Source organism: Spermophilus citellus, assembly GCF_964194105.1.
Source record: "Spermophilus citellus genome assembly, chromosome: 7".
Taxonomy (NCBI): domain Eukaryota; kingdom Metazoa; phylum Chordata; class Mammalia; order Rodentia; family Sciuridae; genus Spermophilus; species Spermophilus citellus.
Window position 1 is genome coordinate 57154059 of NC_138188.1, and position 72089 is coordinate 57226147.

Below are 72089 nucleotides of genomic sequence, written 5' to 3' on the forward strand. Positions count from 1 at the left end.
GGAGTAATATGTAGCTATAAAAAGGAATAAGTAGGATCTAAATGAGGAAAGGTGTTTTTATGACATATTTTGTGTAAGAAAAGTGTCTATGAGCACACACAAATGTTTATATTTTCAACAATAAACAGTCAAATAATAAACCAAAATAAATTTTTAAAAAATGTTTACTTAGAGGGGGAATCAGGTATCAAGAAAGAGGAGACAGGATTGATATGAGAATTTTATGATATACCTATGTGTTAGCTTTCTGTCACTGTGACAAAATGTCTGAGGAAATTAATTTAAAGGGGAGAAAGGTTTATTTTGTTTCATGATTTCAGAAGTTTCAGTTCATGGTCAGTTGACTCCATTGTTTTTGGGCCTATGTTAAAGCAGGACATCATGGCAGGGAATATGTGGTGGAGCAAAGCTGCTTAATTCATGGCATCTGGAAAATAAAGAGAGAATCAGAGGATGAGACTAGCATCCCAATATCCTCTTCAAGGGAATTCCTCCAATTACCAGCTTTCATTTGTTATTTCCCACTTCCCCAATGTCTTGTCATCTCTCAGTAGTACCACAGACTGGCAACTAAGCCTTTAACTAAATTTTCCTTTGGAGGACACTTCAGATCCAAATCATAGCACTGTGTATTATTTTTTATTTTGAACCATGTAAAAGAATACATAATTAAACACAAAATTATATGATAAAAAGGAATCCCAGAACATCAAGCACTAATGGAAATAGATAAACATAGCTGCATGTTCATTTGGAAACAAAATTGCATAGATTGAATTAATTATTTAATGTGCCTTTAAAGGAACACTATTTCAACTCTTCCTCCCTAGTGAGATGTATCTGTGGACAAATTTATATATGTGCCCTAGGCAACCAATAATCGGTTTATCTCCAAGAAGGATAAATACAAAGAAGTTCACACCCAGATGCATCATAGAAAAATGCTGAAAAACAAAGGGAAACTCTTCAAAGAAGTGGAAGAAAATTACCATTCACAAAAATGAATTCTAAATAAACTAAACCTAAATATAGATATACAAATGTAGAACTCCTAGAAGAAAACATAGTTATATCACCTTGGAGTAGGAAATGAGTTTTAGTTAGGACACCCAAATGACAAGCAACTAGATTAATTGGATTTCATCAAAATTAAAAACACAGAAGACACAATTAAGAAAACGAAAATATAAACAACAGAATGAAAGAAAAATATCTGCAAATCATAACATCTGACAAGGACTTCGTACATCTAAGATTTATAATGAACTCTTATAATTACATAGTAAAAAGACAAATTCTAACTAAAAATAGGAAAAAGATTAAAATAGATGCTTCTCCACAAAATAAATAGATAGAAATGACAAAAAGATGTCCAACATTATTTCTGCTTAAAAATATGCAAATAGAAACTGCAATAAGATAACACTTCAAACAAATTATAATCAAAGATTAGAAAAATGCTGAGCCTGATGAGCTACTTTCTGGCATATGTATGGAGAGTAAAATGGTGCAGTTTCTTTGGAAAATAATCTGGCAGTCTCTTGAAAGGTTCATATAATGATACAATATGACCAGTAATTCTTCTTGTAGTGATATACCCAAAAGAATTGCAATCATGAGGGTAAGGTTGTGGCTCAGTGGTAGAATGCTTGTCTGGCATGCACAAGGCACTGGGTTTGATCCTCAGCACCACATAAAGGTAAAATAAAGATATTGTACCTACCTAAAACTAAAAAATAAATATTAAAAAAAGAATTGCAATCATGTCTACATAAAAACTTGTACAGCCTTATTTGTAATTGATTAACCCAGCCTAATTCCATTTTAAGATTGGGAGCCATCTCATCACAAAGTCATGAAAAGTTAATTTCTGTTTTACCATAAATTACTGTGATTTTTAAACTTGCTTGGAATGCCTGCCCATGCCTTGAACTCACCCATGCCTGGCTTTCCCTGACCAGATAACAACCCTCTCTGAAACCTCAGTGGCACCTCATAAATTCTAGTGTTGGAATCTAAATTTACTCCCTAACTTGAAATGTTGAACCATTTAGATCATTAACCTACTATTTGCCTTTGTATTATGCTTGTCAAAATCCTGTTATCTGTAAGTTCTCAAGACACCTGCCTTTTGCAACTTTTTGTGCTATAAACTATGCTCCTAGAGAACTGGGGACTGTTCTCTAGCCCATGGTTTTCAGGAGAGACTGTCATAGCCAGAATTACAAGCTAGCTTTAATTTGATTTAAAATTGGAGTTGGTGGTCTTGTCTTTGAGTTGTGGTTTAACAGTAATAGAAAAAAACTGGAATCAATTCAAGTATCCAGCAACTGGGGGATGGTCAAATAAAATGTGGCATGTCCATATGATAGAATATCATTCAACCAATAAAAAGAATAAAGTAAAATGCTGATTATGCCATAATGAGGATGAACTTTGAAAACATGTAAGTAAGAGGGTGTAGTGAGTACTGGGACACATAGGAAGTTACTTTAAAAGAATATGGAGTCTTTTTGCTGGGGGAGGATAATGAAATTGCTCTTAAGTTCATTATGGTGATGCTCATACAATTCTGTGAATATACAAAAATGATTAAATTGTATACCTCCAGTGAACTGTAGAGAATATGATCTATATCTTAATAAAGCTGTAATAATAAAGTCTAAAGAGGTCACAAAAAAAGGGCATTGGCCATCTAGAAAGAACCTGTCAGTGTATGGGCCAGTTTGCACATCAAGAAGAATGGCTGTTGGGCTGGGATGTGGCTCAAGCGGTAGCGCGCTCACCTGGCATGCATTCGGCCCGGGTTGGATCCTCAGCACCACATACAAACAAAGATGTTGTGTCTGCCCATAACTAAAAAATAAATATTAAAATTCTCTCTCTCACTCTCTCTCTCACCCTCTCTTAAAAAAAAAAAAAAGAAGAATGGCTGCATTGAATCGAAACAGCACATCTATACAAATGAGCAAATTTGTAATGATACCAAATCAAACAAGCAAAATATCTCACCATTCACCACTGGAGGTTGCCAGAGCGCTGATCATTTTTATGAAAAACTGAAAAAGGAAAAGAATCAAGCTCATCCTGCTTTACCTGTATGAATTGTACATTTATGTACTTGAATAGTTGATGAGGGAAAATTCTTCTTTATAAAAGAATTAAAGTTAATAGATGCAGACAGAATGATAGAGTTAGAAAGCCATATTTTATGACTTCTAGTGAAATCATACTTAAAGGCAACAATTATATATAAGTAATAGAAGCATGAAGAAATACATTCAGGGGCTGGGGATGTGGCTCAAACGGTAGCGCGCTCACCTGGCATGCGTGTGGCCTGGGTTCCACCCTCAGCACCACATACAAATAAAGATGTTGTGTCCGCAGAAAACTAAAAAATAAATATTAAAAATTCTCTCTCTCTTAAAAAAAAGAAATACATTGATGGCAGAATTTCATAATGGAGGCACTAGGGTAATACAACCTGAACCATGTGATTTCATCTTTTATTTATTTTTGTTAAAAAAAGACAGTTTCATTGAGAAATAATTAACATATAATAAAATTCACCCAAAGTGTACAATTCAGTGGTTTATGGTATAGTTAGAGTTGTGTAACCATTACCAGTATGTTAAGATAAAATCATAACAAATTCATTGAAATATCTCAATTAGCTTTTATTTATGCTTCTTGACGTAGGCAACCCTTTCATTCTATAAAAGAGAACTAGTGTTCTGATAAGCCGAGAAGAGGAGACTGACTCCATGGGCAGAAAAAGGCTGAAGAAAGCAGAACCAGATCAAAAAGCAGTTACTTTCCTTGTAAAGATTTGAGCAAAGAGGATTTCCTTATCATGTCAGATAAAACTGGATTATTTGGGGATTCAGTTAGTATCTCTTTGTCTCCTAATTTCTTGAAAGGTCAGATAAACCTTTTTGGCATGAGTGACTCCATTTTGGTTTGGTCTATTGGGTCTAGTATAGGAACTCAGTAAAAACCAAGGGCCTCCTCTAAATTTTATTAAACAGTTACCTAACACCAGAACACTTTTCATCACACCAAAAAAGAAACCCCACCAGTGCCGTGGGGCACACCTGCAATCCCAGCAACTAGGGAGGCTGGGGTGACAAGATTTCAAAGTTGAGACCAACTTTGGTAAACTAAGCAAGACCCTGTCCCAAAATAAAGAATAAAATGGGCTGAGATTGTAGCTCATTGATAGGGAATCCCTGGATTTAAGCTCCAGTGCCGAACATATAAAAACAAAAAACAAAACAAAACCAGAAGTCCAAAAAAACCCCAACCCCAAAATATTCCCATATTTCTTAGCAGTAATTCCCCATTCTTCCCTCCCACCACTCTTTGTCAACCACTATTCTGCTTTCTGTCTCTGTGGATTTGCTTATTCTGGACATATCACATGAATGGAATCACATAATATGGCTTCTCTCAGTTGCCCCAGTGCTACTAGGATCATCTATGTTGCAGCGTGCATCAGCATTCTATTCCCTTTTATTGTTGAATAGCATCCATTGTATGGACATGCTACATTTTCCTCTATGCATTCATTAGTTGGTGGACATTGGGGCTATTTCAACTTTTGAATATTGTGAATAGTGCTGCTAAAAGCATTTGTATACATGTTTTTGGATGGACACGTGTTTTCTTGGCTACATACCTGTGAGTGGAGTTGCTGAGTCATGTGGTATCTAATGTTCAACTTTGAAAGATGATTCTACCTTTATACCACTGAACATTGGAAAATAAAATATTGTTTGCATCATAATAGGATAAAAAGGTTACACTGCATACATGTATATTATTCTGGGCTAAGTAATTGAACTAAACATAATGAAACAATGAGGTCAGAAATCTTCAAGCCTTTATCCTTAAAACATTAGAAAATGACTATTTTAGGCTTTGTGGATCATATAATCTTCCAACTGCTCAACTCTGTTGTTGTAGCATGAAAGGAGCTACAGACAATATGTAAATAGCTTGGATTTTCCCTAATAAAACTTCATTTACAAAGCAGGAGGGAATGGGCCAGATTTGGCCCATGGATCATAGTGTGTCAACCTTGTTTGAGGATCTTATGACAACTTTATTGGAAACCTGAGTTATGAATCTTGGATCTGGAATATGCCCCAAAGGATCATGTATTAAAGCCTTGGTCTTCCACCTGTAGTGCTATTTAGGAGATGGGGACTAGTGGAAGGAAATTAGGTCATTTGGAGGCATGCCCTTGAAGTGGATATCAGGGCTCTGGACACTTTCTGTATCTCTTTTTTCTTCCTAGCTATCATGTGGTGAATAGGCTCCTCTATATGTCATTCCCACCATGATGGACTGTGCTGCCACAGGCCCAAAGGAACAGGGCCAACAAACCATGGACTGAAAACCCTGAAATTGTAAGCCAAAATTAACTCTTCCTCCTTTAAAGTTGTTTATCTCAGGCATTTTGTCATAGCAATGGAAAGCTGACTCACACACATATTAAATTAGCCAAACCAAGAAAGTGAAACAAATGACTTGCTTTTTTTAAAAAAAAATTGTTAATATGTCATTTAATTGTAAACATATCTTCAAATGACCTTATTGTACTGCCGCTTCTAGTGGTAAAAAGAATTTCCATGGCTGGATCAATGGTATTTCTTTTTCCCTATGGCCACAGCAATCTCTTCAGTATCAATGTTTGATTTCAGACTAACCAATAGCATTTTTACTTCAGATTTTTTTTTTTTTTTTTTTGCTGGTGCTAGGGATGGAATCCTGGACCTAGTATATGTTAAGCAAGTGCTCTACCACTGAGTTACACCCCAAGCCTTTAGTCTTCCTTTCTTCCTTCCCCTTTTATCCTTCCTTCCTTCCTTTCTTTCTTTTGTGAAGCAGGGAGAGAAAAGCTATCTTTTTCCCTCTAATTGTGAGGAGCCCCAAGATGGCTCTGATTGTAGATTCAGGTTTGAGTGTTGTCTAGGTTGAGAAAATGAAGCTCACATAAAAGGAGAGGGAAAATGTGTGTGTGTGTGTGTGTGTGTGTGTGTGTATAAGGGAGGAGATGGGGATGGGGGGCAGGGAAAAATTTTATTTGCAACTTAAAAATTCTGTGTGATGTTCTACTTCTAAATAATTTTTGAGAGGATTAGATACAATATGTGTAAAATTTCTGACATAGTATATTTTTAATAAATGGCATAATTTTGAACTAAATCATAAATTGCCTATTATATCTGCTCATTTAATTTGTTATGTTTATATGCCTTGCTTTATAACTAGATTCCAGCTGCATGGAGACAGGAAATATGCATCTGTACTTTCTAGATTTCATAAGTTTCTAACATAAGCTAAAAACTGAAAAAAAATGATCTTTGTTGTTGAATAAGAATATGAACTTGTATTATTTGACTAACATTAGAATGATTTTTAATATTTTCCAATGAAGGTGAGACGTGTGTAAATTTATCATGTTAGAAGTGACATTTTAATGAGAGACTCTTCTCAGGAGTATTATTACTTTTTTATTTTGTGGAAGAATATGGTTAGTTAAATTTGAAAAACAAGTTTTTCTTGGAAATTCATGGATGAAATGTTATTGCTCATGTAATTTTTGTCCCAGTGTTGAATATTAAAGCCACATTTTTAACTGAATTGCTGGAAAGCAATATTGCCACAAGTTAAAGTACTTTTAAAACAGAGGACAACTTAAAATTATAGTGAACATGTCATTTGGAATAATTGGCATTCTAAACAAAGTCTGAAAGAAGTCATTAGAGGTATTCAAAGCAATTAGCTAATGGTTTTTAAAAGACCTATACAAGTTGAATTTATTTACTTTATACGTTTAAAGACTTTAAATATATAATACTAAATTTGCTATCCTAGTTTTTAAATAAATGAAACTCTTCTGTTTCTTTTCTAAAAGCCAAATTACTGTTCTGAATGTAATTTCTACTTACTTATAAAATCAAAGTCAGACTCCCACTTAAAAAAATGTAAGCATATGAATATTTCCTAGTTCTAATATCTAGGTACGTCATATTTTATAACTTCATCTTACAGCTAATTTTAACTACTTTCTCATTATCAGAAAATAATACCAATTAAGTAAAAATCTGTCACTCAAAATAGTTATTTTTTAAAAATTATGCTTATACATAAAATTAATTTCTTAGAAAATGCTATCCTCAGTATATGTTTTCTTCTTGTGGTTCATGCAATTTATGACAATTATTTGATGTACATAAGTTTTAAGAAGACAAACTATGATGTTTGTGCTTGAGTTTAAATCAACATTTAATTTTACTTAAATAAATGTTAAAGATATTATCTTAAATTCTACCTTAATGAACTTTAAAAAACATGGAACATTGTATTCCCGATGTTCATTTCTGTCTGTGATAGATTAGTGGGGAAAAGATTTATATTTAACAAGTCATCAGATGAAATATTTAAAAATGTGTTTCAATAGTGGATAATGGACAGGACAGGGAAGTGATTTTTGAGAAAACAGAACAGGTGAGTTCCATAATTGCTCAAGCTTGCAGGACAAAGAGAATTTCTAGGCTTCAGAGTGGAGAAAGGGAGCTCAGGCAGAATCTGATCGTCCACTTCAGTGGAGGAGGCAGGGTGCAGAGTTCATGGAAGCCAGTGTGTTTATAATGGAAGGGCAGAGTGCTGGCGATCTGGGTCTCAAATGAAATTGAACAAATTGTACTGTTGAGTTGCATGCATATACAGATATGTAACAATGAATCCCAGTATTATGTATAATTATAATGTACCAATAAAAGTATTAATAAAAGTGTTTATCCAGAAAGGTCAGGCAGAATAGTAGATGGAGCTCACACAGGGCCAGGAATTGATTTTGTTTCTATGAGCTAGAGTGGAAAGGCATATTTACTCCCAGGGCATGAGGTAAAGAGTCAAATCAGTCCTAGACCAGGGATAGACAAACTAAAGTATAGAAGCCAAGTCTGGTCTTCTTCTTTTTTTTTGGCAGGGGTTGAGGGTGGCTACAATACATAAACTAAATGTGTTTTTTTCCATTCCTGTGAAGTGATCAGGCATCCATCCCCAGCAACTTTGCTAATAGCCCTACACACAAGCCAGGAGGCCCCGCCCACACTCCCATGGGTCTGGGTGGCTTACCTTGAGCAGATCAACCTGATGAGAACTCTAGAAACAGCTGAGCACCTCCATACTCTCCCGATGCTCCCAAAGCAGCCACATGACCCTGCCCATACCCCTTCTGTTCCAGAAACAGGTGGGTGGCTTCACTCATGCACTTTTAGCCTTGAGAAGCAAACAGATAAGCAGCCCTCAGTGACTTAGGCCACCGAGGCCAGGGAAGCAGTGAATAATGTTTTCTAAGTTGTTCCCAGGAAACAATCAGACAGCTCTGCCAATCTTCCTGTGTCTCCAAGAAATCTTTGAGCATCCTGTTCCCAGAAGCTTGGCCCATTGTGGTCCTGAGAAACAGATGTACAGCCCTGCACGCCCACCCTTCAGCTCCAAGAAGCAGCTGTACAGACTTCCTTGAGCATGCTGACCCCCAGAATCCCAGCAATTCTGACCTCAAGACATCCATATAGCCTTTGAGTGTTTCTTAGTCACTGAAAGGTACCTTATTTCACTCAGAGCACTCATCTGGGCCCATCAGAGTAGCCCTGAACTCACATGACTCAAAACACAAAACAAACACCCCACAAAACGGATGTGTTCCCCTCACTTTCACCTGTGTACACCACAACCAGAGATGCCAGTGAACCTGCTGCATGTTGGACGTTGACATCCCTGATGGAGGTGCAGTTCCACAACTTTTGCAGCCCAGGACACATGCAGACATCAAGTATGTGGATCACAGCTGAGGAGTTTACACAGACAACACATGAAATTGCCTACCTAGAAACAAAGCCAATTCGGCATATATAACGAACACCCTAGGGAACACAGCCACTAGAAAATCTTTTACTATGAAATACAACCTTTAAAATTGATAGAGGCAACTGATTTGTATATCACATTGCCCATATACTAAGATGGGGACACCAGAATCTTGAAACAAAAACAAAAACAAGCAAACAACAACAACAAAGACCTCTCTAAAGGAACACAACAATTCTTGCAACATACTCAAAATAAAAGGAAATTAATGAATTAGCTTAATGAGAGCTCAAAATAATGATTTTAAAAAATAAGATACGTGTTAGCTTTTTGTCACTGACAAATAGCTGAGAAGCAAAGATTTATTTTGGTTCATGGTTTAGAGATTTCAATCCATGGTTGGCTAGCTACAGCGCTTTGAGCCTGAGGTGAAGCAGAATATCATGGTGAAAGGGCATGTTGGAGGAAAGCTGTCAGCTCATGGCAGCCAGGCAGGAACCTGGGAGAGAGAGGGAGGAAAAAGAGAGAGAGAGAGAGAGAGAGAGGGGGGGGGGGAGGGAGGGAGGGAGGATGAATAAGGGGGGGCAGGGGTGGAGGTGAGATGCACACGTGCTTGGGACAAGAAAGTACCTTTCCAGGGCATGCCTTCAGTTACCTACTTCCTCCATTATGCCCCACCACCAATCACAACTTTTGACAAACAACCTATGCAACCCACGTAGACTTTCTTTTTTAAAAGGACCCTCTAGACTCACCCCTAAGGGGACATATTCCAGTTTCTACTAGAAACTATGCTCTGAAAATTTCTGGTCTAACATCCCACCTAAATATTAAATTTTTCTTTTGCTTTATAGGTCACAGGAGCATCTTTGGATTACATTTCCATTAATCCTTTGTAATAACCTTTATAATAAACCAGCAAACATAAGTGCTTGCATTCTGTGATCCATTTTCACAAATTAATTGAACCTGATGAGAGGGTCAAGGGAACTCCAGTTGATAGCTGGTTGCTCAGAAGCACAGGCCATAACCTGGGGGTTGCAATTGGCACCTGAAATTGTGGGGTAGTATTGTGGGACGGAGCCTTCCACTTATGGGATTTGACACTACCTGGCAGGTAGATCATGTCAGATCATGAATTGAATTTGAGGGCAGCCAGCTGGTGTCTGCTACAGAATTGCTTGGTGTGGGAAAACATCTCCACACATCTGGGGTCACAGAAGTGTTCTGCATTGATTGTTGAGTAAGATAAAAGGAAAAACACTTTGGAATTTTTTTCCTACCTCCATTAACACTATTGAATTTTAAGAATTTTTAAAAAATATGTTTTTATTTGTTCTTATTAGTTATATACAATAGTAGAATGTATTTTGATGTAGTATACATGTATGGAGTATAACTTCTCATTCTTCTGGTTGTACATGATGTAGAATTACATTGGTCATATAATCGTATATGTACATAGGTCTGATTCATTTTAGTATCCTTCCTATCCCCATATCTCCTCCTTTCTCTACCTTCTCCTCTTTATAATCCAAAGTACTTCTATTCTTATTCACACACCACCTCCCTTATTGTGAGTTAGTATCCACATATCAGAGAAAATATTTGGCCTTTGGTTGGGATTGGTATATTTCACTTAGCATTATATTCTCCAGTTTCATCCACTTACCAGCAAATGCCAAAATTTCATTATTATTTATGGTCCAGTATATATTATGTGTATATACTATATTTCTTTATCCATTCATCTGTTGAAGGGCATATAGGTTGCTTCCACAGTTTAGCTATTGTGAATTGAGCTGCTATAAACATTTATGTGCCTGCATTAGTGTAGCATGCTGATTTTAAGTCCTTTGGCTATATGCTGAGGAATGGGATAGCTGGGTCAAATGGTGGTTCCATCTAAGTTTTCTAAAGAATCTCCAGACTGTTTTCCAGTGTGGTTGCACCAATTTGCAGTCCCACCAGCAATATATGAGTGTGCCTTTTTCTCCACATCCTCACCAACACTTATTGTTACTTGTATTCTGGATAACTGCCATTCTGACTGGAGTGAGATGGAATCTCAGTGTAGTTTTAATTTGTATTTCTTTAACTGCTAGAGATGTTGACCATTTTTTCATATATTTGTTGACATATTATGTTTCTTCTTCTGTGAAATGCCTGTTCAGTTCCTTTGCCCATTTATTAATTGTTTTTTTAAAGAGAGAGAGATAATTTTTTAATATTTCATTTTTTCAGTTTTTGGTGGACACAACATCTTTATTTTATTTTTATATAGTGCTGAGGATCGAACCCAGCATCCCGTGCATGCCAGACTAGCACATTACCACTTGAGCCACATCCCCAGCCTTGTTTTTTTTTTTTTTTTGTGTGTGTGTGTGTTAAGTTCTTCAAGTTCTTTAAACAGATCAATTTCAAGCAATGAAATAGAAGAAACCATCAAAATTCTACCATTAAGAAAAGCTCAAGATCAGACAGATTCTCAGCTGAGTTCTACAAGACTTTCAAAGAAAAAATTTTTAACACCAATATTTCTCAAATTATTCCATGAAATAGAAAAGGAGGAAATCCTTCCAAACTCATTCTATGAAGCTAGTATCACCCTGATAGCAAAACCAATCAGATAAAGACACATCAAGGAAAGAAATCAGACCAATATCCCTGATGAATTTAAATGCAAAACTTCTCAATAAAATTCTGACAAATTGCATGCAAAAACATATTAAAAAGACAGTGCACCACGATTGAGTGGGGTTCATCCCAGGGATGCAAGGTTGGTTCAACATACAGAAATCAATAAACATAATTCATCACATCAATAGACTTAAAGACAAGAATCACATGATTATCTCAATAGATTCAGAAAAAGCATTTGACAAAATACAGTACCCTTTCATGTTTAAAACACTAGAAAAACTAGGGATATTAGGAATGTACCTCAACATTGTAAAAGCTATATATGCTAAACCTAGGGCCAACATCATTCTGAATGGAGAAAATTTGAAAGCATTCCCTCTAAAAACTGGAACAAGATAAGAATGCCCTCTTTCACCACTTTTATTCAACATTGTTCTTGAAACTCTAGCCAGAACAATTAAACAGAAGAAAGAAATTAAAAGGATATGAATAGGAAAAAAATAACTCAAACTATCCATATTTGCTGATGACAAGATTCCATATTTAGAAGACCCCCAAAATTCCACCAGAAAACATCTAGCACTCATAAATCAATTCAGCAAAATTTAAGAGTTTTATATGGCTAAAATAATTAAGACAGTGTCATATCAACATAAAGATATATAGATCAATGTAATAAAGTGAGAATTCCAGAAATAGACACATTCATGTATGTACAGTTGACTTTTGACAAAGGTGCCAAGGGATTTCAATGGAGCAGGGAGATTCTTTTCAATAAATGGTATTAGAACCATTGGATAGTCACATGCAAACAAAACAATGACTTGCACTAGGTACAAACATTAACTTGAAGAGAATCATAGACCTACCTGCAATCTAATGAATTATAGACTTGTATATGATAATATTTATAATAGTGTTGTTTATAATAGCTCTAAACTGCTACCAACACTGATGCTCTTTCACCATCAACTGGTGAATGGATAAGTTGTGAATGCTAATCAGTGCAAGAAAGTAATGAATTATTGATACAGACACCAACATGAACACGTTTAAAAAATATACTCGTAAGAGAAGCCTGACAGAAAATAGTAATCTGTGTATTACATGGAATTACAATTCTAGAAAATAAAAATTTATTCATATTGACATAATACAAATTATTGTTTGCCTGAGGATTGGGGTAGAGGAAGGAAAAGATTACAAATGGAAAATGGATTACATGGAAAATCTTGGGGGTGAATATTCATCCTCTTGGTTGTGGTGATGGTATTATGAATATAAACATGTTAAAACTCCTCAAATTGTATACGTTAAATATGTGTAGTTTACTGCACATCAAATTTATTTCAATAAGCTGTAAGAAAAGAAAACAGACAATAACAAGAATAGAAACATATATTCCTTTGCCAAAAGTACTTTTTAAAATTTGGTATTATATAAACTATATATATACGATATATGAAATTGCAGAATAGCTGATTTCACCATCTTGAAGATTTTATTACATAAATAAATGTTAAAAAATTTTAGGTGCTTGTAATTTCTTATTTATTAGGTATCACCACAATTAAATATAACATATCAAAAATCTGGGTAAACAAAATGGATTATTTTAAATTGGAAAGCAACTCAATGGAAAAGTCTTTGTCTTAACATTTCTTAATGTCCTTGAGAATTATTTTCATAATTGAGAACTTCACTATTTTTGAGTTCCAGTCTAACCAGTTTCTTCCTATGAAAGGAGAGGATTAAAGCCAGAGGAAAACTGGCTAGAGGTAGAGAAAGTTGTCTGTTTTGTTCAAAGAAAACCAGAGCCTGAAGTTTTAGTGCTCTAGCTCTTCAGCTAAACCATAGATATGCAGGTAGAAGATCAATATAGATATTGCAAGATAGCCAGCATCAGAAATGAACGCAATAAACTACTATTGGCAAATAGTCAAACAATAAACCAAGTGTGGAAGTAGGGAAAATAGCTAATATTTGTCTTTCCATAGTTTAAAAATTCCTTCACATACATTATCTTCTTTAATGAACAGCTGTTATGGCCCCCATAACAATAAAGCAAGTACTTTATAAAAGCTTGTTGAGTAAGTACTTTATAAAAGCTTCTTACCACTGTCAAGCATATTGAAGGCACTCGGTGTTTGGAGACGACTTTCTGTTTTATCTCTCACATTTCTGCACATCTCATACCAGAGGAATTGACTCCCTTTGTTATAAACTATCTTTTCAATGATGTTTGTGTAATAAACATCCTTGGAAGATAAAGACAGTGTCTCCCTCCAGAACAATGGGTAAGCTTGCTTACTATCCAGTATAGATAAAGAAGTCTCCTTAGGAGGGAAAGTCAGATTAGTTTTCTTCCCATTATAAAATATTTGGAATCCTTATGCTCAGGGTTCCTGTTCTGTAGTACACTATACCACATAAACAGATATCATTTGTCCTCGTGATGTCACACTGTAGGAATTGAGACTTGGGGAACTGGTACAGATGTTGATGCTCTGATTATTGCTTTTGCTCTGAGCCATAAATTGTCCTTTGTCTCTGACCCAAGAGTCTCATTTCTTCTACTAGAATCCATTAGACTGTGGGAGGCTAATGTGTTAGTTTGTAAGTAGGTTAAAATCTCAGATCTTTCCCAGTTCTTGTTCTTTATACATGCTCTTTGCACTAAAGTGAATAACCTCAGGAAAATTAAAAAATAATCAGAATAACTAGACAAAGATATTGGAAAAGGACAAAAGCAAATAAACAAAACCTAACAAAATTATGATTTTTGCATTCTGCAAAACAAAGCTACTAGTAAGTCAGATACCATGTTTCAATGGAAAAGCCTAAGTGAAATAGCCTAATTGATGATCAAGTTTTAGGTCCAAACAATTATAGGGACTAGAAAAAAACATAGAAATAGGAAAACACTAGAATCTCAGCATGTGGAAAGTTAATCTTAAGGAGAAGTTGATTCAGAAAGCTTCCAAAGAAATATGCTGCCATGCTGTCCTTGATTTTTTTTATGATCTCTAGAAGGAATTACAAAATACTACTGAAAGTGCTTGCTTCTAAGAAAAACAAGATATGAGAGAGATCTGCTTTGTATATTTTAAATTCTGTGCCAATTGTGGATAGTATTTATTTAAAAAATAAATGTATAAAATTTAATTTAAAAACTATCCAGTGGTTTTTAAAGTAAGAAAATACTAGTGGCTTTTAAGATTATAAACTAACTTACAAAGCAGGGATATTACCTTTTAAGAGATTTACTGAAGACACTGTACCTTTCAGGATTGCTGGAAGTTTCATTTTATGGAGGTAAAGATGTCTTTACCTTTGGAAATAACTACATTTGTTAAGGAAATTCTTCAGAATAGGCTCTTTCATTCTAGGTATGTAAAATAAGTAAATTTCCTCTCAATGCTCTCAGATAAAAGTATGAGGTTACCTTGAATCAGAGTGCATGCTTTGTGCTCTGCTTAGTAATGTCAATTATATGTACATATTTTACTTCTAAAAGGGGACAGAAGTAGTTTTCCCAAATGTTATTCAATCAGGACTATTAATGTCCTCTACTTGGGTTAAGATTGAATAATCAGAATCTGAGATGCTTTGTTAGCAGAGCTTGCTTTTAGTTGTACTTTCAGGAAGTCAAAAGAGTATAGTTTGGCTAGGCTTAATGCAATTCTTGGGGAAGCTGATTCTGGGCACAGAGTGTAGCTTACACTTGAACTTCTCTGGCCCAGTTCTCAGAGGAGAACTGAAGTAGTGCATTGATCTGGTTGGCACTGACTGCTGTGGGTAGAAACCTCAGGCATTGTCGGACTGTCTGAGGAGGCTCAGATAGTAATAATCAGGGACTAACCTGTTAGATTAAGAGAAGTGTTCTGAAAGTCTTAAGGAGAAAAGTCCTGAAAAAAAGATAGGGTCTTTTTGCAATTATAGAATGGGGCTTGGGATTTTACTATAGAGAAAAACCCTTTCTTGGTACTTCAAAATGTTGAAGAGTTCCTTTATAGATGTAAATTTTTCTTGGAAAAGCACAATTATTCAGAGCTATTCCTGGGTTTGCGTGTCTTAGTCTGTTTTGTATTGCTATAACAGATTATAACAGGCTGAGTAATTTATAAACAATAGATATTTGCATTTGATAGTTCTGAAGGCTGGGAAGTCCATTATTAAGAGACTCAAAGATGGTAAGGGCCTTCTTGCTACATCATCCCATGGTGCTAGGCATAAGGTGTAAGAGAGCACGAGAGAGAGGAGGCAAGTAGCTTTTTTTTTTTTTTTTTAAATTGAAAAACCACCTCCATGATAACCATTTTTCTGATAACAGCATTAATCTATTCATGAAGGCACAACCCTCATGGTCTAAGCACCTCTTAAGGGTCCTACACACCTATCAACTCTGTTGCATAAGGACTTAATTTTCCAGCACATGAACTTTTAGAGACATATTCAGATCATAGAATTCTGCCTTTGTGCCCCCACATTTCATGTCTTCACAAGCAAAATAAATTCACTTCATCCAAAGTCTTAAATCATTCCAGGAGCAACTCAAAAGTTCAAAGTCCAGAGTGTCATCTGAATCAGGTCTCTGTGAGACTCAATGCAAGATTCACCCTGAGGAAAATTCTTCTCAAGCTCTGATGCTAGAAAACTAACAAGTTACTTGCTCCTAAAATATAATAGTAGAACAGTCATAGGATAGATATTCCTAGTTCAAAAAGGAGAAATAGGAATGAAGAACGGGGCCACTGGTTCTAAGTAAATCCAAAACCCAGCAGGTAAGCACCGTTCAATCTGAAAGCTGGGAAATAATCTCCTTTGACTCCACAACCCACACTGGGGGTGGGGGTTGGGCCCCCAAGTCCTTTTGTACTCCCATTGGAAACTCTCATGGGTTGGAGTCTTGTCCCTGTAGTTTTCCTGTACTGGAGTTTCATGCTGATAGGTCTATAGTTCTGGGTTTCTGAGGTGGTTTCAATCTCATAGTTTCACTATGCATTGTTGTAGTGGGGAGTTGCTGTGGCAAGTCCAATCTTACATTTTGGTTCAATTTTGCCCTAGTGGGGACTTTCTGTGGTAACTCCACTCCTGCATCAACTTTGCCTGGGTCCTTAGACTGAATAAGACAGACATCCTTTGGAATCTAGTTGGAGGTTACCATGGCCCACAGCTCATTTACACATGGACACCGCCAAAGTTTGCAGCTTGCACCTTCTAGAGCAGGGATCTGAGTTTTACATGACCCTGCTTGAGCCAAAGCTGCCATAGTTGTGGAGTACTGTGATGGAATGCAGGGAGCAGAATCCTAAGGTATCCCTGGGCAGCGAATGCTGAGGTCCTTCAGGTGTGTCTCTGAAAACTTTGCTCAAAAGGTCCTGCTCTGGGCCTGAGATGGGAAGGGCAGCTTCAAACTGAAGCTACAAATAGAAGCTTCAAACTTTCAGGGTCTTTCTTCCATTGTCTTGATGAATAGCACCTGGTTCTCTTCTAGCTACGTTAATCTCTTTAGCAAAGGTGTGGTCACTTGTTCACACTCTTGTTTTGCTTTCTTAAACATATCTTTTCACTCTGTACAAGGCCAGGCTGGGAATTTTCCAAATATTTCTATTGTGCTTCTCTTTTACTTGTATGTTGTTTTAAAATAATTTCTGTTTTTCACATTTTACTAAACGTGGTGAAAAGCAGCCTTGCCACTCTTCCAATGTTTTGCTTAGAAATCTCTTCGACATATAGTGTATTTTATTACCCTTAAGTTCTACCTTCCTAAAAACCTCTAGGAGTGGACACAAGTCAGCCAAGTTCTTTGTTGTTTTATAATAAGAATGGCCATTACTCCAGTTTCCAATACCTTCTTTTTCAGATCTGCCTGATTCCTTATCATATTTGCCTTTACTATTTTTCTACCAAAGTTCTGGTCACAATCATGTAATATCTAATAATTTTCCTGTAGCTCTTCTTTTTAAGCCCTCATTGGAATTGTGCTTCACACTCCATTCACAGCAATTTAGGTTATCTCTAGCTCGCTTCTCCATATTCCTCCAGCTTATACTCATTACCAACTTCTAAAACTGTTTCCACATTTTCAGGTACTTTTAATAGGAACAGCCCCACTTCTTGGTACCAATTTTCTGTATTGGTCCATTTTGTGTTTTTATTACAGAATACCATTTATGGGTAATTTATGGACATTAGACATTTGTTTCTCATGGTTTGGGAAACTTCGAAGTCCAAGGTCAAAGGGCCCACTTCTGGCAAAGACCTTCTTGCTCCATGATATAAGGCAGAAGGTAAAGGGAGAGCAAGTGAGGGAGGAAAAAGGCTGAACTCAATTTTTTAAAACTCAGAAAGTCACTTCTGCGATAACTAATCTAATCCATTCCTGTTATGACATTAACCCATTCACAGGGCAGAGCTTCTAGACATAATAACCTCTTAAAGGTAACAGTGTTCACTAGGAGTTATATTTTTGACACATAAGCTGTGGGGTTACATTAAAACCATAGTATCAGTGTTTTTCAAGATATCTGGCTCAAGTTAATATATGCCAGGAAGGCATATTTTGGGGTGGCATATTATAGTTTCTTACAGTCATACTTTGCCATGATGTGTCCTGAGCCCCTCAAGTGGAAATGGTAAGTAGCATTAAGGAAAGAAAAATTGAGAAGCATAAGAACTAAGTGCACTCTGGGAGAGGGATTATTTTTGGAATATAAATTGATGTTTTGTTCAGAGCCTACCTGTGCCAGGGCAATGGGTTGCTGAAAGACCAAAGAAAGTGCCCAGAGATGGCATGCAAGACATGATTTATTGGGGAAATCTCACAACTGCTCCAAGAAAGGATAGGTGAATCAGTGTTCATCAAGATGCTGCACCAAAGAGTGACTCTGCCCACCCCCCACCCCCGTGGTCTGTAATCGGACAAGTGTCATGTACCCTCTCCACAGTGCCCTCAGTTATTCCCTAGATGCCATACAGAAGGGTTTTATATGTCAGAAGCAACTTCATTATCATCATTAGCTTGCTTAGTTTGCTTATATGACCAGCATCCCAAAGAGCTAATGTGCCCTAATTTTCAATGTGCATAAGAGAAAGCCAGTGTCCTTCAAGATACCATGTATCTGGACTTTCTTACCCAGGTTTGTTCTCATTGTTTCCCTAACTTGGCTGTTTTGGAGAATGGAATGGGAACATTAAAGAACATGGTGTTTTACTATCCACCCCCCGCCCCCCCCCTTTTTAAAAGATGATACAGTTGCCACTTAGAAAGGAAATTAATATAACATGCCCATGCTTTTTAGATTCTCCCCACCAAGCTAATTAGCCTTCCTTGGTCTCATGTTTGAGTTGTATATAGAGCAGGAGGGAGACACAGAAAATATTTCTCATTTAGATTTCTCTAAAACAAGAGAATACGCAGCTTATACTCAAGCTCCTCCAAGAGACTGGCTCTAAAACAAGGTTGACAGAGCAAGGTATCTCCATAGCTTTGCCATGCACCATCATCTTCCACTGCCAGGGAAACAGAGGAGGAGTCCAACAGAAACTCAGGGATGGATGGAGCACAGGTGCCACACTGAGCCTGTGGAGCCACCCAGCTTGACACCCACCAGGAATCCCTTGGGAAACAGTCTTATGATATAAATGTGAAAGCAGATAAAATTTAAGTAATCACTTTTTTTCAATGCTAGGATTGAACCCAGGGCCTTGAGAATGCTAGGCAAGTGCCTATCACTGTGATATATCCTCCAGACGCATATGTATTAAATTTTAAAAAAGAAAATTTGTCAAGGTTAAGTTCAAGTTATGAGCATCAGAAAATTATATATATATATATGTTATATTTATTTATTATATATTTAATATGTATACATATATGCATGTGTGTGTGTGTGTATCTATCATCTGTAGTTGATTTCATGAAATGCTTTGTGCACCTTTTCAGGGTAGCATTTGTACTCAAAATGACTTATTAAGAGGAAAACAATGAAGGCCTAGAATAAAGCTCCTTTTTATAAAGCAGCCACATCACCAAACAGATTATATTCCTGACCCTGAACTGAAGGAGCTTGTCAGCTTTCTTTCCTTCTAGTAAACCAGTCCTGTTGGGCTTCAGTCCAGAATGCCTCTTTGCTTTAGTTCACTTTATCTCTCCCTGACCTTTACTCCCCAGATGTGAATCTCATGTAACAGGTTTGCACACTTGACCCTGATTACTTTGATCAAACACAAAAGAGAAAGGAGTTAAAGGGGAAAGCTTCTTTACTCAGTGCACAACAGAAAAATCCTCATTATTCATAGCTTTATGTCTTAAGAATATGATTTCTCTTAAACTTACCTATTTAAAAATTAAAGTTTCATTGATAGCACAGATTTCTAAAAGTTCCAAATAGTTTACAATTAATTTTTCTATTTATAATATTTTAATTGAAGTTTTGTTTCATCCTCCCTCTTATTGAAAATCTTATTGCAAAAATATTTATTTGTTTTCAGCTCTGAAAAAATTATAAATCTCAAGAGTGAAAAATTTAAGTGGTAGAGATCTTCCTTCTATTTTGTAATGTAAGGGGTCAATAAAGTCAAAATTTAACAAGTAGACATTTTACTATACTTGTTCATCATTCAAGTTGACTGCTAAAAAAAAATTTTATCTTTTTAGTTGCTTCAAACCTTTTTTCCCAAAAAAACCATTTAGTTTTTTTTCCCATTGATTCGAGCAATAAAAGACCTAATGTTCCTTGAACAACTTATATTTGAAAATGCCTTTGCTTTCTGAAAATATTCATGTTTTATAACATTGAGGATCTTTGTTTCAGTAGAGTTCCAGAATATAGGCAAATCTCCCACCAGAGACCTTTGAAATATTTCAGTATATCAGCAATTCAATTTATACCCTAAAAATAGTTTCTTTTATGTCAGGTATTCTTCTAAAACCTGATAGATTTATACTTCCCCACTATAAAACCGATTAATATTTTCTAATATGCATCCATTACTAATATATTCACATCTAAGTTTGTTTTACATGGTAAGGTGTCAATTAAAATTAAAACCCTTTTCAGTTATTTGATGAATCAGAGCAGTAATTTGGTACATATGGAAATAGTCCTATGTAGCTAAAAAACAACCCCAACAATGTAATGTTAGATCAATATGTATAAACTGAGTTTTCTCCAGATTCTAAGTCACCTGAAGAGTAATTTCTACTGGATCTATGGCTCAGTTGTAGAGCCTTTGCCTAGTTTGTGTGAGGCCTTGAGTTCAGTCCCCAACACTGCAAAAAGAAAAAAAAAAAGCAATTACTTAAATTTTATTTACTTTCATATCTATTTCCTAATATCCATGGAAATACCTCTTTAAGTGATTGTTGTGGTGGTCACTAAAGAGCAGGTTCTATTTAGAGACTGTATTAGAGCAAAATGCCAATTTTCAGGTTAAGATGCTTTATCATAGGGAGAGTGCAGTTTATTGCAAAGTAAGTCATAAGTTAGAAGCAAGCTCAGGGTTGAATTTTATCACAGAGTTCCTGATGGATATCCCATTGCAGGGCTGGTGACTTAGGGCAGCTGTTTTAGTTCCATGTTCCCTGAGACCTTGAGTGCCTGGAAAGCTGGTGGTATTCAATGAAACGCCTCCTTCTTAAGATCACTTACCATACACACCCTGTGATCAAAGTGAATAAGAGTGTTCATGCACATTTATGCCTCCATCAGATTGTGCTCTCTAACATGATTTCTTTAGTGAGACTTCCTTTGAATTTTTAAAACTATACTTTTTTTTTTAACTTTGTGTTGTGTTGGCTTGAAATACTTTCTTCTTCCTCCTCTGATGTTTGTACCCTTTTACCATTTTGATATTTAAGAAATGTTTACTCTGATACAGACTGTATTATTTGTTCCCCTCCCACTCTTGTTATGGTTCACTGCGGTATTATGCTCAGACATACTGACATTGGGATGATCTTGTTTCTTGCTTTGGCTAATGAAATATGAAAATAAATGACTGTACTGATTCTAATCTAATCTTTCACCCCCTTGCACTCTTCCATCCACTACAATTTTAGCATACCCTGAATAATAACTGGTCCCAGCATAAAATACACAAAGAGCAGAAATAAACTTGCACTACAACTTGAAATACAGTTGCCTAGTCAATTTGTGAATTGTGAGTGGGAAATAAAGAAAAGCTTATTTTGGTAAATCACTGAGTGATATTTGTTATATAGCAATATTATAGCAGAATCTGACTAATAAACTCTCAACTCTTCAAAATCTAAAATTTACAGAAAAATAAGAGAAGAATGATGTGCTCTTTACTTAAACAATCATTAACATTTCTCTAATTTTACGGGGTACCATTGAAAATAACTTGGTTAGTTTATAAATATTGCAGCTTATAGGTCTAAGAATAAGAAATGTATTAGTCAATTCAGTCTGCTAAAAGAAAAATTCTATAAAGTTGGTAGTTTAAACATCAGAAATTTGTTTCTCACAATTTGGAGGCTAGGAAGCCTAAGGCTATGGTGTTGGCCAATTTGGTTCCTGTAAAAGCCCTTTTCTTGCATAGTGGATAAAATATGTATCCACCATCCTCTGCACCCCTCCCCACCTCCAGGTACTCGGATTGAACCTCAGGGAACTCTACTACTGAGCTACAGTCCCCATTCCTTTTTATTCTTTATTTTGAGACAGGTTTCATTAAGTTGATAAGGCTGGCCTTGAGCTTGCAATCTGCTGCCTCAGCTTACCAAATTGCAGGGATATGAGTACAACCAAACCTGGATTCATGTCTCCTCTTATAAGGCCACTAATGCCATTGATAAAGACTCCAATTTTACGACCTAATTATCCCCCCAAAACTCCACCTTAATACAGTCACATTGGGAACTTGGCTTGTGAGGGACATCAGTCCACAGAAAGAGCATTCTTTTATTCAACTGAATTTGAACTGGCTTATAGACAGTAAAATTTTCTTTGACCACTGTAATATATGAAAATGACCCAAACAGAGCAATCTACTACTTCAGCGAAGATGATAATAGAGTAGGGACATGGTGCATAAAAAGCAACCTGAGCCAGTCAATGGTGAGTTGAAACTGTCCAACAACTTCTTGGAAAACATTATTTTCAATTTTATTAAATGTAAGTAAAGATAATGATTTATAAGTGCAGCTACATATATTTTATCAGCATTACTGAGAGCTGAGGCACTGAAGTGTTTTAAGCTATCTAGGTTTAGTGGTACATAAATCCATCCAGTGCCAGCATGCCAGGGAGTGTAAAGAATTATAGGCTGGCTTGAATTTCTAACGTGACTCAGCATAATATGTGATGCCTGCTGAACTCTGATGAATTGATGAAGATTTCCATGGGCACACTCCTTAAACTTTATGCTCAAGGTTGTTCTAGTACCTCAGCAAGAAAGTCTTACCTAAATACCCAGAAAGAATGAAAGATAAAAATCACAGACACATGTGAATTAGAAAGGGAAAAATATAAAGCAGCCTGACAAGTTGGGTTTTGGTACCAGATACACCTGAGTTTGGATGCTGGGTCTGTGCCTTCCTAGCCAGATATCCTGAACATTTTTTTTTCCTCCTCTGTGATTGGTTTTCTCATCTGTAAAGTGGGAATAATGGTATTTGCCTCAGAAAGTTTTGTTAACTGGTCAATTATTAACTAAATACAAATGTTAATGTGTTTCCATTTACAGGTACTCCAAAAACTTTCTGGTCTAAATAGATATGGGCTTTTGCTCATTTAGCTTCTTTTCCTTTCTCCTTCTCTAAGGACAAAGGCAGAGGTAGAGTTGTCAGACATGTAGGAGGAAAAATAAAGTGTCAGAGCAGCAGGCCAATCATCCTCCAGCAGGGGGCAGAATGCATCAGGGAGGCAGCTCATCAGGTGCAGTTCCCAGGAGAAGGCTGATGGAAACAAGAGTTAGGTGGGGAGATGATCACAGGGGTGGGACATGGGGGTAAAGAGGACTCTTCTGAGGTGCAGCATATTTGGCAGTGAAGTACTGCCTATGGGCCCTCATTTATCTTATTAAACATAAGGCTGGATCACAATCCAGATTTAATTGCAGACAGATGGACTAAAAAAGTTGAAGTTCAGTAGGAAACATGTGCAAAGCTATTAACGAAGAGTCTTGCACATGGAAGTGGATGGGTAAATGGGCATTTTAGTGAATTTCTAGAACCAGAAGTCATCTAATCCAGTGGTTCTACAATTTTAACTGTGAAAACCACCTGTATGTAGCTCCTGGCTCCCACATTCATGGATTCTGGCCCAGATTCTGCTGTGGGACCAATGAAGTTGCTTTCTCCTTATCTTGTTCTTCCTTTATTTTTAAGGAATGCTTCTATGCCTCTGATTCAGGCATACTTATAGACTCTAGGTGAGTCTACTCCCAGATGCTATCATTTGGTAATTCTCCTTTTTGGAGCTATTCTAGGAAAACTTTCTTTTGTGTACACATGAAGAATGTCAAAGGATAGACATTGCCACACTTTTAAGAGGTTAAGAATTGCCAAGAGTTTAAATAGCCCTCAACTGACAGATAGAAAACAAACTATACTTTAATGCATTCATGTAAGGGAATGTTATGTATTACAATTTGAATATGAGCTCTCCCTAAAAGCTCCTGTGTTATGGCATGCCGCGTCCGGCGAAATGGACCGAGTCCGGCGGGAGACGTCGGGATTAAAAAAGACACAGGAGTCCGAGGTCCTTCATCCAGGGGGAATCTGACTTTATTATCTCAGCTCATACTTATATATTTCTTTCAGATAGAATGGAAAGTCACTAGTAGGCGGGAGCAAGGAGGAGGGGAAAACAGGTGGTTCATGTCGACTCATAATGAGCCTTCAACCAGGAACCTTCTCAGACCCAAGCAGGTCAGGGCGTCCCCACATGACCATTACAGGCTGAATAATATGAAAACAGACACCACAAATCCTTCAAGGCCTTGTGAGCTCCTTCAAGGCCTTGTGAGCTGGCCTCTTTGACGTGCACAACAAGAAACCAGGGCTGGATCCAAGCCCTGGGGGCCGGGGGGAGTCCGTGCCAGCAATGGCAGGAATGTTCAGAGGTAAGATGATTGGTTCATGAGGGCTGTTACCTAGTCAGTAGATTAGTCCATGTGAAAAATTAATAATTCAAATGGACTAATTGGGTGGAAACTGTAGGCAGGGGGCTGGGTCATTGGAGGAGTGCTTTGGGGATTATATATTTTGTCCCCCTGTCTCTTCTCTTTCTCTGCTTCCTGGCTACCATAAAAGGAGTAGCTTTCCTCCATCATGCCCTATGCCATGATGTTCTGCCTCACTTTGGGGCTAGAGTGATGGCATTGGCCAATCATGGACTAAACTTCTGAAACTGGGAACCCAAAATAAACTTTTCTGCCCCAGGTTGTTCTGGCTAGGTATTTTGGTCACAGCAACAAAAATCTAACACACTAGGTAACAATTAAAGAGAACAAAGGAGATCTATATTTTCTAACGTGGAAAATATCCAAGAAATATAGTTTAGTGAAAGTTAGAGAACAAGATGTACAATGTAAAACTATTTGTTAAGTAAAAAGTGAACAATACTGCCTATCTTTAACGTGTAGAAGTATGCAGATATGTAACATAAGTGATTTAAAAGGCTTGGAAGGATTCATATGTGATAACAGTCCCTCAACTCAAGGCAACTGGAGCAGAAGATAGCAATTGGGGTGTTGCTTTCTGTAATGCTTTATGTGTTTACAAGGAGAATATATTTATATATACTTGCATAATTTAAAATCCTTAAAAAGAGACCTAGCCCACTTCCCTACTACATAGATGAGGAAACTGATATAGACTTGCCAAGCATCTCAGACTCAAATGTGAACTTCACATTGTCCAAGGGCAGTAGCTAATCAGTCATTTTAAATGAAGATGCAGTAGCTTTAGCCATTATCCTCAGCATCAGGAGGGAGTAGCTGTGGAGAAAAGGCTAGTTGGTTCTGGGTAAAGATACAAGATGTGGTGTTTGATTGAACTTGAACTTGTCTGTGCCCAGAAATGACCAAGTCTCCAGAAACACTAAAGCGAGGGTGAGACAGAGAGTTTCCAGAAAGCCTATTAATTTAAAATGAGAACTATAACCAAGTAGGCTATTGTATTGGCATCAGCAGGACCACAGAGTGGATAAGCTGTAAAGGGAAGCCAAATGATAACTGGAAACCCATTTTGAGCAATCACTATATCAAATCATTTGAACTCTTCTGATCAGCGCATTCTCTCAAAGGGTAGAATCAGAAAGCTCTTGATGACTGTAGAATCAGAAGAAGAGGATTTACATTAATCAAATATTTCATGGCATCTGGTTAAATTAATCAGCTGCATCCAGTTTATAATGGGGATCAGCATACTAATGGAGCTGGAATATTAAAGTCCCATGGACTCAGCCTCCTTGGGACTGTCTAGATGGGTAGTAATTCTGCTGGTGCCTTACATCTTTTTCTGTTTTGTGACTGATCAGTCCTCTTCTATAGGCTTTGTATTAGATATGCTAATATAGTCAATCATATCACCATTTTGCCGGTCTGGGATTTTGTTTTTATTTTTATTTTTTAATTTTTCTGCTCTAAGCTATTTTGTGTTGTCCTTATAGTTCAATGAACCTTACCATCTCAGACTCTTTGCAATTGGGATGCTGTTCCCCCACCTCTAGTTTGTTTTTTTTTCCCAACTACAAATTACCTTTGTCATTCAGATTGTAGCAGTTTAAAGATCAACTTGTTAGAAAGGCCTTCCCTGAACACTCCATGGAAGACAGCCACTTAGCCATCCTCTATTACTTTGCTTTATTTTAGTTTATGCACAATGCTTATTAGTTTCTTAGTATCTGCTATTTACTATTCTCGTATCTATGTTTCAATTTTTGGGCTATTTCCCATTACATTATAAACTCCATGAAAACAGGGAACTTGTGAATCCTTCTCCTGCTGTATGCCAAGCTCCTAGATGACCTGGCACTTGGCAGGTTTTCAGAATGCTATTGAATGAATGAATGAATGATATATCAAGAGTCCAATAGTATTTTTGTAATTTATAAGTTCTTGGGAACATCTCAATGTAGCTCCCAAAAATAAAAAAAAGATATTTTCTTAGAAATAACCTTGCCCCAAATGAAGTCTTAGTCAATTTTCAATCAGTGGCAGGCTCACACAGGAAAGGAAAGGCAGAAGGATTGTGTATTCAGAAACCTGACTTTTTTTTTTTCCTGAGGCGAGGTTCACTCAGCAATAAAAACAGGAGTCTCAGAATGTTCAAATGTGACCCAAATAACAGATTAGACTAGGACTCCTTCAGAAAACTATAATACTAAACTAGAGAATTGTTTGACACCATGGTGCCCAAACCTTACAATATCAGAATGAAAGATAATCCTGAAAACCAAGAAGAATGGTTGACAAAATCAGGCCAGAGAAGAGCTAAAACTTCAAAATTCCCAAGACATTTGCATTTCATTAGATTTCAGAGCCTTTCTCCAGAGCCTGAGGAAGTTACCACTCCCCTTGTCAAAGGGTACTCACCTCTCATTGGGTAAGGGCAACTCTTGAAAGAAATAAAGCAGACCCCTGTCTAATGATAATTGAGATTGAACTTTTCAATGTGATAACCAGGAGAAAGATTGCTGATAAGGAAGCATCCATAAGGTAGGAGATGATTACAAACATTGATTTATTTTATCTTCCATCAAGTCTTTTGCAGTAAGATCCCAGGTTTAAAAAGGTCCTGTTAAAATGATTTGCCTCAAGGAAATAAGAATATGAATAGAAATGATAAATGTCTGCAATTGATAAAAGGCAGTTTTCCTCTCTGGTATTAAATCTATATTTTGCATTGATCTTTGAAATGTGGAAGTCTGTGGCATGGAATATAGAATCACTCTTCATTTTAAAATTATTAAATTTGTGAATATTTGTGAGATAAGTAGAAAAAATAAATTCTAAAGGAGAGTATCATATATGGGATTAGTGGGGTAGAATTTACATATTTTTGGTGTCATACAATAATTAATCTCCTTTCAGAAATCATGTATAATGAAGGTCTTATAAACCAAGTTTTATTTACATAATAGTAGTAGGGTATATCTTCAGTTTAGACAATGTATATTGCATTAAAAATGTGATTTTTATCGTAACAATTATCTAGTAAGGAAAAAAGATATTTTGCTTTCCAAAGAATGTTATGCCTATGGTATTTTACAGAACAATTATGAATAATAATAAAAATTTGATATGCATTTAGTTTCCTATGATAGAATAGTGGAACATTACTTTGGTAGATCTATTGGTCATTTTAATTTTATTCCCTCCTTTAAGGGATTTATAAGTCATGGATAAAATTTAACTGTGGTGTTAAATTTGACTTCAGGATTTAAGACAGAAACTAATTTTTATATATTATGTTCTTTCTAATATTATTCAGGGCAATCATTATGGTCATCTATTTGAATGCCGAATTTCTATTTGCGTTTTGAAATTTCATTAAGAAAGTCTGTCATTTATTTTCTATTCTGAAGAAGTCAGTTTTTCTATTAACATATCTGCATTGAAACAAACAAACAAACAAATGTGGTATGCCTCTGTGAGAATTCAGAAGCAATTCAGGCAAGTCATTAACAGAAGAAATCTCATCTAAAGATTTTTCTGTGAAACAATTTTCCTTCTGAAGTTCACATTTTATCCATTTCCTCTTTTCATCAAGTCCCACTGGCAAAACTCCAAAATAAAACTAACAAGTATATTTTTGAATCTTTAAAAAACAGTTACTTATTTAATTATTATTTAATTAGGCCAAAGGTAGGAAAGAAGATACTGGGTTTAAACATGACATTTTTTTATTCCATTTTCTTCATTGTTAAGACTAGACACTTGGCTGCTCTTTTCAATTTCTCGGATTTATAACATATTAGGTATGAGTCCATACTAGAGAAGAAACTTTATTTTCATTTACCTACTGTAGTAATATGACATTTAATATAATTTAGTCTTAGTGGGTAGCTTATAAGATTTGAAATCTAAGTGCTTTGCATAATCTCCTTCCAAGTGTTTTAATTGACATTCTGCTATAATGAACCCCACAGACCATTACCTGGCTAATTGCTTGAGTTACAGTGCTTATACAATGCCATTCTTTGTCCTTGGTCTTTTGGGGTATTAAATAGCAAGGCTGTCCTGAAAGAGGAAGTGACTGCTGTTTTTCATGTGATGCATTAGCCTCTAGGTAGCTTTTTCAGGGACAGACTCCCTTCTGTTCTTCCCTCGGCTGATACAAAACTGGATACTTGTCAGCTATCTGTTATTCTGAGATTTTCAACTCTCTAGGAGAGAACCCTGACCCTCTAATGGGCTTCCGAGCCATTGCCACAGGCAGAGCTTACCATGAGCTGACTCTGAAGTCCTGGAACAGGCCCTGAACCAGATGACAAAATGAGGACAAAGCAATATTAAATTCTCTGTCACCAACTGTGGTTGGCCAGGATTTGCTTGGAAAAGAATCTCAATACTATAGAACTAGAAAGGGTATAGAGTTAGAGCATCTAGCCCAGACTCTTTTTTTCTTTTTTCTTTTTTGGTACTAGGGATTGAACTCAGGGGCCCTTGACCACTGAGCTACATCCCCAGCCCTATTTTGTATCTTATTTAGAGACAGGGTCTCACTGAGTTGCTTAGCACCTCGATTTTGCTGAGGCTGGCTTTGAACTCACAATCCTCCTGCCTTAGCCTCCTGAGCCTCTGGGATTACTGGCCTGCACCACCACAGCAAAACTCTTGTGGGTTGAGACAGGTTCATGAGGCAGGTTAGTGACCCAGACTCAGGGCTTCCAAGGAACCCAGATGCATAAAGTCTTGGAGTCTGATGCAATATAGAGTGACAGCAAAACATGGGAGTGTCAGGACAACCCAGGGAACTGCTGCGTACCTGTGTCTTCCATGTTTTCTGCACATTTTTGATGATGTCGCTGGCCAGTGACAATGGCTTTATGATTATAAAGGAGTGTTACATGATTTTAAACAGGCTTTTAACAACTAGAGACAGAGTAAGAACCAACTCTGGTACCTATACGCCTAGACCAGTTTCTCTTGCAACTTCTGAAAGACAAGTTTCTATTGGGCCTGCTCACCAATCTGTCAGCTTCTGTGTCCTGGAGCGTCCGCAGAACCTCCCTTTTGGGAAAACTCTGGCTCCCTGATGGACTAGGTGCCGCTCACTCCCACTCCTTTTTCTGTCATAATTCCCTCCTGAGGAACACTCCACAACAGGTGTTCTGCTTGGTCTCTAAAAAGGTGAAGAGATTTGCTTAGGTTTGTTTATACTTATTCTAATGTGTGAAAGGACGTAGCAAATGTACCTCACAGAAAGTTTCTACTGTGAATTCTACTTTAACTCCATCTTGGATTTTTGTGAACATGTCAAAACTTAACAAAAATATATTATGGACATATGTAAGTTTTAAACTTAGCTTTACAATAACAACTTTGATAGATTATTAGTTCCAGGACCAACTAAAAAACAAAGGAACAGATCCATCAGCATGTTCAGATCACCTTGTTTTCTATCATTTTTTTTTAAATTAATGGACTTTATTTTTTTTAGAGCAGTTTCAGGTTTGCAGAAAACTTGAGTAGAAATCACAGTCACCATATAACTCCTCCCTCAGACTACACACAATTCCCCACTGCTCTTTTTACAATCAGTGGAATATACCTGTCTGCAAAATTTACTTCAGGTTTGTTATCTAGCTGCATACTCAGAGTCATTCATTCTGTCTCTTTCCCGCACTGAATCATCCCCTTTCTTGACTCCGGCTTAGGCTTACATGTGTTAAAACAAAGAAAGTCCGTTAGTCCAATCAAGTTCATCTCATTCAAGTTGTTAAGTCACTCAATCCCTACAAATAAAAACACTACAGTTGTCACATCCAGAATTACAGTGAGGGAATTAAAAAAGATGAAACCAAGTAGTAATAATAATTTGATTCTTGTCTTTGTCTAACCCCTTGTGTAAAGGTTTTTGTTTTTAGGCTCTAGAGGTTTAGAATCAGGGCTTATTTTTGTGCCTAAATTTAATCCACATTTTGACCTGTCTATTCATCCATGCAGGTGACTTCATTTTTCCATCAACCCGTCACCTGAATTATTACTTGGTCCTGCCCTGGCTTGATTGCTTTTGGAAGTATTGAAGTTCCTTCTCCATATCCAACCCTACGCTGTGGGTGTTGAGTGCCACTTGTAATGTTCTACTTTCTGACTTAATACTTTGATTTAAGGAAAGGTGGGAGGAGAAGAGGAGGAACTTAAAAAAACTATGGAACTCATACAGGAGGGAAATATGTGTCCTCATTTGCCACTGGCCTCTTTATGATTTTATACTCTGAACAAAAGCCTGTCCCTTTCCATCTGACAGAAAAGTGCTGAGAATGTTTTCATTTTACTGCACACTTGTCAAATACAAGAGGCATTTATTTATTTATTTATTTATTTATTTATTTATTTTTTTTATTGGATGTTCACAACATTACAAAGCTCTTGACAAATCATATTTCATACATTAGAATCAAGTGGGTTATGAACTCCCATTTTTACCCCAAATATAGATTGCAAAATCACATCGGTTACACATCACATTTTTACATACTACAAGAGGCATTTAACTTGGTAGAATGTAAGGTTATATTCAATGTACTTAATAAAATTGTAATGGGTTCACTTCTTTAGACACTGAAAGAAAGAACTTCCCACTGGACAATAGAAATTATGATGCTTTTGCAGCATCTATCAACACAAAGAGATGTGCAAATCCTATCAGCAGATTACAATCACTATGGAATTGCTCTTTAAAAATAAAATGGGAAATAGATTATAGAGTTTTTTTCTGTTTCCTTTTGATGCAGCTTATATTTGTGAATGAACTCAAGATCTGAGCTCCAGGAGGCCTGCCTGTCTTGAGTTTACCAGCAGAATTGAAGCAGGAAGAAATAGCTTATCAGAAACTGTCACTTGTGGTTCCTAAGGTAATGATAGCACAACACCAGGAACCTCAAAAAAATAGAATACTGCTCGATGGATGTAGCTCTCAGGAGGAAGGAGATGGAAGTGGCAGCAGCAAATGTGCTTTCTTGTTTTCTCTCCTGACATCCTTGTGCAACTTGCTCTTGTGGGACCTTCTTCCTTAGGGTGAACATGCCTGAATGGATTTGACATCAATGAGGTTAATGATCCCTCTTGGCTGATGCTCCCAACTTTGAGCATCACTCTTGATTACTTATTTAAATGGGAAATCACAGGCAGGTTCTCAGACATCCTCAGAACAAGCCTGAAGTCATCCCATTTCTTGACTGTGGCTCAGGCTTCCATATCTTAATAGAGAAAAAGCCCTTCAGTCCAATCAGGTTCATCTCACTCAAGTTGTTTTATTGGAAGCTGAGGCTAAAATCTCACTGCACTCCTAAAATTCACTCAGAGAATATAAGGATTAATTACTTTGGTCTTAGAGAGGCAGTTAAATACCATTTCTATGTAAACAAATTCTATGTCAACAAATTCTGTGTTTAGGTTTTCTGCCTATTATAAAACTTTTTTTTTCCCTGATTCAATCTATACTAAAGTAAAACGTGACCAATATCTAAACCTCAACTTGAATTTCCAAAAGAAAATAATTTTTGACCATTTTCCTTAGGAAATTTCCATGTATAAAATTATACTTGTTTTTTCCTTAACCCTCAATTTAAATTATATTAATTAAAACTATAATTCCAAGAAAACTTCTCGGGTCAAAATATAAAGTTAAGTTCTAATTTAGGTCGAAGAATGAACTTTCCAGATAGAAAATAAATTGAAGTTTATTTTTAAGAATGGGTTGATCTTTTAATTTGTGGAATAATGTCAACAAATTGTTCTAACACACCATCATCTCTTGCCTGGACTACTACAATAGCCTCCATTTTTTTGTTTGTTTGTTTGTTTTGTTTTTGGATGTTGAGGATCGAACTTAGGCACACTCAACCACAGAGCCACATCCTCAGCCCTATTTATATTTTATTTAGAGACAGGATCTCACTGAGTTGCTTAGTGCCTCACTGTTGTTGAGGCTGGCTTTGAACCCATAATCCTCCTGTTTCAGCCTCCCAAGAGGTGAGGTGCTATCCCACCTTCAGACATCCTTCATAGGGTATCTATGGTGGAACTTTAAAGCTATTATCAAGTCTGTCCCTGGGTTTTACTTTTTGATTACTTTTTTATAGCCTGTAGAATAAGAAATCCTTAAGACGGTTGCAGCATGATGTGCCCAGATACCACATAGTTCTCTACTCTCTATCTACACATCTGGGGCATACTGGTTTCATTTCTTTCTCTTCCAAAGGCACATCCGGTTCCTGCTTGTTCTTTTCCTCAGGACTTTTCTATCAGATAAGTGCTGTTTCCTCAGTTAGGCTTTCTTTGGCCACCCAGTCTGAAATAAACTTTCCTTGTTATTCTTTATCAAATACCCTTACTTATTTTCTCCATAGTACTATTGCAGTCTGGAATTTATTTATTTACCATTCTTTTAAAAAATGATTTAAAAAAATAAATGACAGCAGAATGCATTACAATTCTTATTACATGTATACAGCGCAATTTTTCATATCTCTGGTTGTATATGAAGTATGTTGACACCAATTTGTGTCTTTATACATGTACTTTGGATGATGATGTCTGTCACATTCCACCATCCTTGCTAATCCCCTGACTCCTCCCTCTTTCTCCCACCCCTCTGCCCTATCTAGAATTCATCTATTCCTCCCATGCTCCCCCTCTCTACCCCACTATGAGTCAGCCTCCTTATATCAGAGATAACATTCGGCATTTGTTTTTTTGGGATTGGCTAACTTCACTAAGCATTATATTCTAGAACTCCATCCATTTACCTGCAAATGTCATGATTTTATTCTCTTTTATTGCTGAGTAAAATTCCATTGTGTATATATGCCACATTTTTTTTATCCATTCATCCACTGAAGGGCATCTAAGTTGGCTCCATAGTTTAGCTATTGTGAATTGTGCTGCTATAAACATTGATGTGGCTGTGTCCCTTTAGTATGCTGTTTTTAAGTCTTTTGGGTATAAATTGAGGAAAGGAATAGCTGGGTCAAATTGTGGTTCCGTTCCTTCCATAGAATCTCCATACTGCTTTCCATATTGACTGCACTAATTTGCAGTCCCACCAGCAATGTATGAGTGTATCTTTTCCCCCACATTCTTGCCAACACTTATTGTTGTTGTCTTCATAATAGCTGCCATCCTGACTGGAGTGAGATGATATCTTAGAGTAGTGTTGATTTGCATTTCTCTAATTGCTAGAGATGATGAACATTTTTTTTCATATATTTGTTGATTGATTGTATATCTTCTTCTGAGAAGTGTCTGTTAAGGTCCCTAACCCATTTGTTGATTGGGTTATTTGTTTGTTTGTTGTTTTTTTGGTGTTTAGCTTTTTGAGTTCTTTGTATACCCTAGAGATTAGTGCTCTATCTGATGTGTGAGGAGTAAAAATTTGCTCCCAGGATGTAGGCTCTCTGTTCACCTCAAAGATTGTTTCATTTGCTGAGAAGAAGCTTTTTAGTTTGATTCCATCCCATTTATTGATCCTTGGTTTTAATTCTTGTGCTATAGGAGTCTTATTAAGGAAGTTGGGGCCTAATCCCACATGATGAAGATTAGGGCCTACTGTTTTCTTCTATTAGATGCAGAGTCTCTGGTTTAATTCCTAGGTCCTTGATCCACTTTGAGTTGAGTTTTGTGCATAGTGAGAGATAGGGGTTTAATTTCATTTTGTTGCACATGGATTTCCAGTTTTCTCAGCACCATTTGTTGAAGAGGCAATCTTTTCTCCAACGCATGTTTTTGGCACCTTTGTCTAATGTAAGTTAATTGTAGTTTTGGGAGTGCCTGTGTCCTATATTCTGTACCATGGGTCTACCAGTCTGTTTTGGTGCCAATACCATGCTGTTTTTGTTACTATTGCTCTGTAGTATAGTTTAAGGTGATATAGTGATGCCACCTGCTTCACTCTTCTTACTAAGGATTGTTTTAGCTATTCTACATCTCTTATTTTTCTAGATGAATTTCATGATTGCTTTTTCTATTTCTATGAGGAATGTCATTGGGATTTTGATTGGAATTGCATTAAATCTGTATAATACTTTTGGTAGTATGTTCATTTTGATAATATTAATTCTGCCTATCCAAGAGCAAGGTAGATCTTTCCATCTTTTAAGGTCTTCTTTGATTTCTTTCTTTAGAGTTCTGTAGTTTTCATTGTACAGATATCTCACCTCTTTCATTAAATTGATTCCTAAGTATCTTATTTTGTTTTGAGGTTATTGTAAAAGGGGTAGTTTTCCTTATTTCTATTTACCATCTTATATTTGTTATTCACATTGAACTATAGTATCTATGAGAGCAGATATTTTGTTCTCCTGCATATGACACAGTGATCTTTACTTTTTTTAAAAAAATATTTATTTATTTGTTCTAATTTGTTATACATGAAAGCAGAATGCATTTCAATTTATTTGAAATGTAATTTGGAACATAAAATTTGGATCATAGTATATGGAACATAGTATATGGAACATAATTTTTTATTTCTCTGGTTGTATACAGAGTAGAGTCACACCATTTATGTCTTCATACATGTACCTAGGGTAATGATATCCATCTCATTCCACCATCTTTCCTACCCCCATGTCCTCTCCCTTCCCCCTCCTTTCTCTTTGCCCTATCCAAAGTTTCTCCATTCCTCCCATGCTCTCACCTACTCCCATTATGGATCAGCATCCACTTATCAGAGAAACCATTCAGCGTTTGTTTTTTTGGGACTGGCTTACTTCTCTTAGTATGATATTCTCCAACTCCATCCATTTACCTGCAAATGCCATGATTTTATTCTCTTTTAATGCTGACTAATATTTCATTGTGTATGTATTCCACAATTTATACAATGATCTTTAATAAATAACTTTTGATTGAATAAAGGGTGTTATGTTGAATTCATTTTTGTGCAGGGTGAGAGATAAGGGTTTAGTCTCATTCTCCTGTATATGGATAACCAGTTTTCCCAGCATCATTTGCTAAACAGGCTGTCTTTCTTCCAGTGTATTTTTGGCACCTTTGTCAAGGATCCGATGACTGTATCCGTGTTAGTTTGTCTCTGTGTCTTCTTTTCTGTCCCATTGATTCATGTGTCTGTTTTTATGCCTGTATCATGCAGTTTTTGTTACTATAACTCTGAAGTCAGGCATTATGATGTCTCCAGCATTGCCTTTTTGGCTTAGAATTGCTTTGGCTATTCTGGGTCTTTCATTCTTCCAAATGAATTTTATGATCTTTTTCTAGTTCTGTGAAATGATGTAATGTCATTGGTATTTTGATGGGGATTGCATTAAAATCTGTATATTGCTTTTGGTAGTATGGCCATTTTAACAATATTGATTATTTTTGCCTATCTATGAACATGAGTGGTCTTACCATTTTCTTTTGTCTTCTTCAATTTCTTTCTTCAATGTTCTGTAATTTTCATTGTAGAGGGATTTCACTTTCTTGGTTAGGTTTGTTTCTTTTTTCTTCCTTTTTTCTTCTCTTTCTTTCTTTTTTTTTGAGGTAATTGTAAATGGGATTGTTTTTCTGATTTCTTTCTCAGCAGATTCATTGCAGGTATATAGGAAAGCTATTGATTTTTGTATCCAGATTTTATAACCTGCTACTTTACTGAATTTTTTTCTTAGCCCTAGCAGTCTTCTGGTCTTCTGGTGGAGTGTTTTAGACCTTCAAAGTATAAAATCTAATCATCTGCAAATAGTGATAATTCAACTTCTTCCTTTCTGATTTTTATCCCTTTTATTTACTTATCTGTCCTAATTGTTATGACTAGACTTTCTATTACTATATCAAATAGGAGTGGTGAGAGTGGACATCTTATCTTATTCTGAATTTTTAAAGAAACGCTTTCAGTTTTCCCATTCACTATGATGTTGACTTGGATTTGTCATGTATTTCCTGAGATATTGAGGTAGAGTCCTTTATCCCTAGTTTCTTCAGTGATTTTATCATGAATGTGTGCTGAATTTTGTCAAAGGCTTTCTCTGCATCTATTTAGATGACTATGTATGTGACTTTTGTCTTTAATTCTATTTATGTGGTGAAATACATTTATTGATTTGCATACATTAAATCATCCTTGCATTCCTTGGCTAAAACCAACTTGGTCATGATGAAAAATCTTCTTAATCTGTTGTTGAATATGATTTTCTAATATTTTATTAAGGACTTTTGCATCTAAATGTATCAAAGATATTGATCTGTAGTTTTCTTTCCTCTTGAAGTATCCTTATCTGGTTTTGCTATGAGGATACTGGCTTCATAGAATGAATTTGGAAGTGTTCCATTCATTTTTATTTCATGAAATAATTTGAGGATCATTGGTATTAATTCTTATTTAAAGGTCTGATAGAATTCAGCTGAGAATCCATCTGGTCCTGGGCTTTTCTTTGTTGGAAGGATTTTATTAGTGCTTCTGTCTCATTGTTACCTATTTGTTTAGGTCTTATATGTCTCTTGATTCAATTTTGGCAGGTCATATGTATCTAGAAATGTATCCACTTCTTTTGGGTTTTCCAATTCATTAGAGTATAACCTTTCAAAATAGTACCTAATGATCCTCTGGATTTCCGAGATATGTATGATTAGTGATTTCTCCTTTTTCATTTCCAATTTTATTAACTTGGTTCTTCTGTATTTTTATTTTGGTTAGTTTGTCTGAGGGGTTATGGTTTGGTTAGGAGGTGTGCCCTAAAAGCTTCTGTGAATGCAGGAGGTTAAATGATTAGATTATGAGAGCCTTAACTTAATCAGTCCATCTTAACTTAAATGAACTAATGGGGTGGTAACTGTAGACAGGTTGGGCATGACTGAAGGAGGTGGGGCACTGGGGATGTGTCCTGAAAGAGCTGATCTTGTCTGGGGCCCCTCCTACCCTGATTCCTGGCCCCCATGGAGGGGAGCTGCTTCTATTCCACCATGCCCTTCTGCCATGATGTACTGCTCCCCAACATTGGGCCCAGAATAATGGACTTAGTTAACCATGGATTAAACTTCTGAACTGTGAGCCCCCAAATTAAGCTTTTCCTCCTCTAAATTGTTTTTTGTCAGTTATTTTGGTCTTAGTAACACAAAGCTGACTAACACAGAAATTAGTACTAAGAAGTAAGGCCATTACTATGACGAACCTGACCATCACGTGGTTCAGAACACTTTGGAAAAGTTTATAGGAAGAGTCTGGAAAATTTGGAGATGTGAACTGCAGAAGCTTTAGAATGTTGTAAGCAGAGCTTAATTGATAAATCTACTGGGTGTGCAGAAGACAAGAATGCCAACCAAAATGCAGACAGTAAAGCTTTTGCTTAGGAGGTTTCAGAGGGGAAGGAGGATTCTATTGGGCGTAGACTAGAGGCCATTCATTTCACATTTTGGTAAAGAACTTCTCTACATTTGCCCATGTTCTGAGACTTTTGTGTGAGGCTGAATGTAAAAGCAGTGGAACCAGCTGACCATGAACTGAATCTTTGATACTCTGAGCCAAAATAAATTTCCTCCTCCAAGTTGATCTTGTTGGATACTTTGGTCACAGCAATAAAAAGCTGACTACACAAAAGAAAAAGAAATAGAGGAAGAAAGAGAGAAAGAAATAAAAACATGAGCATGGAAAGAAACAGAATAAAATACTGCTCTAAATGAAATATTGTGAGAGATCTAAAGTCTCACATGCAATTCAAATAGCAAAAGGATGCTAGGGACTTTTAAATTTCATCTTATAATTTTCTATAGCTATACAGGGTCAAAGGGGAAGAATATACTTTAGGTAAAAAAAATCACCTCTTTTTTGGCCTATGCAACATATGTACACATAACCATGTATCTGAAATTATTTAAAAATTATTTATATGGAATCATTTACAATACAACTGAAATATAATACTGGTATGGATTATTTGATGACTGAAACTGATTTGGGGGTATATTTGGACAAAAATTTTTGTTTTTGTAATAGATAAAGGTATGGATGGATGGGGAGTTAATGAGTTAAGGAAAAAAAATAATGAATTGGACATTAGAAAGGTTGGCAGGCTGGGAGTTTATAATAATAGAAATAGAGTTAAATTAAATGGAGAAGAATAAATGATAATAGGATTTGGTCTGGAATCAATGTAGGTATGTTAGGCAGAAAGGGATTTAATACAGGCAATTAGGTGCTTATTCAATCATTGAAGCAGGGAAGGGAAAGGGCAGGGAGGTCTGCCACTAGCTGTCAATTTTATCTCTAGTTTTCAGAGAGTCACTGTATTGTTACTGTTGCTTGGGGCAAGAACCACAGAATACTGCTGCTCATAGTCACAGCCACCTGCAGAAGGAAGGTGGGATTTCATGTTGTTGTGCCGTGGGCCACCACAAAATTTCACATCTGTTAAAGCCCATGCATTTACTAGCTGCTGCTTGCAGGAGACAATTGTTTTCTACATTCTGTCTCATATATTCCATGTACTTTTTTTTTCCATTGGCAGAAACTAAACTGGAATCCTAATGGCAATAATTTCTGGGAAATGCAGTTCTCAGAATAACATTTTGAGCCCCTGGGCTTCCATGTTTTTGAAACATTCTCTTTGGGACCCCTGAGCCATTATGGAAAACTATGTTGAGATTGGCAAACCTGTAAACCATGTGATCGCAAGTACAAGTCAAGCTCAGCCTTCCATTTCTATTGAGACACCAGATTTGTAGGTTAGTCCCTCCCAACTAACCCACCCATTAGCTGAACACTACTAAATGACTTTGTCAGTGTCGCACAGAGCAGAGGAGTCACCTGGCCAATCCAGACCTGAGTATCTGAACCACAGAACTGTTAGCCATAATAAAATGGTTGTTGTTTTAAGACACTGAGTTTGGGCTACCTTGTTAAACAGCAGTGGATAACTGGAACAAATGTCTGAGGTTAATTGTATCTCAGTTTGTGTCAGGAGGCCTTACTTAGTCTTTTGTGTAGTCTGCTCTAGGGCGTGTTTGGCTGGGGCAACTCTACTCCATGTGTCTCTCATCTTCCTCTGGTGACTGACTAGTGAGCTAGCTCATTCACATCCTTCTGATAGCAATGGCAAGAGGGCAAGAAAGCAAGTGGAAACACACATGTCCTAATTTCTAGTCTTGGGACTGGTACTCTTTCACATAATGCTATTATTATAAAAAGAAATGATATGTCCTCATCATCCATCAGTTTACTACCAATACTTGGCTGTCATCTTCAAAGGGCTTCACAGTTTTAAAGTGCCAACAACATTATCCTTTAACATCTATACTTAAGTTGGGAAGCAGGAACCCACAATGCAAGATAAACTTATATGAGGACAATTCATGCCCTCAGATAGGGACACTGAGCACCTTCCTTGTACTTGTTGGCTCTGTCCATTCCTTTCTGTAATCTTTTGGCTTCTTGTCAGATGTGCTGTGTTCCCTTTGTTTGCCCAGCACCAATGTGTTCTACTGTCAGAGCCAGAATTTTCCCTTTTCTCTTCTTTGTCTCTCTCATTAATTTCCCAGTTCCTGTCTGCAGGAGATCACTTTTCAACAAATGGCTCAGGGTTGAGCTTCACGGAGGGTCCAACTTCCATTTACTTTTGCAGCATCTCTGATCACTCATTAGTCCCCACACAGCATGACACAGTAGGAAGTACACTTCAGAGTCAAGTGGACCTATGTTTTGATGGCAGCTCCCCTGCTTCCTAACACCGTCACCTTGGGCGGGCCACTTAACATCTCTGTGCCTCCGTTTTATAACCAATTGTAGTGCATAATAAATCTTATCTTGCTTGGTTCTTGTGGGGTATAAATGACATAACAATTATGAAGTGCCTAGAACAATGCCTGCCAGGTTCTCAGTGTTGAGTTCTTTCCTTTCTTTCAACCCTTCTCTTGCCTGCACCCTTAGGACTAGTTTACCAAAATCCTATCACAAACTTGCTTCCAGGATCAAAAATATTTTGTACGAATGGAAGAATAACACAGACATGTTCTATTAAGGAAAAAGGAAGGTTATTTCCCCTGTGACTTCACTTTTTACAGATACCATAGAAAATATCCTAGAGCTTTAACACTCAGTATTCTGCAAACTCCAGTGCTTCTTATAGTAAAGTGGTGAGAGAATGAAAAGCCACTAATATTTCACTTTGGGCCTTTGGCCAGATCTATTTCTCTATAGTCTAAAGATGTGGGCCTCGTTATATCTGGATGTTTACTGTGGAAAAGATTCTTAAAAGGGTTGAAGTGGGTTTTACTTGGCTTCCTATTGTAGGACCCAGCACAAGGCTTCTTAGATGTTCAAATCAATGTTTGTTGAACAAATGATTGTTTTATTGAATGTGATTGTATGAGCTATTGAAAGTTCAATTATTTTGCATTTAAACAATATCCTAGTTTTTGGTGAGGCTGGTTTGACTGGCTGGTGCATGTTAACCTTGTTTGGTGTGTTCACTTGCGCGGGGTATAGTGTTTTTAAGAGTGGGATCTGTATTTGGAGAAATGCAGCATGATGCACTGCCTTTCACACTTCCCCCTCTTTGTTTTTGTTGCTTCTCATTGCTCCTTCTTGGGCTGTAGGCTCCTAAGAACAGAAACATGGGTTATGTTTGGTGTCAACATTATGTGCAATCCTGCACTGCTGGTGACATGGTTGATAGTAAGTGGATGAATATGGAAGAAGGAAGGTTAACATTTTGGATCCTTATATGATTTGGGAGAGGAAGTGTCTTATCTTGCCTCTTCTCATCTGCTCTGATTTATATCTGTCTCCTCCATAGCTCTGTTCCATTGAGCTACCCTTGGATTTATTGTTCTTTAATCCCATCCTTATAAATGACACATGATTTGTGGAAAGGGTTTAGGGTTTGAAATTAAAGAATCCTGGATTTAAGTCCTAAATCCATAATTTACTGGCTGTGTGACCTGGACAAGGTATGTAATCCCTTGTTGGCTGCTTCCTCCTCTGTGAAGGTGAAGAAGGATGTCACCTACCTGGCATAGCTGTTTTGAGAACTGGCTGAATTGATGTAAGGCACCTTCTCATAGTAGTGACTCCATGCATAGTAGGTGTTTTTACTATCCTTATTTTATTTCTTTCTTTTTATTCTCTTACTAATTATCTTAATTGTTTTTTCTCCTAACATATAACATGCATTTCTAACCTTGGCTGTCTGTTAGAAGCTACCAGACTTCTGGGAGTTGATGGGGAATGGAATACTGTGAACTATCACAATTTTACTTCATTGCATATTACTTTGGACATTTATAAAACCTTAATAAGAATAACCACACTTTATCTCATTAGAAGAATACAAGGATAAATGTGAGTTTTCAGAAAAACTCCCCAAATTATAGAGCAAAGAATTAAAGAGTTAAATGGCATGTAAAAAATCTAAGGATATAGGATATATTCGAATTTATGATTTTTTATTGTCTCCCTCTCTGTTAATTATAATAGATTCCCAAAGAGTGCTCTCACAACAGGACCATTATCCCTGGTAGATTTAAAGACTATTTCACCAGTATTTTTTTTTTCTTGAAATAATTGAGTTTGCTGGAATAAAACATTCTGTTCAATATTTTTCATCTCTCTTTAATACAAATATATTTGATTCCTATAAATCTGAGTGAGGTCAGTCAGGAAATTACACATATTTTTTTTCCACAGGGTATATGAGCTATTAAGTCGTGTTGCACTTATTATAGATCATGTTTGCTATTTGGCAAGATAATTTGAATGATTGAGAATACTACTTTAGAACATGTAACACTGAGAAAACAACCAGAAAGGAGAGCTGAAACAAAGTGTTCCTTATAATAAATACTTCAAGTAAATAAAATATTTGGTTTTGATTCAAGCACACATTTACATATAAAATATATCAACAATATATCATTTTATATTATGCATTCTGTTCATTCTTATGGTTCACATATGCATATATTTCTCCCATGTAAGTATATATTTATTTCACTTAGTCTTTTCAATTGAAACTCATATAATTTGTGTCTGTTTTTTATCCTATCTTTCAGCCTCAAATATGTGGATGTTTTCTTGGATTTGGTTCATTTTAATTATTTTGGCTATTTCTGGTGTGGACACAAGAGCAAAGACCACACCATACATCAAATTTACGAAAAAATCTGAAGAAGAGATATCCAAGGGTCTAAAGCCATCCAGTGGTTCACCTCAGGAGGAAGAAGAAAACCCACTGATGGAAATGCCTGCAATGGTGGCACCAACCACTGACCCCTCAGCCCTGGAGTCTGCCTTCGCCACCGCCACTCTCTTTTCCTTTGAAAACTTCACTCTTGACACAGCTGATTTCTTGTTGAATTGTTGTCGTTGTTGCTCAACTATTGTGGGGCAGAAAGGAGAACCTGGAAAGACTGGAAAACCAGGTATTTGAACTATATGGGAAGCCATGTTTCTCACTTGTACATCAATAAAGAGGTGGGTCAGGGGACGGCATTGTTCCAAAGATTTTTATACTGTCATGCAGATGGTGATAGGCCTAGGGGTAAGATTGTCACAAATGCAAATGCAAATGGGTGCTGTGCAGCCCAACATGGTAACCCCTAGCCATATGTGTGGTTATTAATAAATACTGAAATTAAAATTAAATACGATAAGCAATTCAGTTCCACAATCATTTCAAGTGTCTGATTACCATATGTGGCCACTGACTACTCATTTGAACAGCACAGGTGTTACAGAACATTTCTATCACTGCAGAAAGTTCTCTTGGACTTTCTGGCTAGAGTCAAGGCAGGGATTTCTGATCTCAGTACTGGTGCTCCAGATCTCCAAACTGAGTGCATTTATTATCTGTACAGTCTTTTCATTAATGGCTGATTTAAAAAGGTAGATGAAAATTCTATTGCCTGGTAAGAATGTGTGCTGACTGATGGATTTTTTGAGTGCTATTCGTAGTTATGATTAGAGATGGAATGCCTGTGAGGTAGAGAATGAAGTGCGGGATTCGGTTTGCTCCTCATTGAAATTCTGAAGCAACACTGTGTCCTTGCCCAGCAATTTTCTCCATTGAACACTGTGGTTATTTATTTCAAAATTGTAGATGTCTTTAATATATATGTAATGAATATACTTTCAGTTTTATTGTAATACATTTTGACTTTTACATGTCATGTAGCAGAGAGAATTCAAGGTAAAATTAAGATCAAAATGTCAATTTCAAATTCGCTCTTCCTTGAAAAAGAATTCATATCGATATTTGCTGAGTCTTGCCTGAAGAATAGAAAGTTATAAAGTCAGTAATTATACATCTTCACGGGCTTTTCATTCATTTCATCCCATTGCGGGATCTTTTAATATATATAGTCAGCATTTATTCAGGGCTGGATTAAGGGGTGAAGGAGATGGGCAGTGGCCAGGGGCATCAAGATTTCAGGGTTGCTAAAACTTGCAAAATGTGATGAGTCTAAGAAAGTCATATTTACCAGAACTTTTCTAGCATCCTGTTTGGCTGGAAAGCTGTTCGTGAGTGAGTGGAAACCCCAAGGGCAGGGTCAAGTAGACACAGCTGGTTGCTAAGCTGTCATCTAAGGCTTTGAAGTCTATAATACCGGGGCTTTTGTTTTACCCAGTCATGGATTTGACTGGGCTGTTCTTAGAGTTCAACCCCTCCTCTAATCCTATGTGACAAATATTTTGAAGATGTCAAGTTATTAGCCTGTTTTAGTCTGACTGGACAGTGCTTAAAGGCTGAAAATATTGACTCTATCATGGTCTTACCCTAGAGAAGCTTCATTACTTCTGTGAGTCTCAGTTTCCAAAATGGTAAAATGTGATAATAATGATACTGATTTCACAGAATCATCAAGAAGAAAGAGATACACACAAGAACTCATTGTGGTGCTTGGAATAAAATAAATACTCAGATAATCATTTTTATCTTTCCAGTTATCTATGGTAGGAGTATGGACCCGTCTTGTGGAATACTAGGGGCCTTATACGACAGGATGCTGCTTTTGAGATTGAGAAAGAGACATATGTTCCAGATATTAGTATTTTTAAAGATATTACTTCTTCCTCTCTTCCCCTCCCCTTCACGCCTCTCCTCTCCACTCTGCTCTCCTCTCTCTCATTAGAAATCTAAGAGCAACATTGAACAAACTTGGAAAAGAAAAACAAGGCTACTAAAATCCAACCATTTAAATTCTCCTTCATTAATTTTCAGTCCTTGGTCACATGAACACATAAACATGCACATTGCAAACATCACATTTTGCATTATCTACTTTTAAAAGTCACTAGTCTAACTTTATAAACTTTCTGAATGAAAACATCTTGAAATATTCAGATATATCTAATAATCAGCAAAGGTAAAAATTCTATTTTAAAGTTTTATCTTCTGCTTCTCTCTTTAGTTCAGTTATGATTGTAGGTACTACATGTCAAGAATGGTTGGCATTTTAGTTTATTTCAAATCTTTATAGAAATGTTAAAAATATCATTGCATTTCACCTGATGATTTGGTCACAGTCTAGGGAATGTTTGGTAAATCTAGAGGTTGTAGCACCTGTGAGTGCAGAACCTGGAGTCAAAATCAATTTGTGACCTTGAAGCCTCAGCTTTTCCCTTCATGTTTAGTTTCATGGTAATTAGGAAAATCAAACCCAGACATACATTTTACCGGGATGAAAGGGGTAGCCTTCCTCTTCCCTGTAGCTTCATGTATAGTTGTTTTTGTGTTCCCGGTGTCACCTGGGACAGCACTTTATCACATCCCTCAATAGTGTGACCTCATTGAGCCTTTGGGGGGCCATGGGGAGGTGGGTATTGCACAGGGAAATGAAATTGACCATTTTGCTTGCTCCCACCTCCTCTGCTTCTTCTTTCTCCATCTCTTTCTCCTCCATGTAATCTTCTCTTTTCTAGACAGAAGAGCTTATCCATCTTGGTTATTTGACCTTGCCTTTAGCCTTAATTTCCATTGCAAACAATTTATTAAAGGTTTTCTTCCTTCCAAACAAATACTGTATTCTTTGAAAGAGGAATTCTATGAATATAATTTCATCCTATTCCATCAGCCTTAATTAAGTATATGTGTGTGTGTGTGTGTGTGTGTGTGTGTGGTGCTTGGTGTATAAGACAACTCAGAAATAGTTCCTGAATGAATGAATATGTGGATGAATGGGAAACCTAAAAGTTCTAGGTATTATGTTTTTGCTTCCAATTTGAAAGTGTGGTCCATATGAGTTTTAGTGTCAGGTAATTATTTTGTTCTTGCTGTTTGATGTAGTGTTGCTTCCCTGAATCATTTGATCACTGCCATGAATACAGTGACAAGTACTAATGGGCTCAATTTATCTATTCAGGTGTACAAAATTGCAAATCAGACAAAAATATTGCCCTTAGAACTCTGTAATAGTTTATTCTCACCTGATTTTATGATTAGAACATTGACAGTTATTAGTTTAAAAAAAATGACTGTCCCCCTCATCCCCTAAGTAACAAATTTCAAAAGAGATTTTTTTCTATATTGATAGTTTTAAACCCCTGTTTCCAGGTCTTAAAGGAGAGACTGGTAATATGGGGATCCCAGGACCACAAGGAGTCATTGGACCCCAAGGCTCAAAAGGCCAGAAAGGAGAGAAAGGTAGGTAATTAATTTCATTTCATGCCAAAACCTCAAGGGACATTTTGCATCATTTTTAAGGAGAATAATTTGCTAAGTAATTTCTTGATTCTTGAAGTTATGTCAGTTTTTAAATATTTAAGTACTTGGTAAAGTATATTGTGAATTCATTTGATATAGAATTATTATCTTTGTAAGTAGAAATTTAGAAATTTCTAAATTTAGAAATTCTAAACTGGTCTGGGAACAACACACACACACACGCACACACACAAACACACACAGAGTTACACAACTTTCCTATTTCTGATTGGACATCTGGTTGACCCAGTGACTGGGAACCACAAAGTATAGTCTCTGGGGAAGGGTACTTTCCTACATACTCCAGGTGGGCTCCTACTTTTGATGCAAATTAATTTCATAGTGAATAGAACTAAATAGAGCCGGCAATGCTCTACAATATTCAATTTAGGTGGATAGCCTGACTGCTAAGGAGAACTTGCCATTTCCAGTGACTCACTAAAAGCAGAGGCAGTATTGATGGGGTGCAGAGCCATGAGTTAAAACAGAAGTATTAAGCATATAATGGTGACTTTGGACCAGTGGCTTTACTTTGCCTGGAAATTGAGGGGAATGAACTTGATACTTATTTATACTGCTATTTACTATCAAAAAAGATTTGTAGTTATGAGTGCTTTCATAGATCTTTTCCAGCTCAGAAATCCTATAATTCCATAGGTGTGTCAGTAAAGAAGGCTTTCCCTGCCCAGGAAATCCCTGGGTCTGTAAGTGCTCCAAGGTACTGAGGGAAGATTACAGATTCACTGGGACATTGAGAAATTCCTCAGTGAATAGGAGCAGCCTGTAGAAATACCATCTATTCATCAAGTTCAATGTTTGAGCTTTAGTGTCACATGTCAAAAGACCTAATATCATCTATACATCACCCTCCACATGGCTCAGGAACTGCCTAACTCATTTCTGCTAGAACATTCAGTGAAGTAATTACTCAAAAAAGATGCTAAGGTAAGAAAGAGCTACTTCACACTTGTCAGTTATGCGATTTTCATTCTCAGAAACATTTAATCCTTTTGTGGCTGAATTATGTTAGCAGAAACCCTGTGAAATAAAGATGAGTGATGAACCTCCCCAGTGATTCATATATTCTGGAAGCTAGACTTCTGGAAGTAGAAGAAAATATAGGGGAGTATTGTAAGGTTCTTAAGAATATGCTTTGATGAAGGATCAAAAGTAGAGATTCATTCAGCCAACTCTCTATAAAGTGGAAACTCTACTTTCCTTTTACTTCCAGACTTACCTTGGACTCTTCGCTAAGATTGAAAGTTAAAAAAAATAAAATAAAATGAGTAGAATGGTTACATTCTGGCTAATGACTACTTGATTAATTCACTACAAGCAATGAAATCCCTTAAATAAACTTGAAAACTTAAATAACTCTGTGAGTGAAGGTCAATGTTCTATTATTAGCAAGGACTGGAATAGGCTTGGGCCTTCACTTCCATTTGGGTTGGGTTCTCTCAAAATGCATCTGGATATTTTCTTGATGGCCTACAAGTTAATTTACAATTTTGTATTTTCTGTGGAGTGGTAATAGAGGAGGTGGCTACTTAGAACTCATGGGATTTATTTAGTGGGTACTGTGAAATTAAGGGAATTTATTTTCATTACTTTTAATTTGATTTAGGTTTAATTTTTTCCTGACAAAAATTAAGCAAAATTGTGAGTCATAATATAAATAATAAAGTTGGCAAATAGATGCCAAAGAAGGTAATATACAGTCATGTTTGACTCTGTGAAAATTTTTATTTTTTTTCATATCTCATGTTCTTCTGGTAAAAGTGAAAACAAAAATATTTGCTCTACCATTTTTGAAGGGGATGTGTTATAGGCTTTATAAATTATAAGTGTTCCAATTCATGAAATATGCTGTTATAGAGCCTTCTTGTTATATAAGAGGTAGTATTAATATCAAATAAAATTAAATGAATTTAAAAAATGTCCAGGGTAAGTTAACAAAATGTTAAGAGCTTGGAACAGTATTTGGCGCAAATTGTTAATACAAGTTAACTATTTTTAATACTATTATTATTGCTATTGTTTTTTACAATCAAAGTGAGTCTGTGATAGACTTAACAAGATAGGACAATACAAAATCCATTTTATTGTAACATGGCAAATATCTGCAAACCCAAATCTTTCAATGTTCTTCAAATATGATTTCTCATAGTCTTATAATTTGTCCAAAGAACATTTGAAAATTATTCCAACATGTAATGAAAATTGACTTTTCTTTCATGCTCTAAGTCAGGGATAATTTTTCATTCCTGGATGGATTTTTGTTATGACTAGTTTTAGCCAATTGCAGAATACCGTGTTCTGTGCTTTACTGAGGCATGGTGGGCATATAAAGAAGACAACTGAACTGTCATTTAAAATTTATAATAAAATAAGCATAACCACATACATATGCAAGATAATGCAGGATGTGATGAGGAGTTTGAGGAGTCCTGGAAATGCCATAAGCAAAATGAAGTCTATTTGAAGGATTGGCATTCACAATCACCTTCAATAAATTCCCTTTTCACATTACTTTACCTTTAAGCCATTTTGATTAAAGGAAACACTGGAATGTGACGTGGTTGTGAAAGGGATGTTTTAGATATATCATAAATGACATAGTTGGAAAAAAGTTAATCTTGGCATCATTTTAGGAGTAAAAGGAGAGCGTGGGGACCAAGGGACAAGCGGAGTTCCAGGATATCCAGGAAAACCTGGAGAACCAGGTACAATACAAAATATATAATTGTGCACAATCATGAATGCTGTAAAGCCCTCATTCTTTTCCTGTTTGTATTTAAAGTTTTCAGAGAAGTAAGATTAGATAGAAGTAAATTACTACTATTTTTCGAATAATTCAGTGTGCTGATTGAAATAGGTCTAGGAATTTAGAGATGAGGTAAAGATATCTGAGCTCTGTTCCTCTCTCTCTAGCTGGCAATTTTTTTGGTTTTAGTTTCTATGCTTTGTAAGATTTTAGGTTTGGATAGACAATATGGAGATTTAGGAGAATACTTGAGATGGGTCAAAATACAAAGAGTAATTAATTTTACATTGTAAGAAGAAATATTTTTATATTCTTTATTATCTTAAAGGTGGAAAAAAGAAGTAGATATGTGAATTCTGAATGTAAGCTATTGTTTCTTGGAAGCACAAACTTTTCTCTTTCTGGGATTATGATATGTTATAAATTGCTCATTGCATTTATGGCTGCTAGGCACAGCCTCTGTCAAGCAAGAAGGGGTTTCCATGTCCAAGGAAGTAAATTTTATTCCTATTTTTTCCAGGTCTGTGGTAATGGCATCTTGTTTGGCTTTTGTGATCCTTAAACGTTATTTTAATTTTTCATTTCAGGTGGACTTGGTCCTAAGGGGGATAAAGGAAACATTGGCTTGGCAGGAGTTAAAGGACAAAAAGGCTCACAGGGAGACCCATGTGAAAATGGCACCAAAGGAGATAAAGGAGACCCGGGGGCCGTGGGCTCTCCAGGATTGAACGGAGAGCCTGGAGCCAAAGGAGAGAAGGGGGAGATGGGACAGAAAGGCTACTGCGGAGATTCTGGGGAGAGGGGAGGAAAAGGGGAAAAAGGGGAGGAGGGGGTAAAAGGAGAAAAAGGTAGCAAAGGAGACATTGGGACAGAAGGCAAAAGGGGCCCCGATGGTCTGCCTGGAGCTAAAGGTGATCCAGGACTTAAAGGAGAAAAGGGGGAGTTAGGTCCTCCTGGTCTTTTGGGACCTGCTGGGCCAAAGGGTGAGCTTGGGAACAAAGGGGTCCGAGGACCTATTGGGAAGAAGGGCTCCCGGGGCTTCAAGGGCTCCAAGGGCGAGGTCGCCAAACTCCCGCAGTCGGCCTTCAGCGCTGCTTTGTCAAAGCCGTTCCCTCCTCCCAACATCCCCATCAAATTTGACAAGATTTTACATAATGACCAAGGGGATTACAACCCTGCCACTGGGAAATTTAACTGCAGCATCCCTGGGACATACGTCTTCTCTTACCATGTTACTGTGAAGGGTCGACCTACTCGGATCAGCCTGGTGGCCCAGAATAAGCAGCAGTTCAAGTCCAGAGACACTCTCTACGGTCAGGAAATAGACCAGGCCTCTCTCCTCATCATCCTGAAATTAAGTGCAGGAGATCAAGTGTGGCTGGAATTGTCAAAAGATTGGAATGGGGTTTATTCCAGTGCTGAGGATGACAGCATTTTTACTGGGTTCCTTTTGTACCCAGAGGAAACTCCTAGAATTTCACCATAAATTTGGGTATTGGACACTGTAGTTGGATTTAATGGAATAAGTATTGACATGTAGAAGTGAACTTAAAAAAAAAACTATCATTTTTTTCATGATTAAAACAATAATACAGAAAAATTACATAATAGTGTAGATTCAATTAGTATTTCTATTCTAAGGCATCTTCTTTTAAACAATTGAGAACATATGTCTACTAACTCTGTAGCTGACATTTTTTGTTTAGCATTATAATGACATTACTTATTAATCACTAAATTACTATTTAAAGGATTAATGTCTTCATGGAAAATATGAATGAGATTTATAATTAATAAATATATTCTTCTAAATATTTCTATACCTCATATAACTGTGTGTTAATAGCTGACAAACTATCACGATAGGTCTTTCTTGAAGTTTCAGATTCTCTTGGTGGAATTCTCATGTCAGTTTCATTCTCACATTAGTTTATTTCAGTGGAAATACATGGAAAGAGTGGCAAAGATTAGCTAAAATATGTTTAAAATTTGTCATGTGTAAGGGTTTTTCCATAAAACCTGTATTATGTGGACAAGAGTGTTTGGTAAAATGGAAAAAGAACGTTGATAAAAAGATATAGCTCAATCGTAGAAATGATGCAACCCTTCATCAAATTATTGTGCTTACAAGAACTGAATGTCCCTAAAAGATTAAAGAATAAAATTAAATCATTACTGATCTAAATTTCAGTTCTTTCTTCATGGTGGAACATTTAATTAGGATAAACTCTTTGGCATCATTATTATCATCTCGAGAATAATTAATTCCAGTTATTCAGTGATAACATTGCTGGAGCAGGTGGGAGATTGGGAATTCATTTGCAATGTGAATGTTTAATAACTGTGAATATTGGATAATTCAGCAGCTTCATTTTTTTAAAAAAGTGAATTTATTGAATTCAAACTGAATTTGGTTCTGTGAAGGTAGATATGCAGATTTGTAAATTTTGGTGTGTCAAATGAGGGAGTGGGTGATAGGAAACTTTATGGTCTTACTCTGCCAACTTTGGCAAACATTCACTTTTGGGATTCTCATCCATATGTATATCAGAACAGTGTTTCCCAAACTGTCCATAGGAACACCATTTCTGGACATTGCTATTATGAATCACTTGAAAAAGTAAGTTTTGCTTCAAATACATGTTGAATGTGCTGTATTCTATATCTACCTCTTAAAGATTCATAAAGCCCATTAGTGTAGTCTCTGACTTTCCCACAGAAAAGAAATCATATTAACTTTGTTTTATTCAGTGATCCCAAGTTCATTGTGTATTTAGAACATATTCAGTACTAGCCTGTGGGACAATGTTCTGTAGGAGGTTAATTTTGGAAATAGTGCATTAGTTTCTCATCCAAGGATTTTTTTTTTTAAATAAGACTGAGGTGAAGTTCACTCTTGACATTTCTCTCTTCCTTTATCAGTTCTTTTCTGTTTAGGTCATGATATGACTTGAGTAGTGGCTGTGCCTGTTTCTGTCAGAAAGAACATAAGTTAACTTGCAAGTAATTAAAAAAAGACATGCTTACACTGGAAATTTTCTTTGTTTTTTTAATTTAAGGATTAGATAGTGAAGAGATTTAGGAACTTAGTTTGTTTCCTTGTTTGCTTCTATGTTTGATCTTTTTCTTTATATCTTTTCCACCATTGGGTCATCCAACTCACCTAGGAAGACAGAAGAAAATAAATCACACCAAAGCATTTGACATAAAAGGCAATTGGACAGAGAACCATTAAGGGAGCAATAATTCCTGTGTAGGTTTTGTGATATCTGACAGTGTCTTACACCTATGTTTGTGGAGGATGTTTTACAGGAAGTTAGAAGTTAAGACCTCAGGGTTAGTACCCAGGATTGATGGTAATTGTGAGCTTTCCCCAGGGCATCCAAAAGAAGGAAATTGCTAGCCTGTGGGAATGGTTTTGGGAGATGAGTTCCAGGTTCTTTGACACTTTCTGCTATTAAGGTAGAGAACTGTCACAATAGAGTGTTTCCTTCCTTCAATATATCATGTCTCCTACTTGATGAAAGCAAAAGGCCAAGAGTGGATCTTGCTCATCCCAAGGATTTGAATACAATCACTTTCCTATTCCTACCCTAATGACTACCAGCCCTGAGTATTAAACAGCATGGATTGCTAAGAGTTAAACTAACATCTTGAGCTTAACACGACAAAGTTGAACTTCTGAAATCCCCATAAATGTTCCTCCCACATTCTTCCTTAACTCATATAATGACGACTTCTGTCTAGTTGTTCACTTAATTTTCCTCTTTTGAGTTAAATCTGATTTGTCAGAAAATCCTTTTAGTGCTTCTTTCAAGATGTACAGAGTTTGATGACTTCTCACATCTCCATGACCACAACCCAGATCAAGCTACATAACTTATTGCCCAGATTATTGCAAGAATATCCTAACTGGATCTCCCTAACATTTAAGAGGACCAAAATGCAAATGGGAATTGTTTTAGTTAGCTTTTTCCACTACTGTGACTAAAAGAACTGACCAGAACAATTTTAAAGGAGGAAAAGTTTATTTGGGGTTCATGGTTTCAGAGGTCTTAGGCCATAGAAGACTGGCTCCATTTCTTGGGGCTCGAGGTCAGGCTGAACATCGTGGTGGGAAAGTGTGGCAGAGGAAAACAGCTCCCATTATGGTGATCAGGAAGCAGAAAGAAAGACTCCACTCTCCAGATATAAATATATACACCAAAGCCATGCCCTAATTCCCACCTCCTCTAGCCATACCCTACCATTTCAGTTACACTCAGTTAATCCCTATTAGGGGATTAATCCACTGATTGGGTTAAGACTCTTACAAACTAATAATTTCTCCTCTGAACCTTCTTGCACTGTCTCACAAGTGAGCTTTTGGGGGATACCTCACATCCAAACCATAACAGAATCCATAAACTATACATCTAAATATTTAAAACTTAAAAACCAAACTAACAGTAGTTTAAAATATGTCCTATACTCCTATTTTGAAATATGTGCTTTTTATGGAACACATTAAAAATATTTTTAATATAACAGTAAACAAAATAGCAAAGATGTTGAACTACTATTGTGCATGTGTGATTAATAGGCAGATTACAATTGGATAAATAGTAAGAAAAAGCTATTAATTCATGAATTACTATTGTTTATTTCATAGATATTATTTTTAAAGCTTAATTTCAGAAAAAAATGTTACGATTTAAATTTAGAGAAATTTGTTCATAGGAACTATTAATGCTTGGGAATGAACCTGAAATTTTATATATCATGTTCAAGTATTGTGATGGTGTTATATAAGATATATGTTTTAGACAGTGTAAAAATATTAAATTTCATCACATAAACCAGTGGTAACTTATATTGCCATTTCGTTGTCTCTTAAAACAGTATTTTAAAAGCTAGATCCGTCATGGATTTTCTGTCTGGACTTACATAAATATAGAGTACCATGAATTGTTTAATATTGAATAATATCCTTTAGCTATTAAATGTGAAACTTTTGCAAATGCTATGCAACTCATGAGTATGTCAAGAACAATGAAGTATAACCAACAGGAAAGCAAGAAAATGACTGTTCAACATAATTAAGATGCAATACTTGATTACCTGTGGCATTTATGCTTTTCATTTTCCAAGTTGTATTTCTCCTAAATAATGCACCCATTGCACAATTTCTTCCATTCTCCTGATCAGTGGCCATACAGTGTATCCTACTAATCTTAACAGAATCTAGCAGAGGCCACTTATTTTTTTTTTTATTTAATGCACACATGGCAAAAGGCATGGATAAAAGTTTCCCAGGGTACCTGAAAGTGACTATCGGAGCTTATGTTTAAGGTTGTAGATTGTGCTATGATGGAATTAAGTCCTGATCTCCAATAAAGTTTCCCTAAGCACTTTAATAAATTCATAGAGTATGTGCAGAAGTCCCTCTTGCTTGAATCTCTTATTTTGCTTTTGACCCCTTCAATCAAAGCAATACTGCTTTAAAATAAGTTGGCTCATCTTACTCTTCTGTTCAAAGTCTCTTGAAACTTCCACCCGAATCAGAGAAGCCAGACAGATCCTTACTATAATCAGAGAAGCCCCATGTGGGCTGGTCTCCTGCTTAATTCAGTCTTCATCTCCTTCATTTTGCCTTTGAACATCGCCCTCAGTGCCTCTCCTTAAAGTCACCATGCACCTTTACATTCAGGAATTTGCATGTTTCATGTTGTCTAGATGGCTCTGGCCCTAGGTAACTGCACCATTTTATTCAGTTAGGCCTGAATATCACCTTTTCAGAGGCCTTCTTGGATCATTTGATTTTAAATGGTCCCCATCAGTCCTTGTTTTGTTTTTCCTCAAGAGCACTTACCTACATTGAATGTGTTATGTGTTTCATGATCTTGTTTATTTTCAATCTTTCCATAAACAAAAGTTCCATGAAACCAGAGATTTTTGTCTGTTAAATAAACAGACAAAACTCTATCCTCAGTGTCGGCATATGAATATGTGTTCAATGAATGAAGATTGATAAATGTTCAAACAAATATGGTGGTTGTAGATTTTTCCACAAGGTGGTGCTCACAGATTATCTTTGCTTGGTTTCTATCTTAATTTCAAAATAAAATAAATCAAAACAAAACATAACCACCAAACCAAACTCTCCAACCCCCCAGTCCCAATCTTTTGCAAAGCAAATAAGATAATGACTTATATTTTACAATTAAAAACCTTGTTTCATGAAAAACATGTTTCATGTTTCCTCATGTTTGGAGAGTTACACAATGTTTTTCTCCATTGGGTCACAGGGCTATTAGGCATAGCTATGGATACTTCTTCTGAGTGGTGGCTTAATTGTTTCTCCTTTCCCACTCTAGCCCCAGATGGGTCATCCCTAAGTCCTGGGATATAATACATTTTATAGCTGTAATTCGACTTACCAAAGACTTTCAAAGTGGAAAAAGAAGGCCAGACTTTAAGAATGCTGTAATTCGTGGAAGGACTAAGATGGCAATATTAACTACAACACAGCTGTCAATGACAGAGGTGAGAGAGAGGGACATTGGGACTCATGGAGTGATAATATTTTCTGTTTCTTGAGTCCTTAATAATGTGCCAGGCATAGGGCTTTTCATGTCTAAGGTGCACCAAGTGCTGTGTACCACCTGAGGATACTGAAGCATACAGTGATTAAGCAACAAGCTAAGGGACCCCTATCTGGAAGGTGGGGGAGCCATGGACCCAGGCAGTCTGAATCTAGAGCTCATATCATTCTTAACCAACAGAGTGGGCAGAGTTTATTAAAAAGCTTGGCTGGTGAAAGCCTGGTAGAATGGGGAGAGGGATGGTAGTAACCAGTTCTCAAAGCCAGGAGAATGAATGGAAGAACAAGAATCTACTAATATCTCAGAAGGGGATGAAAGTGTGGAAAAAACTGAGGATAAAGAAGACAGGCTTTGCTGATAAGGGACACTATAGGGAGCTCTGATCATCCCAGTGCATGATCCAAGTGAATTTTGTAGAAAAATTTAGTAGGAATATCAGATTGTCCTAGAATTTAGGGTGAAAGCACATTTATTGATGTGAGAATTATAAGAATTACATCGAGTCTAATAGAGATAACATGAGAGATCCATATATTCATGGTTCTTCTTTTTGGAATGACAAATAGATTAGGTGGCATCTCTCTTGTTCTGAACTTGTGGGGGATGCTGAGGAAGTAAAAGCCTCAGTCTCTTGCTCTCTGCACATCTGTAAATTTATTTAGGTCCCTGTTTCCAGGCTCTGTTCTTGGTACTGAGAATAAATCAGGGAGACAAACAGAAGGAAATTCCTTCTGTCTTCATGGAGCTTATGAAGAGAACTAATGAAACATCCACAAGTTTTTGATTATAGAGCATGCTAGAAGATGATAAATGCGATGGAGAAAAATAAAGTGGGAAGGGGGATTGGGAGCAGAAGGTGGTGAGAGGGGTTTAAAATGGGGATTAGAAGAAGCCTCGTTGAGAATGTAATATTTAAACCAACCTGTGAACAAGGCAAAGGAGCAAGCCTAGTGACTAGCTAACAGGGCGGCGAGGGTTTGTATGTCCCAGGAACAAAATTCCTGGGGTAGGAGCTTGCCTGGCAGGGAAGACTCTGTATCTGTGGCAGTGAGAGCAAGGGCGCAGAAGTAGGGGTGAGATCTGACAAGTGATGGAGTCCCAGACTGTGAGGGCCTTTTGGCTTTTTGAGTGAGTTTGGTAGATGTGGAGATGTGCTCCCACATTCCCTTCAAGGAAGGACTAGATGTCCTGGTGTGGGGACTGTACTTGACAGATGGGCCCCAGCTGTTAGCTCTTTCAGGGTCTAAGCTGTAGAGCAGCTTCTTTTGAAGTTAGCCCAATTTTGGTAATGAGGCAAGTTGGGTGCATGCAGTCCTGGCGTTCCATTTGAGGTCATGGTGACAGGCCATATCCACTCCAGAGCCCTCAGTTGGGTGGTCAAGACTTTATTGGGTCTTATTGCAGCTCAACTTCTTACCTGCTCAAATCCGCCTCCTTTCTCCTGTCATAGAGGTTTATTCCTAATTAACATCCTGCACTCCAAACTCCATATCCACATTTACTTCTGGAGACCCAACAGGTAAGAGATAAAATGACAGTGTGATTTTGTGGACCACTTATTCTTTCCCTCACCCTCTGCCTCCCTTGTTCTGAATCAGGACTGAAAGAATAAATAAATGAACAAATTAATGTCAGAATACTATTGGGAGCTTGTGGCTTGACATTCAGGCCCAAAGATCCTCTGTTATTTGGCGGTAGTGGTTAAGAGTCTGACTCAGGAACCCAATGTGCTGGGTTAGACTTTCATTTACTAGAAATACCACGTTGGGCAAGACACTGAGTCTTGTCTCAGTTTCATTTATAAGATGAGATTTTAGTGCTCTAAATGAAAGTATGTTTGTAAAACTCTTAGAACCGTTTGATACATAGTAAGTGCTGAATAGGTATTGTTAAAGAAAGCCAACTTTGAGTCAAATATGAGAAAGTATGCATTTTGTATGTGGATCAGACTCCTTCTCACCACCAGGTATGTACACATTTTTATTTATTTATTTATTTTGGACTGGTAGGCTTATGAATGGAGGGAGAGGTAAAATCAAGACTGGTTTGTGCTCAGTATAGGATCAGAAACAATAATGTTGAGTGAATGCTATGTAAGTTAAGGTCTTCCAACAGAGCATCTGAATTACATATATATATAATGGTGTGGTTTATTAAGTATACATAAAAATAAAGTGCTCCTTCTTTGAGATGAGATTGAGATTCACTTTTTCTTCAAAATCACCATTAATAGACTTAATATACCAAAGTACATACATTTACTTTCATATTAAGGCCCCTGGGGTCACTGTCTTGGATTGCCACATTGACCATGTGCTACTTATACACCGAAACAAGGCACTGAATGAGGGCCTACCTAAAGATGGATGTTTTGCTGATCTGAAAGGTAATGACAGTGACAAATGAGACCTCCCAGCGGACCATAGCAAGGGTTAGCAGCAGGAAATTGCATTGGCTCAGTGATTAAGGCAACATCAGCAGTCAGAAGACAGCAGCAGGGCAGGTGGCCTTGGTCTTGCTGCTGCCTCATCTGATCCATCTCACAGGGTGATGAGTCTGAGATGTGTCTGCTTAGCTTGCAAACACAATTCTCTCCTGCTTCCCCCCTTTTTCCCCCCTAGGATAAATGAGCAACAAGAAATTTGGAACATCCAGATTATTCAATGTCAGAGCTATTGCCAAAGCAGCACGCCCACTCTCCTTGGATGTTGAATGCAAGTTAAAATTGCCTCTGGCAAAAGGTTTTGTGAAGGTCTTACTCTTTTGTTTTAATTCAAGAAAAATTAATGAGAACCTACTATGTACCAGGCACTAGGCTCAATGCCAGGGATATAAAGATGAATGAGATAATTTCTTGTCTTCAAGGAAGTCACAGTCGAATGGGAGAGGCAACTAAGCAAAGGCAATGGTAGTTCTATCTTTTTTTGTCTCCGGGTTGGCCAAAGACCTAAATGCTTTGGCTATTATTGAAGAACTTGAGAAGACACTTAATCCAGCAAGTTGGTTGATTGATGTTCTTATTTCACTACCCCAAGGAGTACTGGGTGAGCAATTTATTTCAAATGGTTCAGCCTTAGCAAGAGAAAAATGTTAAACAAAAAAATCCAAGAACAACATCTTTACAATTGAATATTACCTAGTGGGACCCTAAATCTGTTTCCAAGACCTTGGATTGATAAGGAAAGAGAAAACTGAAGAATTCTACAGGGAAATCAGAAGTTAAGACCCGGAAGATCCAGGACCAAATGAGACAGAAGTATTACAGTAGCTCTCACCTGAGACTGGAAAGATCTTGATCATCCCCTGGCCAGCTCCTCTTGAAAGAAGAGTACTCAAAATGTGTGACCCAAGACCTGTAGTTTATAGCATTTACTTTCCAACCAAAGACTTTACAATCCAAATACTACAGATTTATAAAGGTAAAGAATTATCGGGATATGATATATCTATGGAAAATGTACAATTATTGCCTATATAACTTGATAATTTTAAACATACTGCTATACCATGAAACTAGCACCATATTATGATATGGAAATTTCCTAGTGCCTGGAAGGCTTCCTATCAATTTATCCCCCTCACTGCTTTGAGTTCTATTACCACAGTTTAATTTTGCATGTTGATAAGAGTCATATAAATGGAATCATGCAGTTGTACTCTTTCATGTCTGGTTGATCATGTTGTACACATCAGTAGCACTTCAGAAGTTGAGTATCTGATTGGCCACCCTGATTGGCCACTGATGAATCCTCTTCTGTTGTAGTTGCTGATCATTGATTTTTTGCCCAATTTTATTGGATTGTCTGTCTTTCTGTTATTGATTTATTTAGATTCTTTAGATTGTTCTTTAAGATGTTCTTTATATTTCCTGCATACAAGACTCCTAAGTTTTAGTCCATTTCTCTTTTTTTCTCCAAGTAGGTCAATGTTGTTTTCTGAGCCTTTTCCTCTCTTTCATTCATACCCTTAGATTTCCAAAAACTGTAAAACTCTCCTGCTTGCCTCCCATCTTTATAGAACTAGAATTTATAACCAAAAAAGTGAATGATTTTTGACTAAAAATCCTTTGTTACATTATCACCTATCTTTTAAAAGGAAATAAAGCCAAGAGACAGAATATTTGAGGGTGGAGTTTCAGAAATTAGAAAACTGTTGGGGAATACTTTTGAGGGAAACTGGGAGACAAGAAAGCCAATGAGTGGGGCACAGTGGTACACCCTTGTAATGCCAACTACTTGGGAGGCTGAGGCAGGAGAATGGAAACTTTGAGGCCAGCCTGGGCAACTTAGTGAGATCCTGTCTCAAAACAAAAATTAAAAAAGGACAAAAGACTAAGTGCAGTGCCTCTGGGTTTAATCCCCTGTACTGGGAGTGGGAGTAATGGCCAATAAAAAGAGTATTTTCTATCTCTGAAATCTAATTATGCTGTCATTTCTTAAACTTTTCCTTGAATTTATGACAATTTCTTTTAAAGGATGTTGGACAAAGAAAGAACGTTATTCATCTGCAAATTACTTCTTCATTAAAGAAAAAGATAAGATTAAGGTTATAACTAGATCACTGGTTTCAGGACTATTTAAAATGACAGGCCATTAGTGGCTTTCTTCCAGCCTGAGAATCCTATAGTGCAATGTTCTAGGGAGGCCGTCATACCAGAAACTGGTGATAATATTGCAACAATAAATAAATAGGAAATTACAAGCATACTTAAGAAGTTAGTGAGTGATCTTAGATTGGAAAGGAGAACTTGCAGGCAGGAGAATTCTTTCAGGTGCCCTTGAAATTGATGGTAAAAAAGCAGGAAGCTAAGAAAAAACATCAATGAAGGTAATTTATGTGATGAGAAAAAGAGATGAAAATTAGGGGAAAAAAAGAAAGAAAGAAAAGACAAGGAGAGAGTTTGTGCCTAGCCAGACTCAAGCAATGTCTGTACATCTCCAAGCTGAGATTGTATTTTTTAAAAATGCATGGTTCTGGGATGTCCAACCTAAGCAAACTAGACTATTCAATCCTAACTCTAAAACCAACACTCAAATTTATGAATTACATTCTATTTCCGCCATAAATAATTTCACTCTCCCAACATTTATTGGTTACCCACTAGCTATTAAGTGCTATTACAGATAATCATCATATGATTTTGTACATTCTTCAAAGTATTATTATAACAGAATAGAAGACAGGTTGAAATCAGTCTGGGAGGATTAGGGGAGCTTTTAGATTAATTTGTTTATCCATTCTTCAAATATTTATTGAGTGGCCTACCTTACGCCAGGCATCATGCTAGATTCTGAGGATACAATCTTGAACAAGAAAGATATATCTCTGTTGTCATAGAGCTGACAGCTTAGTGGGAAAGATGCCATTAAACTGTGCTTTGAAAACCCCATTAGGCATTTGTAATATGAAAGAGGCAGGAAAACCATTCCCAGCAGAATTCCAGGGTAGAATTTCAGAGTTTGGAAAGATGTTGGCAAATTTGGAGAACTACAAATTGTGAGATGTGGTGGGAATCACCTGGAATCCATCTAGTGAGAACCCAGTAAAATAGATTCTTCCCCAAATATCAGAGCTAAAATCTTCTATGCCTAGCTAGGGCAGTTAGATCTCTCTGTCTCTGTCTCTGTCTCCCTCTCTTATTTTGTGCCTAGTACTGATGAACACTATGGGAACTGAAAGAGGAATATGACAAGAGTCTCTATCCTTAAAAATACCTATAACAGAACATAGGACCATCATACCCAAATGGTATTAAGTTAAGAGAAGCTGAGAGGTGGATTAAAATGGAAGGAGTTCAACCTTAGTACTGCAAAATCAATAAATAAAATAAATAGAAAAAATTTAAAACAGAAGGAGATAGATCCTGAGTTCAGTTTGGCTCTGTAGCATAATGAAGATGGAATTTCAAATTGTATAGTAAAAATTAGTCATCCATTATCCTCGGGTGCTAAAAGACTTATATAGTGGTTTTGGGCTAGTCATCTCTACCAAGAAGAGTCAGAGCAGACAAAAGACAACCCTATAAAGTGTCAAGAAGAAAATGGTCTTTTGAGTTTACAATTGACTGTTTCCTGGTCAAATATCCTGAAAGTTTCAGGTTAAAAAGGGCCAATTTAGGGTTAGATTTATCATATCCTCTTAAATGTCTTTTAGAAGTTTTGGGTATATATTAATCAGCTACTTCTATAGTGACAATTCTCAAATATCAATGGATGACACAATGACAGACATTTATTTCTTAATTGTGCTCAGCTATGCTTGGCTTTTCTGGATTGGGCTCCAGGATGTGGAGGAACTTCCAGGTTCAAGTCTGTTCCATGTATTTTATTATTCTGGGACCTAGGTGGAAGGATCAGTCATTATCTAAAAAAGTTTTCTGCATGGTGGAGGGTTGAAGCTCAAGTGAACAGCAGAAACTTGCAAGACCTCTAAAAGTTTCTGCTTAGATGTGATATAAGTCATAATTGTTCAAATTCTACAGAACTGAAAGCATAACTGAGCTGAAAAGTGCACTTGGCCCTCTGTATCTGTGAGTTGTGCTTTCATGTATTCTGTAAAATGTGGATCAAAAATATTTAAAAAAAACTTTGAGCCTCAACTGAACAGGTATGATCTTTTTCTTGTCATTATGCTCTAAGTAGTACAGTATAATAACTATTTACATAGTAATCATATTGTAATAGGTAATATAAGTAATCTAGAGGTGACTTAAAGTATACATGAGGATACCTGTAGGTTATATACAAATATGATGTCATTTCATAAAAAGAACTTATTCATTTCCAGGTTTTGGTTCTTCAGGGGTTCCTGGAACCAATCCCCTAGAGATACTGAGGAATGACTATATTTCTTTTCATGGAACAAGGATCAGAAAAAGAAGCATAAATGTTTGTTAATCAATACATTCTACTATGAAATAATTGTTATTTTATCTGTTTATAAAATAACTTCAACAGATGTGAAATATTTTTTTAGAAGTGTGGTCAGAAGATATTAGAGAATACAACATTTCAAGGGAAATGTTCTAAGATTCTTTCCAGTGGCATGAATCTGACATAATTTCCTATGTACATATATGAATATACCACAGTGAATCTCATCATTATGTACATTTACAAGAAATTAATTTTAAAAAACTATGGGTAAATGGCAGAAAAATCCGTGTAAGGAAGTAAGCAGGAGGTGAGGGTAGGGGAAGGAGAGGTACTAGAGACTGAATTAAAACAAGATATATTCCATACTTGTAAATTATATCACAATGGATTCTACTGTCATGTATAAAAAGCGCCAATAAAAAAGATTGTCTTTCATGCTGTGCCAGAGGAATTGGTATTAGAAGTGGTTGGAGTGAGATTATTGTGGGAGAGATTAAAATTCAAGCTATAACAATTTGGAAGTATCCAAATACTAGCCATTCAGGTAGGATTAGAATGGGTTGTGGTTCTTTCAATATAGGAACACATTGTGTATGTGTGAGTGTGTGTGTGTGTGTGTGTGTGTGTGTTTATGTGCACGTGTGCTAGGAAGAGATGGGGAAGTGCATGTTGTATAGTGTAGGTACATATATTTGCCGTGTTATGTACATGGTCTTTATGTTTTGTTTGGTTGAACCGTTTGTGTTCAACCCTGCAAATCCAGGTGTTATATTGCCATGATTTCTCTCCAACTGACAGAAGTAGTCATTTCCCCTGTGCGTGGAAAAACCATAAATCAGTCTTTGCTGGAATGGTAAATATGGTTCTGTCTGAAGCATGAACTTCTGAGTTCAACTTGGTTATAAAATTATGAGTTAAATTTAGAATATCTTAAATGTGGTGTATTTAACTGATGGTAGGACTTTACATAGCATGATGAAAACATTACCATTTTCTGTTCTTTCATGTACTTTATGCTTTTAGCTGAGATTAGGTGTTGTTCTTGGTGTGTGATGATTATTTTACATTATTGCCCACATTTCTGCAGCTTCAGTGAACACTACTTAAAACCAAGCCATTGAGCAATTTCTATACACTTAGAAATCACAATGAAACTCTCTAATTAAGAAATATCACTGTATACCATGCTTAGAGAAACCTGCAATTCAGCACAGGCAGCCTATCCTTTTATATGCATTAGATTAGCTGCTTTCAAACATAGATGATAGAAAATATTTGTGCAGAAAACTACTTCTCAGTATTCTTTGAGTCACTAAATTTTTTTGAGGGGTTAGAGTAAAAACAGATAAAGAAATTGGATCTATCTCTCTATGAGAGATCTTTAGTCCCTCATTAGTTATTATGAGGTCATTGGTGTCTACTTACCTCTTTCCTTCCCTCTTCTTTTTCTTTGGGTTTTGACTTTTTTTACTTGTTATGGGCCCTTTTGACTGTAATTAATGAGAATTCCAATTCAAAATTTATTATCTTATATAACAGGTGGTTCAGACATAGGGTGTCTTCAGTCACAAAAATACCAGGGCTCTGGTTCTATTTTCCTAATATTCTCTTGGTGTTTCCTCTTTTCTGCATTGTCTTGATTCTCAAGCTGGTTTTTTTCATTACATTAAGACAGCTGTCACAATATCCAAAGACATATGCTTCCTTGATAAGGTCCAAAAAAGCAAAGAATTCTCCTCCCGCATAGCAGAAATGTCTGGTATTGCTCAATGTCTGTTCTCCCTTGTTACATACTGTTAGAAGATTCAGCCATCCCAAAACGTGACTTTCCAGCCCTAGGTGACACTTTCCAACTTGCTAGTGGGTTCCAATGGAAGCAATATGTTTAGTTTTAGGCTATATCCTGAAAGGGAAGTAAAATGTCTTTCCCTTTTCCCCTCCCATTAAATGGAATGAAGTTTGGTTGGTGTGCCTAGAACCTGAGATGGAGTCTGATGAAAAAGAGGCAGAGTGAAAAAGGTGGAAGGAACTGGGACATCTGACAGTTTCATAGGGCAAGCTATCTAACCACTTTTGAATCTTATATGAGAGAATAATAAACCATCATTTTTAGTGTGAAACTTTTAAAGTTTCTCAGTGTTTATCCTTGTCAATAGGAGGAGAAGAATAAAGTTCTGTCTTAGGCCTACCTATATCACTTTAGGCCTAGCTCCTACCTGGGACTGAACTTATCACCAAGAAAACCCATAGAGGGTGTTGACTGCCTTAATCCTAGGTTTCTGAAACAATCACCGATAATAGGATGAGATTTCAGAGATTGGTTCATATTGATCAGAACCCACTCCTAGAGAAGGGACTTAGTAGGAACAGCAGAGGTTGAGTCACATTGAGGATTCTGTTAGAAAGAAGTGAGGAATGGATGATTGAATAATGTTCTTTAGAAGCATGCCTTTATTCATTGGCATATCTAACTGATTATGGGCTAAAAAAATAAAAGTCAATTCATTCAGTTCACTCTGCTTCTTGGATTGTCTGAGTTGGAGGAAATAGCCTAAGTGGTGGGTGTTATTTTAGATATAACATGTTTTCATGTGTGAATGAATGTGTGTTTGCATGTGGGTATTTAGAAAATAATCCTTGTCACTGTGGGTAGGGTAGGCAAGGTTCTTTTTCCTCTGGGTCCAGTTGGTCAAAAAGGGCTTGCTTAGTTTGTTAGCTGAAGACTAGTTAGAATTGTTTATACCAGGTGTTTTAGTTAGGTTTTTTTTTTTTTTTGGGGGGGGGGTCATTGTGACCAAAAATCATGACAAGGACAATATAGTGAAGAAAAAATTCATTTTGGTTTATGGTTTCAGAGGTTCAGTCTATGGTCAGTCAACTCCATAGTTCTGGGCCTAAGGTGAGGCAGAACATTATGGCAAAATTATGTGGCAGAGGAAATTAGCTCAGAATATGATGGTTGGGAAGCAGAGAGAGCTCTGCTCATCAAGGGCAAAATATAAACCCCAAAGTCACACCCCCAGTGACCTACTTTCTCTAGCCACACCCTACCTGCTTACAGTTACTTCCCAGCTAATTCACATCAGCGCATTAATCCACTAATCAGGTTACATGTCTCATAATCTTTCACCTCTGATCTTACATTGTCTCCCACAATGAGCTTTTTTTTGGGGGGATACATTATATCTAACAATAACACCATTCTTCAGGAATATAAAACAAATCATCTCCAAGAGTTCATCAGTCCAATAATAGCCTAAATAGTTGATGAGTGCAACAACTGCTCAACCACACCCTCTGACTAGCACTTCCTTCTAAAGACAAGGTGGAGGAGGTATTATCTAAATGGAGAGAAGGGGAGACATACTTCATAATTTTACAGGACACTGATATCATCCACACATACTGCTGAAACCATCTTACGAAGCAACTCTCCTGAGTGTTACATTCCCCTAACCAAGACATGAAAATGTGCTTAACTAATGGAAGACAATACTTGAATAACTGAAGTAGATTATTGACTGTATAGGTATTCTTTGAAGACAGGAAAACAGAAAATAGGTTAGGAATGCTGCATTAAATTTTTTGGTTACTATAGCCTGAGAAAAACCACTATTTGCATAGATGTGAAGAGAGTGGTTCTAGGATTCACTAGGTGTCAAAACCTGCCTCCTCCACCAGGGGTGTGAATTTGTGCAATTACTTCATCTCTCTACATCCTTTTCTCCTTACTGTTGAGGCAGTGTTGATAGCACCTGCCTTGTAGGTGGCTGGGAGCTTAAATAAGAACACAGGTGTGGGGACAAGTGCACGGAGTACTGCATAGGTGCATACATTGAGGGCGCCTGAGTGGCAGGCCACACCCCTTGTGCTAAGCATGTGAGTGGCAAACTGCTTATGCCATAGGCACAGCTGGAGGGAGGCCACCTGTTGTGGTCCCAGGGCTTGCTCCATGGCCTGCTCCTCCATTGGTTGCCACAAGGATTGTTGGCCAGAAATTGCATTGGTGGCTGCCTATAAAATGCTTAGCTACTGCCTGAGTATATACACATGGTAACAATGCAAGAAAATCAGACCTGCTTCCTGTTTGGCCTCCGAAGGTCTTGAATCTTGACTCCTCAGCCACACTCTCCTGTACCCTATTCTGTGGACCAACTTGCTGGAGGAGAGAGAGCCCCCCCCACACAGGGTCTGTTTACTAGGATCATAAAAGTCATCTCAGTTCACATGGAGCTTCAGCTTTTTAATCCAGCAGTTTCTTCATCTTTTTATTTTATATTTTCTCCTCCTTCTCCTTTTTCTTCACCCTCCCTCCTTCTTCTCTTTCTCTTGCTCCTCTCCTCCTCCTTTTACCATTTTTTTTTTTTTTTTTTTTGGGTGGTGGTGGTTCTGGGGATTGAGCCCAGGGATTCACAAATGCTACATAAGTGCTCTACTACTGAGTTACATCCCTCTCTCTCTGTTTTGAGTCAGTGTCTCTTGAAGTTACCCAGACAAGCCTCAAACTTGTAATTCTTCTGCCTCAGCCTCCTGAGCAGCTGGAATTATAGGTGTACACCATCATGCCTGATCAGTTTATTCATTCCGAAGAACATTCAGGTGATATAGAAAGATACTTTATATTTTCTGTCATAGGGTAGAATTTTTTACTAGATACTCTACTTCAGGAGTGTTGATTGGGAATTTTTTTATTCTTTTTTTATTCCATTCATAAAGAAGTTAAACACACATGTGTGTGCAACACATCCCTTTTAAATGAGAACACGGGGCCTGTTTACTAGAAGCACTATAATCATAAATTTGAGGTCCCTTTGAACAGTTAAGGTGTTTTTTTTAGTATTGGGGATTGTACTCACGGGCACTTGACCACTGAGCCACATCCCTGCTTTATTTTGTATTTGACTTAAAGACAAGGTCTCACTGAATTACTTAGTGCATCGCTTCTGCTGAGGCTGGCTTTGAACTTTCAATCCTCCTGCTTTAGCCTCCTGAGCTGTTGGGATTACAGTCATGCACCAGGCAAGAATAAGTTTTAATGCTCTATAAACAGGGCTTAGATGACAGAGGCTGGAGGGGGCTCTAATGAGACAGTTGATTTGAGTTTAATTCAAGAATATACTCTCTAAAAATCATACTTTTCTGAAAACTTAATTAGATACTCATGGCAGTGATGAGTTCTGTTTTATTGAAGGTTTCTAGTTAAAGGGTGGATAATCATTTATAAGGGATGTAATTGAAGGGTTTATACACAAATCCATGGTTGGACTATGCAACTGGTTGGATTATACCTACTTCCGAAATGCTCTATGATTTTAATTATTAGTCCTGTCAACGTAAGCATGGCCTTCATCTAAAATTTGATCTATCAATAAGCCATTGTAACTCATGGTGAGTTTTCAATACTAATCACTATGTTCCTTGGAAAAGCCAGCAATGAAAACCACTCATTCAAAGACAAAGCTTAATCACTCTGAAGCAATAGTTACTAAAGTAGTCATTGAAAAAGACCATAATGTGACAGTAAAAAACAAATAAAAATTGATGAGGCCAAGTGAAAGGTAAACACAGTCTTTTGGAATGAATTAAAAAAAAATCATGCATTTACCTTTACTTGCTGCAAAAACAAGGCAATTACAAGACTTTTGACTTTTTAATTGTACTGTTATCACATATTTTAACTTTAATGCTTTGAAGAGTCTTGGATGAAATTGTTTTAATTGAGGCCAACTCAATTTTGGGTTATTATTTATAATTAGGTGGAATTTTCCCTTAATGTAATTTTGTTGAAGCCTTCAAAACATCTAAAAGCTAGCAGTATATGCAATGAACAGTTGTTTATACAAATCTATTTTCTCATCTAGTGAACTTAGCAATAAAAAAATACAGGGGAGGAAGGGAGCTAATATTGGTGGACTACTCCTCTGTGCTAGGTGCACAGAATCTTACTTAACTTCTAAGAGAATTGGTGAGATAGACACATAATACATTTTATAGATAGCACCTTTTCGACATTCAGAAATTGTTGCTCAGGGTCACTAATTCAGTACATTCTGAAATCAGAATTTTGACTTAGAGTTGCTTGAATCTAAATAGAACCTGACTCTGCATTCTGTTATTTTAAGATGGGAACTTAACACTCTTCAAATTCAAATGTCTTCACTGACCAGGCAGGAATGGAAATGAGTGACACTGCAGGGAGCAGGGAGAGGATATAAGCCATGTAAGAATGAACTGGAAGGTGCATCCAAATAAAATAAAGCTCAATGTAAAATAAAACAAAATATAAAATAAAACAAAATATAAAGTAAAACAAAACAAATTATTTTGACAGTTAAACAAACTCACCTCTTAGCTCTATCAGGCCAAAATGAGTTTGCAGCCTCAACATGCTATTCAATTCTAATGCTATTGTAACTTAAAGACTGATGAATGATTTGAGGGCCACAATTCAAATGCATTTTTTATTCACCTTCCCTGAAATTTTATTTGGTCGAAGATGCTTTTCTTCTCCCACAGGATAAAAGTGTAGGCAAGTTCAGTGGATTTTTCTGCTCACATGTAAGTAACAGACATGCCTACTGTCAATTTAATTCATAAACAGTTTCAATTCAGGAATTAGTCTTCTGACCTTCATAAATCAAAATTTCCAAATTGATTTGTCATCCTTTCTCTCAGCTAGCCCCTTGTGGTGGGAAAAAAGGTCATAATCTTTTTTTTTTTTTTTTTGTATTTTTTTCACTCTCTCCTTCAATTAACAGTTTTTTTGTTTTGTTTTATTATGTTTGGTAAGAAAAAAGTGAAAAGAGAAGAGAGATGAGGGGGTAGGGATATAATAAAGATGCTTGAAATGTCCTGATTTGAATTGGCCAGGCAGATCCATAAGGTTTACTCCAGGATTCTTTCAGGGCTTCTTCCCATGGCCTTGAGAGAAGGAGGGGCTGCCTGTCAATTTCAGTGGATGTTTGGGACGCCATCAGTGTGTCCTAGGAATTCTGAACTCCCAACTCCAGCTTTTTGCTGTTGAGTCTTTCACTGCCTGTGGGGTTGGACTGAATCTGACTTCACATTGTCTTGCATACAACCAGCTACATGGAAATACTTTTGTATCGTCTGTTCTGATAATTTCTGGGAGTACAAGCCAGTTCCAATGACTACTAACTCTTTCAGGATCCTCCAGTTTCGTAGTTAGTCTCTACTCCTCTGGGAGGAGTCAGCTGCCAGTCTCCTCTGCTTCCCAATACAGAGGATGAAAATCACATAGCCCAGGCTTTCTCAGTGTCCTATTGAAGTCTCCCTACTCCAACTACCAGGCTTAGGGTGAAGGGACAGCGAGGAGCCGGTAGTTGGGGTTGAGTCTTTAATGTGGTTGAATGGTCCCAGAGTTAGGGATAGAATTTTCATCACTTTTAATGTAAATTCTGCATTTTGATCAGATACTGATTTCATCTTGGTGCTTCAGGTAAAACATCAATTTTAATGTGATGTGATACTTAACTATCACTCTAGGTAAGGCCAACGCAGCCCTGAAAAGGGCAAAAAAGCACAGTTAATTTGGGTCAGGATTTGTCAATTTATTAGAAACTTTGAGCACAAAATCTGAATGAAATTCAACAAGGGCCCTTTGAATGGACTTTATAAGATCTGTAAACTTCTTGGAATGATTTACAAGATTCCAATGTGTGTGCACAAATATACATTTTTGAGGAGTTATGATTGCAAATGTTAAGGATCTCTGGGGAAAAAAATCATTGCAGAGTTTCTCCACATAAAAGTACCTTTTTTTTTCCTGAGCATACAGCCACACATGAATACAAGAGAAATCATCCTGTTTACTCAAGTTATGTTTTATGTGGTAAAGTTGAGGAAATTGTGTATCAATAACTATCAACATCACTCCACTGTTTTTTTTTTTTTCTCAAAACTTAGGACTTTTGATTCTATGGTTGTCAAAGTTAAACTAGTTCTTAAGTCATTTATATCAGTTTCTTTCTTAGTATGTTTAAAAACATTTCCTTCTATAGAAAATAGGACAGCAGCAGGGGTGGGGGAGTTAAATCATATTTTTGACAAAAAAGTCATTATTTCTTATGTATGTATTTCTGGTAAGATCCATTCTCTTGGTTATTTTATTCCCAATGTGATACTAAGGAATTTACAACTATAGAATATTTTAATGCAGTCAGGGCAGAAACTATTAAGGCAGCAAAAATAGATTTAGGAAAAAAACCTACATCAAGTAATGGAGCAGTTAAGATGTTCTAATTAAAGTTATAATTGTAAATTGAGTGCATGAAGATAACTTAAATTTTTTCACATCTGGGCATTTTGGTCTATATTTTATTTCTTTATACCTGATACTTAAATTTCCATGTCTTATTGAATCTCTGCTGAACCCTAATAAATTAACAAGGAGTTTTAAAAAATGGAGCTTTTGAGAAATACCAATAATGAAGACAATCATGAAGGTATTACTTTTGTGTAGATTTTTCTCTGCTGGCACTTCCAAATGCTTTTCAAAATTCTTCTCAAACATAATTTTCCCTTTGAGACAGATAATAACAAGTTCCAATACAATTCAGAACTCATTTGGGTTACCCACATTTAGCCTCCTTCCAGACTTCTATTATTTCTTTCAATCAATTTTGGTACCCTCCCTACCTTACTTCCTTCACTCTCAGGAGAAAATTTTGCTGCATTGAGGAGTCTCTCTCTCTCTCTCTCTCTCTCTCTCCAAGCAGCAGCAGCTGCATTGCCTTCCTGCCCCATCTGCAATTTAAACATGCAAACTGCCTCCACCCCCTCATTGTTTTTGAGGAAGAGGCAGATTCTCTTCTTTCCAGCCAAGCCCCTCTTTGTGTTTGGCCTCCTGTTTCCTCCGCTGTCCTTGGTGACTGAACACCTCATTTTTTTCCATCTCACATACCTTTGCTCTATCTTTCCCAATGTTTTTGCTGAAATCTACAAACATGTTTTGTATTCTTTAGGCCAAAAAGGATTGTCTTCTTAACTGTTTCTACACCAATCTTGTTCATTCTTTCCACTCCTTCATCTCATATTTATCCCTCCATCCTGTGCATGCTACCGACCTACAAATATGGTATTTGACAGGGACAGGTCATTTTAAAGGAAGGCGAAACCAAACAAATAAAAACACCCTATGGCTTTTGCATCCTTCCAAGCCTTTCCCCATACACCTGCATATTACTTTCAACTTTATATTCAAAGAATAATAGAATTCTCTATTCTGCCTCTTTTCACTGAATATAATGCCTGATACTTTGGGCCTACTCAATGAGTATATGAATATATATTTAGCAAAATTTTGGCTTTCAGATATCTGTTTCCACATATATACTATGTGACTGGTAACTACAAAACCTCTGTGATACACAGTGGTAAATATCTGTTTATTTCATAAGCCTATAGTATTAACTACTCCGGGGTGAACTCAGTTGATCTCATCTGGTTTTCTTCTTGTGTTACCTGTGGGTCATCTAGGCAGCTC

The 72089-nt window shown here is 36.8% G+C and overlaps 1 protein-coding gene across 1 annotated transcript; it reads left to right on the forward strand.

The window, feature by feature from the left end:
* Positions 1-5382: 5382 nt before the first annotated feature.
* OTOL1 (otolin 1) lies at positions 5383-50611 on the forward strand (the record flags this gene model as incomplete). The annotated part of the gene is made up of 5 exons (XM_081302447.1): positions 5383-5411; positions 42712-43080; positions 46212-46301; positions 49013-49084; positions 49713-50611. Exons 2-5 carry the CDS (start codon positions 42720-42722, stop codon positions 50609-50611), a joined length of 1422 nt encoding a protein of 473 aa, XP_081158573.1. The 5' UTR covers positions 5383-5411; positions 42712-42719.
* Positions 50612-72089: the final 21478 nt, after the last annotated feature.